Source organism: Diabrotica undecimpunctata, chromosome 7 (assembly GCF_040954645.1).
Source record: "Diabrotica undecimpunctata isolate CICGRU chromosome 7, icDiaUnde3, whole genome shotgun sequence".
Classification (NCBI taxonomy): Eukaryota; Metazoa; Arthropoda; class Insecta; order Coleoptera; family Chrysomelidae; genus Diabrotica; species Diabrotica undecimpunctata.
Window position 1 is genome coordinate 70810311 of NC_092809.1, and position 51188 is coordinate 70861498.

A 51188-nucleotide genomic window follows, 5' to 3' on the forward strand; every position below is an offset into this window, starting at 1 on the left:
ACTGAAAGCCGAGCTTCCTTTGAAGTCGTGAAATAAACCGCAACAATTTGGTTCGCGACGAGTCACGATGAAACAGTACGCAAGCGGTTTTTTCTGCCGTACACATTAACGAATATAGCGTTCACAAACGGTTCGCGAACAGTTCTGCTCGCAAATGTGTACCCGCCTTAACAAACCGTTATCATAGAGAACCATTTCTTTGAATTTGACGAACATGCGTGGCGTTCGACTGACTGTGAGTTAGTTATACGTCGCTCACTGTTCTAACAAACCATAGCTTTACGTAATTATAAAACTTTTTATTTACAAAAGCATTATCATTGAAATGTAAATTATAAATTTCTTTTTACCACTCTCTGCACCGATACATTTGTTCTTGAGGATTATAGCCGGTAAGCATCAAAAATCCCAGAAACTTTCTTAGGCAATCCACCGAGAACGTAAAGTCATGTCTGTTATTCTGACCAGCATATGTGACAGATTGTTGTACTATATCACATATAATGTCGTCATCAAATAGCATCTCCAACAACTCTACAGGAGTTTTTCCCTTTAGCGACTGCCTTATTTGTTCTTTCACTTGTACAATATCTGTATTATCCCCAAAGTTTTTTATATAGTCTGACCTACATTTTTGCCAATCTGAATTTAATTTTAGTTTCCGAGCTTCAGTTTTCTTTTGGCGCTTCTGTGAGATTTCGTTTTGAGTGTTATAAGGAGTCTCATCAGATGCCTCGTTTAGAGGTGATAATGATTCAGTATTTATAGCAGCTGAATGTATTTCGAATTTGCCGGGAACATCTTTAGGGCACGTGTCTCCTAGTACGTCGTCATATATTTCTTCAACATCAGACACATCATCGACGTTATCGGGTGGCAATTTAACAATATCAATTCCATCATCTTCATCGTCATCCAAGAAATGGGGGTCATTTATAATATCCTCTAATTCCGCCAATGTATAAAATCGCCTGGTACCCATTTCTGAAAACAATGAATAAACTTCTGCAAAAACCATTTATTGAAATATATTATTATATTATTACAGAATGTGCTACGATAAAAAAATACACAGCATTAGCCACAAGCCCCAAATGGGTATCGCGCTAAAAATCCTAGTACAGTCCTGTGTGCTAGTAATTAAAATTTGCAAATGTGATAATTGGCTAATATATCCTCCAACTGAATAATGCATGCCTAAAATTAATTTAAAGTTAAAAACAATACGAAATCAAATAATTACAAAATAAGCAATATTTCTCTAAACAACTTAACCAACAATTTCTACTTTGTGCTTTGTTTATTCGAAAAATTATGCACAGTAAGTAAAATACCGCCACTTACTATATAAATAGAAATATTGTAACTGCTGCCAACTGATACAAAAAACAACTTGATCCCCAAATGGGGATCGTGACAGGGAATGGGTTAAATAAAAAATATTTATTTAATAAATATTTGTTTATATATTTATAAACCTGTGACGTATGACGCATAATATATTATTATTTGTCATTAATCAAAATTGGATGACGGCTGATGAAAAGTCTTATTGACGAACAACCGGACGACGATGTGCAAAATAGTTTATGGAAAACAAATGGCAGTTGCATATCATCTGGAAGAATTGAAATCATTAGTTGGAGTAAAGCGGTGAGTGGTATTGTACTTGCAATACATTATTGTATGCATAATTGATACAGACAAACCTGCAAAATTAGGAAAACTTGATGATGTAATTGAGAAAGATGTGGAAAAAAGGTTGAATAGACTATAAAACCATGGTTGGCGGGTTTAAACCAAGTGGTTTTTAAAGAAAAAAAACTATTTTTTTCTCTCTATCTTGTTTATATTATTCTAATAATGAAAACTACAGCTCAATAAACTACAAATAAAAATTTGGTATTTAATTTTTTAAATTAATCTAATAATTAAAAAAAACTGTAAGTATACACTAGTAATGTTTAAATTTTCTTCATTTTGTTTTTTTTTTATTTACAAATTCGCATCAACCCGAAGGTTATTAGCGAGAATCAGATTTACAATATTAAATATATTATATATTAACAAAATTAATAGCTTTTAAGTAGTTTAACATATTTGTGAATGAACAATTTGCACCAAGTGCTTTCTCTAAGTTTATTGAGATACCATAATTGATTCTTGCTGTGGAGAAAACTGGACAGTCTACAACAACATGTTTCACCGAGAGTTTAACGTTACACTGCTCACATTTTGGTTCGGATTCTTTAGTAATTAAGAACTTGTGCATGGCACTGGTATGACCTAATCTAAGACGAGTTATTGTCACTTGATCCCTTCTTTTAGTGGGGAAACATCTCCATGGTTTAATGTCCGGTTTAATATTCCGAAGATTGGACACTGAAAATTCCCACCGGTTTTGCCACTCACTTAGGATCCGCGATTTGATAACATTTGAAACATCACTAGCTATCACGTATTTCACAATAATAGAGTCAGCTGAATTGACGGCTTCACGCGCACACTTATCTGCTTCTTCATTGCCTCTAATACCATTATGTGATGGGATCCAAATAAAGATTACTTCCTTATTACAATTTTCTATCTCTATCAGATTTTGTTTTATTTTTTCAAGAATATGATTCTTTGGGTATATTCTTCCTATAGATTGTAGTGAGTTTAGTGAATCAGTTAATTGATATATAAGATATAATATATGTGAGTGCCTCGTATATGGCATATAATTCTGCATTAAGAGTACTATAGTGTATTGGCAACTTATATTTTTGACACATATTAGAGGATATAACTGCTGCTCCCACGCCATCTGTTGATTTTGAAGCATCTGTATAAATTTGAGAGAAATTTGTATACTTTGATAATAAGTTTTGCAGATTTTGATGTATTATACTATGGTTAGTAGTGTGTTTGTCCAATGATGTTAGGGTAGTTATTATTTTAGTACTCCCAAAGTCCATGGTGCAGCAGGTTCAAAACTAACGGGAAAGCAAGGAGGTAAGGTGGTGTTCAAAGATGAGAGATCCCTTTTGATTCGGTGGTAGAAAGGTTTATGTAGAAGTGGTTTATTGGAGAAACATGTTGATAATCGGTTAAGGTGATCATATTTGAAGGTGTGGTTGTTAGGATTTGCATTTGATTTAATTGCATAGGTTAACTTTAAGTACATTCTTCTGTGATATAGTGATGGTTCAGCTGCTTCACAATACAGGCTTTCTATTGGTGTGGTTCTGTAAGCTCCCAAGACAATGCGTAGTGCAGTATTGTGTATTGAATCTAAAATTTTAAGGGAAGACTCAGTAGCCGATGAATATGCTATCGCGCCATAGTCTAATTTAGATCTGATTAAAGTTCTGTAGAGAAAGAGCATAGTTTGTCTGTCTGCCCCCCAGTCTTTTTTAGATAGTGATTTAAGGATATTAAGTCTTGCTTGGCATTCGATTGCCAATTTTTTAATATGTTCTTTCCAGTTTAGATGTTGGTCGAATGTCATTCCTAGAAATTTTACATTATTTTTTCGAACTAGAGGCTTGTTAAATAGTGAGAGTGGAGAGTGATTAGGGTAGCTTTTCTTTGTGAATAATATAAATTGTGTTTTTTCTGTAGAAAATTGAAATCCACAATTTTGCGACCATTCCTCTAGTTGATGTAAAAACGTTTGTAGCATACTCGTGATGTTTTCCATATTTTGGCTTCTCGCATAGATAACAAGGTCGTCTGCGTATAAGAGACCTTTCAGTGGTGAGTTCATATTGGCTAGGACATCATTTATTGCTACTAAAAAAAGTGTAGGGCTTAAAACTGATCCTTGAGGAATACCATTCTCTAGTTTTGTTTTTGGTGATAGCATACCATTAGTTTTAAGGTGGATTGATCGATTGGTTAAGAAATTATTAATGAAAGCTAGGCAGTGTCCTTTGATATTTAAATTATGTAGTTTTTTAACTACTAGGTGTTTCCAAGTGGTATCATATGCTCCCTTGATGTCAAAAAATATTGCGAGGCATTTTTGATTGGCAGCAAAAGCTTCAAGTACGTCATTTTCTAATGCTAAAATATTGTCCATTGTTGACCGATTTCTACGAAAACCACTTTGATTTGGAATTATTAGGTTTCGATTCTCAAGAGTCCATAAAAGCCTTTTATTTACAATTTTTCCATTAATTTACTTATAGCACATGTCAAAGATATTGGTCTATATGAATTTGGATTACTTTTTGGATTGTTTGGTTTTAAAATTGGTATAATAATAGATTCTGACCATTTTGATGGAAATTTATGTTGCATCCATATTAAATTAAATAACTTTAGTAAGTACTGATGAGCCTTTGAAGGTAAATTTCTTATAAATTTTACCGGAATATCATCAGGTCCCGCCGCCGTATCTTTAAACGAGGTAAGGGCTTCATTGTACTCTTGGTGCTCGGTGAGTTTATAGGACTTTTATCTATTTCGTCGAAATCAATAATTAGTTTATGTTCTTTATGTTGCTTAAGTGTGATAAAACTCTGGTTATACTGGGTATTACTAGACCTATGTTTATAAGTGTTAGGCATTTCTTCTGCGATTTTGTTGTCGTTGGTAATAACCTTATCTTGAATATTAAGTAAGTTGATTTTTAAATTCAAATTTTTTCCCGATATTCGTTTTATCTTCTTCCATATGTCACTCATAGGAGTAGAGCTGTTTATTTTAGAAACATAATCAATCCAGGACTGACGTTTAGCTGTCTTTATTGTAAGTCTAGTTATGGCTCGAGTTCTCTTATATTCTAGTTGGTTTTCAAGTGATTTAGTTCTTTTGTATTTATTAAAGGCAGTTTTACTTTCTCTAATGACCTTTTTACAAGATTCGTTCCACCTTGGAACTGTTGTGGAGCGTTTCGTTGGAGCTGTTTTACCGATTGAGTTTTCAGCTGCCTTAATAATTATTTTGGTCAAGTTGTCTAGAGATTCTTCGCCATTAATTATTGTTGTCGAGTACTTGTTTATATCCGACTCTATTCGTTCGGCAAAAAGCTTCCAATCTGCTTTATCCATTTTCCATTTCGGAGAAAAATGGGTTGTGCGGTTATGTTGGTTGTTTTCTATAATTAATGGATACAATGGATAAGATTCAATTTTCATATGTAAGGTAGTTGTTTCGTTCGCAGTTTGTTTTATATTTAGTTGATTTTCTGTAGTTGGGGTGTCTGTTTGACTTGAAGTAGATGTCGGTGTAATGGTTGATATTTCTGGAGGGCTACATATTGAGATTACTTCTGCTGTGGTTGGAGAAGTAGGATTTGGGTTTGGATTGATAGGGTTTTTGCAGTTAGTTGCCGTATGCCCATTTTATTTACAGTTGTAACACGTTAGGTTGCCGCTTGATAAAAAGATTCTATATGAAGTATTATCGTAATTAATTAAAAACGATTCTGGAATTGTGAGATCTGTTGGGCTGATAAAGACTTGTCTCCTAAAGCTCATTATATGATTAAATTCGGGTTAAATTTTTAAAAAGGACATTGTAGATAGAATAACAAGCCCCATGGATTCAAGTTCTTTAATTAATAAATCATGAGGAATGGATGGGCAAACATTAGAGAGAATTATTCTTTCGGAGGGAGTTATATACCGTCTAGCTTGTATAATCTGGTTATTAACTTTAATGTTGCCGTTATTTTCATTCATGAATTTTTCTACGATATTTTCAGATGTTAAATATAAACATATTCTACTGTTTGATAATCTAGAGCAGAATAGTATATTTTTTGGATGGATGATTTCTCCCAGGGGGAGGAGGTAACCTTGTATTTTCGCATCTTCAATGGAATTAAAAATGATAGTTTGCCGGTTTGACGGAAATTTTTGTTGTGTTAGTGCGGTACAGTAACTTCTTTGTGTAGAATTATCCATTTGAGAATTGCCTGGTAAATTTATTTCATTGATTTGCGACATATTCGTTGATGTTTAAACATTCCTAAAGACGGACCTGCCCGCCGCCAGAAAAAAACCGGCCGGAGATACCGGTCAATGGTACTTAAATGTTTTTGTTTATCGTCAAGCAAATATGGATATGAAAATTTTCAATGATGTTAAATACGTACTAATTATATATTTTTGATGAAATTTACAGTAAAACTGTACTTACAGACTAGCAAAAGTGAGTTCAGTTGATCACTAATAACTTCACAAAGTTAAAAGTGAAACTGGAACAAACCATGAAGTGGAGATATCCAGGAGTGGCTAGTATACCTGTTGAATACAAAGCACGTGGTGTTCGTGTGTATTAAGGTATAAAAAAATTGCTTATTACAAGCTTAAATTTTTATTTTAAGAAGATCTTTTCGGAATTAAATCATTCCATCATCAGTTAACTAAAAGAGAGAGTAAAAATACCAATATTAAAAAACACAAGTTAAAATTTAAATATGTAGAAATAACACGTTGGTTTTTTACTACTTACATAAAAAGTTGTTAAAAAACATTGTATGGCCACTTAAAAAAACTTTCGAAGGACATCCGTATTAAAATATAATCCTCATGGTTTTATCAAGGTAAATGCAATAGACTTAACTTGATATGATTATTAATTGATTATTAAAAACTGAAGATGGGGGCATCTTACATGACCCCCTGTAGCTGGTGAAGTTTTTTCAACTTCACTTTAAGTAGTAAAAAACCAACGTGTTATTTCTATATATTTAAATTTTAACTTGTGTTTTTTAATATTGGTATTTTTACTCTCTCTTTTAGTTAACTGATGATGGAATGATTTAATTCCGAAAAGATCTTCTTAAAATAAAAATTTAAGCTTGTAATAAGCAATTTTTTTATACCTTAATACACACGAACACCACGTGCTTTGTATTCAACAGGAATACTAGCCACTCCTGGATATCTCCACTTCATGGTTTGTTCCAGTTTCACTTTTAATTTTAAATTGACGATATGGTCATTTGGGCTAACCAATACATTCGTCTGGCTACAAGGAGGAAACAATTAGAGTTGGACATATGGTTTATTCACCAATGTATTAATAATAATGTAGTTCCTGTATTCGCTAGAGTTAAAACATCAAAAAATGTACCCAGTACATATGTTAATCAACTACAAACCAAACTCCTCAGGAAAGAAATAGGCAAACATTATTCCAAGTTAGATAACATCAATTGTAATATGAAGGTAATGTACAATAGACTTTTACAACATTTTGATAATCTAGACTTAACCTCTTTTTTGCATGATGTACAGGACAAAGTTAACCATTGTGCTTCAGTAAAATTTTTCAAACTTAATAATAAACTTCACAATCTCATTCAACAGAAGTCACATTTAGTGTCCACCAATTCTTCTAATAATAGATCCAAATTTTCTAACTTCAAATTTCACCCTAGAATCAAAAATTTATTCAATATAAATTTCTCACAAGATGAATTAGAACTCTTGAATCATGGCCTCCAATTTTCTATTCCCACAGACATCTCTGAAATAGACCTACAAGAACTTTCCATAGAAATAGACATAATCATAGAAAAACTTTCAATTTCTTTACAACAAAAAAATGTCATTAGAAATAATTGTTTCAAAAAACTTCATGCTGCATACAAAAACTTAACTTCCAATTCACATTTTCATCATCCACATCATAATAGTTTAAAAACTTTAAATTCAATAAAAAAGAAAATAAAAAACCATAATCTAATAATATCCAAATCAGATAAAGGAAATTGCTTAGTAATTCTAGACCACACTGAATACATCAACAAAGTTTCCACCTTTTTGAATAATAATGGCTTCATAGTACTTCCACATGACCCACTTAACAGATTCATTAATAAACAAAAAGCATTTTTAAAGAAATATTCTACTTTTTTCACTGATTTTCATGCACCATATTACAAAATCCCTAGTAACCCATTAATTCCTAGACTGTATGGTCTTCCAAAAATCCACAAAGAGGGCATTCCAATCCGTCCAGTAGTCAGTTTCATCAACACCCCGGTCTCCATAATTTCTAAATTCATACTCAGGGTAATCAAGGACATAACAGGTTTTTCTCCCACTTTTTCCATCAAAAACTCATCCCAACTAATATCCAAACTCAATCACATAAATCTCCTACCAGATATGACTATGCTTTCATTTGACGTTAGCAATCTCTTTACTTCTGTACCTAAACTTGAAACTATTCAGTTAGTCCATGACCTTCTCACATCTAAATCAACTAATCCATCAGTCATCACACCAATAATAGAAATACTTTCCTTTTGTTTATCACAAGATTATTTTTCTTTCAATAATATTTTTTATAAACAACCTGATGGCTTGGCCATGGGAAGTTGTCTTTCCCCCTTTTTAGCTGACCTCTTCATGAATCATCTAGAATCCACTCAAATCATGACTAACAATACAATTCTACACTGGTTCCGTTACGTTGATGATTGCTTAGTGTTCATTAGAGGTAACTCAAATACAGCTTTTTCCTTATTAAACACTATCAATAATATTCACCCCAATATCAAATTCACTATGGAATTAGAATCTAACTTCTCCATCAATTTTTTAGACCTTTCCATCAATAGAATTAATAATGTCTTTGATTATAGCATCTACAGAAAACCCACACAAACAGATCATGTCATACATTTCAATTCTAACCATCCCATTTCACACAAATTATCTGCATTCAACAGTTTCATTCATCGTTTAGAAACCATTCCATTATCCAACACTAACTACATCCAAGAACTAAACATAATCAAACAGATTACTTTCAATAATGGCTACAACCCAGATATCATCCATAAACTCATTTATAAAAAGAAACGTAAATTGCTTCAACAATCAGCTTACCATAACATTACTTCAGATTCCCCATCTTACTTCTCATTACCATTTCACTGTCCAACACTTTCCGAATCAATCAAAAACACTATCCTGAATTCTGTTGAAAATATTAAGATTTCCTTTAAAGTTAACAATAAATTGAGTAGATCATTTTGCAATAGTAAGGACTTTATTGACTTCAGCAAACGCAGTGGGGTTTATAAACTTCAATGTTCTGACTGTGATGCCACTTATATTGGTAGAACTTGTAGATCTCTAGTAACCAGGGCCATATAACATTCTAAGTTAGATAACACTTCTTCTTTCTCCCATCATCTCAAATATCACAATCACACAATCAAGGTACCAGATGATATTTCTCTTCTTCATAACATCCCAGGTAGAGATTATCTCAAACTTGACCTTTTTGAGGATTTGGAAATAGTCAAGGAAAAGAAAAACAGTCCCAATTGTGTTAATCGTCACACCAGCATCAATAGAGACTTTGTTCCACTTCACCGACAATTATTTTCCTGATCTAACTTTCTTTCTGTTAACTACACATCCAGTTTTACTTACTTCTACATTTCTTTCTATTTTCCCACAGCTTATGATCTCCTTATATAATCCGCCATACTTAACTCTATTCTTGTCACCATTAATACACTAACATCCCTTTTCCAATATCCCATTTCCCATCCTCTCCAATAACTACCATCTGACTAATCACACAGGTTTTCTTATAAATACTCACACTACATCTATCAATCTCTTATCACAATCAGTTTCAGTATCCCCAGCTTACATCTTTACATTCATCTCCTACTTCCTTTTCTTTCTCTTTCTTTTATTTCTTTTTCCTCGATTCATCTTCCACAAATTTCAAACCAACTTTTATCTATATCTACTTCATACAAGGAAACAATTAGGTAATAACATTCTCTTTACCGCTTTCAAATGATTTATTAATTTCAACTACCTAACTTAAATTTTGCCTTACCCTGGTATACCAAATTTATTTTACATCACAGTCACTCATTGTTTTACATTCTACCACCTCTTTAAAATACCAAAAATTGCTATTGATTTTACTACACACAAAACACAATTCTTCACTAAAAACTGCCTATTCACAAACTTAAACACAATGACTTTTGCTCCTACTACATCATTCCACTTGACATTGATGGGTACTAACCATGGTACAATGAATACACAAGGTATGATATTGCGCATGACATTTGACAGCTGGCCCAGGAGTGTGATGTAGTTAAGATCGCCTGAACCACCTCGAACCCATTATTACAGCTTAACGTACACATCAATTTTGAAATTATAGTTAAAAAGTGATCTAATTTTTTTTTAAATCTTTTGTTTTGGTTATAATTGAATAAAAAATATATTTTCAGTAGCGTAAAACCTTTACTTCTCCTAGAGATTTAGGCAAAATATTTATTTTTGTTTTCATACATATACTAATAATATAAGTACTCTTTTTGTATGCAAATCCCTTGAAATTTAAAAATTTTCTGCAGAGGAAATACTGTGAATAGGTAAATAGTAGATTTGCTTATTCTGATTCACTGTCACTCACTTCCAAGCAGTTTTACTGAAATAAAAACAAAATAGAGTACAATAGAGAAAAATCTGTTTTACAATTCAATATGGTATTTTAGATGAGTTATAATGAAATTTAGTAAAATAAAAAATATACACATTACTATAACCTACCGATTATTATATGCAAAATTTACTTATCACACAATATAATAATATGAAAATAAGACACAAATTAGATCAAACGCAAAACACAATAAATATTGACTTCAGACGACTTTACACCGGCAAGACAGAAAGCTTGTATAAAAACAAAAGTTTAACAATAATATCGGTTATCAATGGTGACTATTGCAAATTGCAAGTTATGAGATAATAAATATATTTTAAAGTATCTCAATACTGACTGAGTCATCTATTTTATAATAGAAAAATAATTTAGATATATGCTTATATATGTGTCTTTATACAAATGGTGTTTAGTTACTATTTATTTATACTGTATAGTATTTTTTTGTAAAACTGAAAGATTTTATTTGCCATTGTATATCTGGTTTTGTACCTTTTTCAAAGTACGCTGTGCAATTGCTTGTTGCAATAGTGACAATGAAGATAAAATCTTTAGGTTTCATACATTTCCTAAAGATAGCGTGACCAGAAAACTGTGGATTATATCTGGTTGTAGATAGGATAATTTTAATTGTAATACTGCAAGAATTTGTTATACACATTTTAAAACTGAAGATTACCAAAGAAATCTACAACAGGAACTTTTAAATTACGTTTCTAAAAAGGGTCTAAAACTCAAACCTGAGGCAGTACCTAGTCTTTATTTGCCTAAATCAACATCGGCTACCCTTTTAACCAACCAAAAGAAACGCGTACAAGGAGGCGAACACAGAGAGTCCAAAAAGTATGTTGAGCAGCTTCTTACTACTTCTAGGTCAACGACGTAAGTCTAAATCTTTATTTTTATTAATTATTAGTCATGAAACCTTAATGGTTTTTTCATATCGATTTGTTAAGTAAGAAATTAGCCTCAGCCTGCTATGCAATTTGCAATAAGAACTGTTTCGGAGGAAATCAATTTAGCATCTTCCAAAATAACATATTTTTCTTTATTAAATCATGTTATCATTATTAAAATATACAATGTTATCATTATTATAAACAATACCAAGATAATTTGATGTGTGAATATTACAAAAATGTCATTTTAAATGTTGTGCAATATTGTGTGCCCTCACTACACTCATATTCGATGGCCAGCTAGCACATTCGATATAAATAAAGTTGACTTTGTCATTATTTATTTTGATTTTGTGTTTAGTTCAGTAGGTATATATACGTACAAATTTTGTATACCTCCATTACCACTTTTCTGTATCTTTTTAAACATCTGAAATATCGAACTTTGGAGTATAAGTTAATTAACCTGTACCTACGTGTAATAAAAGATAATTAAAACTTGTCTTATAAAGGATATCTATGTTTTATAAAGGATAAATATTATAATAACATAATTTTATCATCTCTTTATAATTACTATAATTAAATTAGCCAAATTATATAAAAAAACTTAAAATTAAAAGTCTTTCCTATACAACTACATTCAAATGTTGCGGGAATAAGCGATCTTGACTACGTCATGCTTGAAAGCGAACCGATTTTGGAACATTATGTATCATACCTTGTGTATTCATTGTACCATGGGTACTAACTGATTTTTCATACCATCTTTATATCAGTTAGGCCAAGACTCCAGAACAGATCAGAGGTAATGTAAGTCGAAAAAACTTCACCAGCTACAGGGGGTCATGTAAGATGCCCCCATCTTCAGTTTTTAATAATCAATAAGTTAAGTCTATTGCATTTACCTTGATAAAACCATGAGGATTATATTTTAATACGGATGTCCTTCGAAAGTTTTTTTAAGTGGCCATACAATGTTTTTTAACAACTTTTTATGTAAGTAGTAAAAAACCAACGTGTTATTTCTATATATTTAAATTTAAACTTGTGTTTTTTAATATTGGTATTTTTACTCTCTCTTTTAGTTAACTGATGATGGAATGATTTAATTCCGAAAAGATCTTCTTAAAATAAAAATTTAAGCTTGTAATAAGCAATTTTTTTATACCTTAATACACACGAACACCACGTGCTTTAACTTCACAAAGCGTAGTTAAATTTTGAAAACTTGTTCTCACTTAATTTAAACTATTTTGGAGATCCAAAAATAAACACACCGTTCTGATATACTATCAGCAGTATCTCGCTTCATTTTGTTATCTTAACAAAAATAAAATAATCCAAGACCGGTCCTGATGGAGATCCTTTTGGGCTTCTCTATTTTATTTTATTATTCAACAAGGTGGTTCCCCCGTGGCATCGTTCGCTGTGAGCGACGGCGAGGCGATCAGATGGTTCAGGGGATTCCCAAGGTGATCTTCTATGATTCCAGTATAATAGTTTTGGTACTTGGTACTTATTTTATAAATTAAATGCTTGTATAGTTATTATTAAATTAGAAAAGAAGAAGATGTCAGGTTTAAGTGGACGAAAGCGTGATTTAGTATGGAATTCCTTTGAAAGTATTAAAATTAGCGACAAAATAGGTGAAAGGGCAAAGTGTAAAAAATGTAGCATAACTTTAGAAGATCAGGTATCAAGAATGAAGAATCACTTAACTACAAGAGAAAATTAGTTAGGTAAAATTGTTTATTAAACGCATATATTTTAGAACAAGATTTAATACAAATTAAAAGAACGAAATTCTTGTATATTGAACGTTGTAAAACAATTACATACTTAACAAATATATAGTTCTTGGAAGTATTTTGCTAAGGTTTCCAAATTACTTGTTTTGAACGCTTCCTTCTTTACTAACTTCACTCTCTTCGTCGTCCAGGGCTTCTAGTCGAATTTTAACAGAACTTAAATCAGGTATCTGAAAATATCATATTGTTGAGTTAGATTTTCTAAAATTGTCTTTACATTATATATGGTAACTAAAAGTTAACATGACATGGTAAGATAAGATATTTCACCCTCTTTTGTTTAAGATTATTGAATCTTAAATACAAGATGTTTAACTCTGCATCAATTAATTTACAACCATACAATATTACTCTTAAAAGTAGACACAACGTGTCTGTACCGTATTTCAGGCATACAATGCAGTGTAGTGTACGAAGGATAGGTCCATGCAAACTAAATGAGAATTTTCTTGACAACGTTGCCGCTCTTCACGGCAGCAACGGTACGAACAACATACAATCAGAGATATAGAATATATCAATTATAGAAATAATAGTTCATATTTCTCCATTATATTATAAAACAAATGCAACAAACAGCTTCCGTACAAATTATATTAGCTACGTATAAATAAAAAACATTTATAGTGTTGACGTTTTGGGCTATCTTATTATTAGTCAATTTTCAAACCAATTCAACCTCACAGGGCGTTTAATAAAAATGCTTTTGTATAGTTAAGATTTTTACATCTTAAATTATTGTTTTCAAAATGGCCCAACATAAAATAGTCTGAAACTTCAACACTATAAATGTTTTTTATTAACATATTTTTTTGGCCGTTCACGAGTGAATTGAAAGAAAAAGTTATTCAGTATTGTCAGAAAATTATTAATTGTTTGATGAGCGCTGAGAAAAAGAAGCAAATGAAAGTATTAGGCAGGTACATGTAGAGGATTAAAGCTGTTAACTGCTGTAGGACAGGGATACAAAAGGAGGATTTATTTATGATTATTCACAGAATGGGCGAAATATGGCAAACCCGCTTGCAATACATAACCTCACTAATTTTAACGTTTGAAACGCAGTATATGGGTTTCCCGTACAAAACCTCTTTTATTTAAGTTAGTTCAGGTCGACTGTTTTAATTAGACCACTCTGTATAATCGTAACCACGTTCAATTCTAATAAGCATACTTAGATTATCCAATTATATGGTAGCGTCAAATACTTTGGTCAGCGTCGGATCCAACTGCGAGCGATGGCCCGCCTCTCAAACCAAGTGATTAATTTTTTTTTAATTATACATATAAGAAGATTATAAAAACATTCAGTAGTTTTTTAAGTGAATAATTATACATTTTTTTGAAATTACACTATATGAATTATATAAATATATTTTATTACGATGGGACCTGTCCCGGTGAGCCGGTAGGCTAAAACGGGCTGGTATAGTAGATAATCGATATAGATAGGTCCGATCAGCCCTCTTTCTTAACAATGCTGGATCCGCCGCTGACTTTGGTACACTCTTCTTTTTCTTCTTCTTTTTATGTAGACATGACTCTGTCAGTTTTTCAATGTGCCCCCAGTAAGTTGTCGTTCCATTGTTTTCATGGTCTTCCTACTGATGAAACCGTCTCTTACCGTCTTTACTACTCTATTTGTTGTCATTCGGTGTATATGATTGTTCCATTCTACTATTTCTTACCCAGTTCTTGATGTTCTCCACCTTGCATCCACGTCGTATATCTGTACTTCTATCTGTATCCCATAGTGTCTTACCATCAATTTTTCTAAGTGTTTTTATCTCTGCTGTTTCTAACATCCTTTTTGTCCTCTCTGTGTCAGGTCGTGTTTCTGCCGCGTATGTCATTATTGGTCTGATGACTGTTTAGTAAATTCTGCCTTTCATTTCGTTCCCGATATTTTTATTTCTCCATACTGTTTCATTCAGGCAGCCTGCGGCTCTGTTTGCTCTATTCACTTGATCTTCCACTTCAGTGTTGAGCTTTCCGTAGCTAGATAATGTGATGCCTAGATATTTTATCTCCATCACTTGTTCTATTATCTGACCTTCCAGCCCCAATTTACATCTTACTAAATTTGTTGTTGTAACCATGCAACTTTGGTACAGTCCAAAAATAATATTAGATGGAAACGGCTATCTTTCTGGCTGTCATAAGGTCTTTAATTTATTTATTTATTTTCAACGGGCTGCTGCCCAATAAGATTAACAATGTTTACAATGTATACAATAACACAAAATAAAGTATAAATATCACAAACTTCACCCCGTAATTTAGTTTCACACATCAAAATGATGATTACCTATTCCACGGCCACTCAAATAAACACATGCCTGAGACCAGAAATGAACTCGGCTTTCGATGCAAAAAAATCTAGATCTGGGTGATTATTTGCCCTTCTTAGTGCTCGAGATAAAAAATTATTATATCCATAGTTCGTTCTGTGAAGAGGAACATAAAATTATGCCATAAATCATCTTTGCATCTTTAATTAATCGTCGGTCATACAATGAGAGAATACCAAGTTGGGTTTCAATTTGATCATTTACTTGATTTAATTCAAAAGGCATACCCTGTTTATATGCTACATATTTCAACAACTTATGTTGAACTGTCTCAATTTTTGATATGTAAATATTATAAGATGAAGACCATACACAAGAACAATAGGTACTCTAGATGAGGTCTGACTAAAGAACAATATAGTAATTTAATCGCTTCTGTAATTTGTATAGTAATTTAATATTCTGAAAGTCTTTAGTAAATCTTTTTATAAAGCCAAGCATTTGTAAAGACTTGGGAATTATTGGGATATAATGAGATTCAAATAAAAGTTTAGAGTCGAAATTAATTCCCAGATCACGAATTTTCGGTAACCCAGTCAACAAGAATGTTCTGTATATTACAATTATATTCCATTGGGTCTCTCGACCGTCCAAAACAAACAGCATGACACTTGAATGCGTTCAGGGTCATGGCATTTAACACACACCACTCACTCAACCGATCTAGATCGTGTTGAAGATTAACACAATCTTCCATATTATTGATAATTGTGTAGAACTTAAGATCATCCGCAAAAAGAAGAGGTGAACTGTGATGGAAGCAGTGGTGTATATCATTGATGAATATGTTAAATAACAGGGGTCTCAAATGAGAACCCTGGGGTACTCCTGAATGAACCTTAATCTCACTGGAAACAAAATTCCTGATACGCACCATCTGAACTCGGTCAATTAAGTAAGTTCTCAGCCATCTAAGAAGTGACCCGATCAAAAGCCTTGAAGAAATCAGTGTATAGTGCATGTACCCTATAGCCCCTCTCCATGGCCTTGCTCAGGAAGTCCACAAATACTAGTATATTACATTCAGTTGATCTGCTATTCCGAAATCGAAATTGTTGGTGTACTAGCTGTTTTTCAAGTGAAGCTTTAAGATAGTCACATACAAAACATTCAAATATCTTTGGTATTACACTAATTATACTAATGGGCCTGTAATTATTCACCAATGGATTATCTCCCGCTTTAAAAATAGGTGTTAAAACATTATTTTTCTAGCATTCTGGAAATTCACCCTTATATTTAAGGATAGATTAAAAATGTGAAAAAGAAGTCTGGATAATATAAAACAATAATTCTGAGAAAGCTGGGAGGCAATCCATCAGGAATAGGAACCTTATTTACATCCAGTTCTGATAATTGTAAGTAAATATGAGATATAGTTATGTTGAAACCAGTCAAGTTAGTAAGACCAAGTGAAGGTGAATCACTGGGATGTCACATATTTAAATGGAATACACTGTAGAAAAATATTCTGCAAAAAGATTTACAAAATCTGGACTGGATTTAACACCACCGTAACTCAACACAGCGGGCAAGGAAGGCTTTCCCCTCTGTGAATTCATAAACGACCAAAATCCATTCAAATTATTTCCTAGTGATAATTGTGTTAAAGAAATACGATTTCTATAGCTAGGCCACCCAAATAAATTAACCCCATTTTCAAGCTTGGCATTTTTCAATAAAACCTTAGCCTTAACATACCTTAACATTTTCGATAGAATTTATTCCCGGATTTTTGCCAAAAGATGTTTCTTCACCAGTACTACATAAGACACAGTCTTTAGAAGCTTTTAGAGACGTGTACAACGCCAACCTTTCCCTGGACAACAAAATTTTCTCTTCCGCCAATTTCTTTTCTCTGTTACAAAGTAAAGCCCATTGTGTTTGTAACTCCTTCAATTTCTCTTTATATGTAGTTTCCATTCGTTTAGCTTCTACGAGAACCTGTTTGTCCTCTTTCAGTTTTTTGTGAGAGTCTTGCATTAGAAATTCCAATTCAGCCTCTTTATCCTCGAGTTCCCTTTCTCTCTCGGTTAGATTTTGTTTTAGTGCTGTCATCTCGAATTTTTGACGCTGTAATAGATTTCTTTCTTGATTCAGTCTGTCAGTTAAATTTTTGGCTTCCGAAATTGCTGTTTCGGCTTCTGCTTTGGCACGTTCTACCTCATATGAATTAACTAGTTTAGTGGAAGTTTCAAATTTGGCTTTTTCGGAAGCTAATTGGAGTTTTTCTTCAGTTACTTGCATTAACAGTCTTTCTTGTTCAGTCAACAAAGATTCTTTTAACGTCTGAAACAAATAAGATACTGATAAATTGATTTTTGATAAAACTTACATATTTTTGTTAAAGCTTTATTATTTAACCCAAATTATTTAATTGTCAGTGTCTTCAAATGTGTCATAGAGAATAACATAAGAGTGTGGAGTGTGGGTCATATAACAGGAAACCAAGCTTAGAGAAGACAGAACTTTGCTATAATGATCGCCAAACTCAATCGAGAAGTCACTTAAAGGAGGAGAAACTCGAAAGAGACATCGCTAGTTATAGCTATGTAGAGAAAGAGAGAGCAGGTAGCTAAGGAAACCGAAATAGCAAACTATCAAGCATAGGTATATATAAAATATGTCTGACCAATCAAAAACAAAACTACTTTTAATGTAGCATTCCTCAACAAGCGTCCGAGACAGGCGAGACCGATTGTGGTCTTCCCATGTCTGCTCTTAAAGCAATTATATCAAGGTCTTTCTTCAGCTCGAGACAGAGACAAGCGACAAATGACTGTAGCCTATCTACATATGTCTCATCAGTCACCTTCGAGTGCAGTATTAAATTGGGTCGTTGCGCGACATTTCTGTTTTAGCACTGCGTTAGCTTTTTCTACATCTTACTGATATACTTAAGTATAGACGCACGTTTCGCGTATGTCTCTTGTCTCGGTCGCGTACTCATTTTAAGGAACGATAGATCACTTGGTCTTTCGTTGTCGGTTTTTCAGTCAGTCGGTTGTCAGTCTTTTCGTGTGGAACGCTACCTTAAGCAACGACAAAAATCTTAAGAAAACATTAAAAGGAATACACTTCAGTAAAATACCTGCATTCTGATACAAGAATCAGAAAAAATATCAGCATATTACAGAAGATAGAAGCAAAAAAAGTTATACCATTTACCTTAAGTTGTTCCCTTTCTCTTTCTATAAGATTCCTGCTATACTCAGCTTCTCTTTCAAGAGCTTTACTTCGAGCCATTAAAGTAGCGGATGCCTGCTGTAAAGCCCATCGATCCTCTTGAGCGTTAGTACTTTGCTCTGCTAATTTCAACTCTAAGTTTCTGACCAAAGAGAGAAGGTGAGCTCGTTCGTTTTCCGCAGATTCTCGACACTTTTCTAGAGTCTTCTTCATTACTAGAACATTAAGTATATTATAACAAAAAACTTATAAACTGCCTATTGTAGATAAGTAAATGCGAATAAATATAAAGTATGTGAAAGGTGCCTATAATCCACGTCTATTTTCATGGTTCTAGAGGACAGGGAGTTGAAGAAATGACACAATAAAGCTTCGAAAATTGGCACAGTAAGACGGATTGATATGCAGTTCGATTCGTTAGAGCGTCAGGAAATTTTGTGAAATATTGCGATTATGAAGAAATGAAAAATTGCATTTGTGCATAAAAAAATGCATTTTCCAGAGTTGCAAATTAAAAAAAAAATGTAACTCTGCAAATATTGAATAAAATGTCACTGAACACGAATATCATGTTAAGTCACCGGACAATGGTTACCAAAAATCCTGGTAAAAAACTTTGTTTAATGGAATTTAAATTTTTTTAAATTGACCTTCTTTTTATAGTAAATTTGGTAGCACTGATGCTATTTCAGGTAACGAGTTCTTTACCTACTTTCACCTATTTACTGTATACAGCGATAGTATCAAAGAATGCGCATATACAAGGATCTAACACTCATTTTTTAGCGTCGGCAAAGGTTATACACATGTTATAGAAAAGAATCAAAGGTTGATCAAGATTTTAGTAGTTCCATATTTGTACTACTCGGGAGCGGTCATGTCTGTGCTATTACTGGTTCTAAATTATGAAAGAGTGGGGCAACAAATGCAACTTTAGATATTGTTATATGTAGATGCAGCGTGGTCAAAGAATAGCATTAAAGTTTTGCGTTTTATAAAATTTTTTGAAGAAAATAAAATATTATTTTAACTTTTAATAAATGATTCTTTGTTGAAAAAAATATTATGATTAAAATTTTTAATTTAAATATATACAAATCTGCAAGTAATACAATAATTAAAACTCTCTTCTTATTAGAGAGTCAATCACCGGGAGAGAAAGCTCAAAAAATTGTAAGGTGTTTCAATCAAAAAACAATTCCTGATCTTGTTAGTACGCTAGAATTGCTTTTTAGCACGTACACCAAAGAATTAATTTTTAACATTTGAATATTCGAAATTTTGTGAAGTATAATTTCGGATTTTTAAATTAAAAAAAATCAATTAGTAAGTCTCAAATAACCCTTTTTTAGAGCTCAACAAAGGAAGATGAGAAAAATGGCAAAAAGGCTGCTGGGACTTGGACCCTAGCAAATCCCAAGAAAACCAAATCAGCAACACCCGAGGATAAAAAGAGACTTCGGGATAATACCATCACCCCCCTCGTAACAGAGTTGCTAAGAAACGAAGGGGCTCTAACGAGCAGACTAGGTCATAAAGCACCGTGACTAAAGTATTCAGTATGGTGGTAGCACACAGACACCATCCTGATACTAAACTAGACCGGGCTCAAGCAAATTTAATCATTAACAAACTGGAGCAAGCACTTAATAAGGTTCCTGTCGGAGGTCAAAATGAACTTCTGCAGTTCCATAAAACATCGTTTAGCGAAGGGACCCTGTGGGTGAACTGTGTTGACGAGTATACAAAAAAATGGACCAATAAAGTCGTGAAGACTACTGAGGGCCTGTGGGTGAACATTTCACTATGATTCGATAAATAATTAATGATTGTTTGGTTTTTTTATACTTTTTTTACATACATTTATCAAATTTCTATTGTCTTCCTCACCTTCGCTGAAATGATATTCGTGTTCAGCAACCTCGGAAACCCTAGTCTATCCATTGAATAATTTTAAAACTTGTGACATTGCCTCTTGAGCTCAAAAGCTGATTTTTATTTGTAAAATAACAGTAGAAAATCTTCTAATTTTAATAAGTTTTGCAAATGTATCTTTAAATTTGTTATTATGTATTGAAAAACTATTTAGTCTAATTTAAATTAAAATAAGCTTAAAGTCTTCATGGTATGTCGTTATGTCAGATTTTTCTTTATAATTGTATTCTATTAGATAAATTTTGTCATATAATACTTCGCACGCTACGATTGACCCGATAGTATCAAAGGTACATGCCTTAAACTTCTTTGTCATGCCACCTATTCTCAAGTTGAACGACGTCAGAGTGGAAGTGAAGGTTGTAGCCCAACTACCGCAGCCTCTACTATAATTTAACAATATTAGCTAACTCCACCTCCCTTGGTCGTAGAAAACTTTTTTTTTAATATTTGTCTTGACTTCAGTTACAAGAATTAATAAGTTAAAATGTGTGTAATTTATAGGAAGCGCTGTAGCTAGTAAATATTTTTATTTCTACTAAAAAATATACCTAATCGATAAAATCGATAAAAAATATAATAAACGTATTTCGAAAACGAATTGACCGATCGGGTCTTGGGAAGTCTCATTTGATTTTTAATGAAAAAAAAAACTAGAATATAATGCCGTTTTGATAAAAAAAGGATTTTTACAAATGTTGGGTCAAACATAAAAAATGTCGAAAAATTTACATTTTTGAACCTTTAATCGATAATTTTACATAAACTATTGGGTCAAATTTAATGCAGCGTAGCTCAAATTCAACTTTTTTAAGTTCTTTATTACTATTATACCCGTTTTACTCTAAAATATTGATTTGATACAATAAACATAAAAATAATCAAAAAACACCGTTTTTGCACCTTTAAAATGCCATAAAAAAATTATAATCAACATTTTTAGTTGCACTCACTTGGAGATTACTCCAAGCATTGCCCTTCGTAAAGCTGTTCTGGTATCAAAAATTCACTAATTAATGCACGTTTTTTTCTCTACAGCTTGGGCTAAACTGGACAGATAACTTTCATGGCCATAAATACCTTGTGTCTTCAAGTTACAATTAACAGTCAACCTGTCCCATTGAAGAATGAAGTCAAATATTTGGGCCTTCATCTTGATCAAAAATTAAAGTGGAAGACACATACCCGAGCAAAAAAGCAGCAACTAAATATCAAAACCCAGCAAATGAACTGACTTTACTGGCAAAAATAAAAATTCATACTAGATAAAAAGCTAATAATATATAAAACTATACTGAAACCCATCAAATCTACGGTGTAGAATTTTGGGTATGTGCAAAACCTTCAAATATAGAAATCTTACAAACATATTAGTCCAAAACGCTGAAGATGATGGCAGATGCTTCTTGGTATGTATGAAGACCTTAAAATACCGTTCATAAAAGACAATATACACAAACATGCAGCTAAACACAGGAATGTAATTTAATACTGAGAATGTAACGAGTAGATTGTAAATAAACAGTTTAATAAAAAATAGCATAAGTAATAGAAATAATACAACTATTTTACTTACGTAAGATTTCCTTTTCTTTAGTTTGAATACTTTGTTCTCGCGCTAAAGCCAATACGTCGTAATTTTGAATAACTTTTTCTTCAATACCTTGTAGAAGCCTAACATTATGACCCAACAGTTCAATTCCTGCATCAACTTTTTGCGTTAGTACAGGACCTTCACCTAAAAGGGAGGTTTCCCTTTGTTTCATCTCCTTAATATAATCTATTTGCATGACATGTTCTGCCTTAATGTCTTCCAATTTTTGAGTGTACACGTCTTTCAAGAGTTTCATTTCATTTCTATGCTGTTCTTCCATCGTTTCCATTTTTTCTTTGTAATACGTAATCTGTTCTTCGTTGTTGACTTTGAAAGTACTGAATTTTTCTTCGAAAAAGCTAGTTATGTTTTTTAATTCATTCCGTAAATTTTCCTCTACACTAACTGAACCTCTTTCAATTAGATCCATTTGTTTTCTAAAAAATTTAAAAAAATATTGCTTTTTAAAAAAGAAGTTATTTTAAATGAAATACCAACAAAACGAAAATAAAAACTAAAAATAAAGAAAAGACAGTTAAGATTTGATTTCACGTATAGTGCCTCTGTATATTCATCATCATCATCATAAGTGGCTCGACAATCCGTTGTGGATCTTGGCCTGCTCACAAAGAAATCGCCACTCCTGTCGATTCCTGGCAACTTCCCTCCATCTTCTAACCCCTAGAATCTGTAGGTCTTCTTCCACATCATCAATCCATCTCATTCGTGGTCGTCATCTGCTTCTTGTGCCCTCTGGTTTTGAAAATGTTAATCTCTTCGTGTATTCGTGATCTGACATCCTAGCAATGTGTCCAGCCCATCTAAGTCTCTGCACTTTAACGAATTTCACAATATCTGGATCGGTGTATAACTGATACAGTTCAAAGTTGTATCTTCGACACCATAGCCCATTTTCATTTACGGCCCCAAAAATCTTTCTAAGAATTTTTCTCTCAAAAATACCAAGAAGTCTTTTATCATTTTGAGATAAGATCCACGTTTCAGCCCCATATATCAAAACTGGTCTTATTAAGGTCCTGTATATATTAAGCTTTAGTGCACGTTTTATATTTTTATTTTTTAAATGTCTCTGGAGGCCGTGAACAGTTCTGTTTGCTATTGCTATGCGTCTTTTTATTTCGTCGCTTGTCGTGTTTGTTGCGTTTACTAGCGATCCAAGATATTTAAATTCTTTGACTTGCTCAAAGGTATGGTTGTTAATTTGAATTCTTTGTTGGATATTTCGAGGGTTTTTAGAAACCAACATATATTTGGTTTTTTCCTCGTTTACCACAAGTCCTAATTCACTTGCCGCGTCCGCAAGCCTTGTAAAACACTGCACCATGTATCTCATACTTCTGCCCACTATAACTATATCGTCAGCGAATGCGAGAATTTGCGTCGATCTATTAAAAATAGTTCCATTCATTCTAATATTTAATTGTCTGATTGCCTTTTCCAAGGCAATATTAAAGAGCAGACACGCCAACGCGTCCCCCTGTCTTAGACCATTATTAATGTCAAAGAACGTAGAGTTTTCTCCTTCAATTCTAACGCATGAGCTTACGTTTTGCATTGTTAGGTGGATCAACTTAACTAACTTAGGTGGGATCCCAAAGTCTATTATTGCATTATATAATGCAGTTCTTTTCACACTGTCATAGGCTGCTTTGAAGTCAATGAAGAGATGATGTGTTTCTATGTTATATTCTAGTGACTTTTCTAGAATCTGCCTATGTGCTTGAATTTGATGTGTAGTTGACTTTCCAGCAGTAAATCCGCATTGATATTGACCAACAATATCCTTTGTAAAATGTTTAAGTCTTTCAGATAATACATTGCCGAAGATCTTATACGCAGATGCTAACAGAGTAATGCCTCTATAGTTCTTACACTCCAGTTGATCCCCCTTTTTATGCAATGGACATATTATTCCCTTCAGCCACTCTTCTGGTACCCATTCATTCTACCATATAAGTACTATTAGTTTATGGATTGCTGCAAAAAGTTGATCACCACCTTTTTTATACATTTCCGAACAGATGTCATCGATTCCTGGGGCTTTATTGTCTTTGAGTTTTAGGATCGCATTTGACACTTCTCTTCTTGTTGGGTCTTCACTGTGTAGTTGACGTTGTATATTTTGTTCATTTTCTATATTGTACTCTCCTTCAATATCGTTTATATTTAGATGTTCGCTGAAATGTTGTGCCCATCTGTTAAGAACTGAGTTTTGATCATGTAGAATTTCACCGTTAGTGTCTTTACAAATTTTTAATCGTGGTTTAAATTCTCGACGGCTAATATTTAAGGATTTGTAGTATTTCCTCGTTTCATTTGTATCGAATAAACTTTGTATCTCACTGAGAGTGTTCTGTTCGTATTCCCTCTTCTTACGTCGATGGATACGTTTTTCCTCTCTTCTAAGACGTCTATACTCTTCTTTTTTTCTCCGTGTACAACCTGCGTCAATGGTTTTTTGATATGCTGCGTTCTTTCTATTTGTGGCCATTTCGCACTCATGATCAAACCAATGATTTCTTTTTTCTGACTTGGTTTTGCCCAATATTTCAACGGATTTCTGTAACACAATATCTCGTATATTTGCCCATAGTTGGTTAATATCTTCTTCTTCTTCTAAGTTTTTTGTCCTTATTTGGTCTTCTATTTGCTGTCTGTATACATTTGCAATGTCGGGATCTTTTTCTCCTCTGTATATTCGCTTACACGTTTTCATCCTACCAGGATTCATCAGAGCAACTGATGTCCGGAACTGTCCGTTCCGAACGTTGGCGATCATTCTGGCTATGATGACTTTGTTGGTTGCTATACGGAATAGCTGTGTTGAGGTCTTTCTATACAATGCTCCCAGGTTAGCAAGCCATGATATTCTTCTTCGTCCTGGGGTCCTTTTTCCTTCAATTTTACTTACAAAATGCATTGGTGTAGCTTATATTTGCCTTTATTTCTCATTATATGTCCCAAGTACTGCAGCTTACGGCCCTTCACAATGTTGACCAAATCCGCAGTTGTGTTCATCATCCGCAGTACTTCTTTATTGGTGACTTTGTCTGTCCATGGTACCTTTAGGATCCTTCTGTATAACCATAGCTCAAAAGCCTTGATTGATTGAAAAAGTTTTGATAGAGTTTCCGCCTTCAATGTCCACGCTTTTACTTCGTACAGAACAGTACAGAAGCACTGAGTACACGTAACATTTAAGAGCCATATTTTGGTTTATAGAGTGAGGTCATCGCTGTTGAACACAGAACTCCTAGTCAAGAATGCACTTTTTGCCTTTCCGATGGGATATATAATCTCTTGGGTATTGTCCCACGACTCATTGAATATAGTTTCCAAGTAGTTGTACTGTGAGATACGTTCAATTCTCATTTGGTTCACATACAGATTTGGTACAATTATGTTTTCCTTGCTGATGATCATTAGCTTGGATTTGCTGGTGTTATATTCAGTCTATATGTTCCACTTGTTTCCGTTATATTTTTTATAAGTTTTGCAGCCCTTCTATGGTATTGGAAAACACTATTGTATGATCTGCATACCGCAGGTTATTGAGCTTGACTCCATTTATTGAGATGCCCTCATCAATATCTTTTAGAGCCTCTTCAAAAATGAGCTCCGAGTACAGATTGAATATCAGTGGTGAAATTATACACCCCTGTCTCACACCACTTAAGATTTTGACCTGATGTGTATATTCTCCATCTATTCGGAGCACCGCTGATTGATTCATATACAGCTTATCTATTATTTTTACGTCTCTCCCGCAATCCCTGTCCTATTCAGCAGTCCCATTATTTTTTAATGTCTGATTCTATTGAAAGCCTTCTTGTAGTCAATCGGGCATGCAAAAATATCACAGCTGATATCTCTACATTTTTGAAACAATACCTGCACGCTAAATAAAGCTTCTCGTACTAACGGCGTTCACAAATCCAAACTGATTGGGCGCAATTTGTTCCTCGCATCTCCGGTAAATTCTTTTGTGGATAACTTTTAAAAACAGCTTCAGCAGATGGCTCATTAGGCTTAGGGTCCTATAGTCATTAGGCAATGGTATGAAGTCCAATTTGAGCCACTCTACTGGTATTTTTCCTGCCTTGTATATTTCATTAAATATATCAGTTATTATTTTTATTTGTTCTGCATCTAATAGCTTTAGCAGTTTTGTAGGAGTTTCAATCAAGTCCCGGTGCCTTTCTATCCTTCATTTGTCTGACGGCTGCCGTTATTTCTTCTGGTAGGATTTCGGGACCTGAATTTTCTTCAATGGTGGGTTCTTATATTGTTCTAAGGTCGTGGAAAAAATTCTCCAAGTATTCTTCCCATACTTTCTTTTTATCTTCTTTGGTTATGGCAAGATTGCCTTCATCATCTGTTATTTTCCGCTGTTGCGTTTTCGGAACTTTCTAGCTATTTCCTTCACCTTTCGATCGACATTGAACTTATCATATGAACTTTGAAACTCCTTTATTTCTTGAAATTGTTCTGTTTTTTGTTTCTCTTTGGCTTTTCTTATCGTATTCTCTTATATTCTTGGAGATTTTCTTTGTTTTTTTTTCTCTGATTCATAAGATCAAGTATTTCATCGGTCATCCACGATTTTCGTTTCTCTATATCTTTCTTCAGGTGTTGTTCTTTTATTTCTCTCACTGTTTATTGTATGATGGTCAAACTTTCCTTTATGGTTCCTGAATCTATGCCTTCTATAAATGGCAAGTCAAAAAAGACGATGAAAATACATAACGACATAGGAAATCTAAAAATTGCATTCTACAACATATCTATTCATCTAAGCAAGAAGCTTTGGTTCTTGTTTTTAAAGATATGCTGTGCAATGCAATTTTTAGGTGTTTTATTTTTAGCCAAGTTCATTCACCTGGTACTGGCTCACCTTTTCAAGTAGTCAATCGTTCCCCTGCTTCTTTTTTATTCATGTGGCCACTGGTTTCTCGAAAATTTCGAGCCTGTTACCAGAAGTGATGAGAAACAAATTAAAAAATCAGACCTTAATGCTAATAAGAAAACATATAAGAATAAGATGCCATCAAACACAACATCAAAATGTAACGTTAAGCTTTAAGCTATGGAAAGAAAGTGAAAGAAAAGTTAAAAAATATGACAACAAAAAAGAGACATTACATCTCGATATTAAGATATGGACACCTTTTTTTAATAAAAGAAAGCTTTATAAATATTCTTACTTGTACGATTCTTCCATAAGAAACAATTCCTCATCATGTCGTTGTTTTATTTTACGAATCAGCACTTCCTGGAAACTGTCTTCTTTTTCGGCCGTTTCATCATTGGTAGATTTAATGTCTGTAGATTTTCCTACATGATCGGAAACCAACATTTGTATTTGATTGTTGATTCGTTCTTGTTGTAATCTTATATTGTTCTCCACCATTTGTTGTTTCAAAATATACTCGTCTACGAAATTTTTAAATTGCTTTTCCTGTTGGCCTATAATAGTAAATAGGTTAAATAAGGATGTACTTACGGTTGTAAAAATAATATTAAAATGGTGCTAACTAGTAATTATTAAAGTAATTATTAATGATATCAAAAATTTTTATACAATATGTAGTATCTTAGGAAATACTTCGTGTAAACTTAGCTTTAAGAAATATGACAGAAGTAGAAGGAATGGTTCCCGCCAAGTGATAGAATTAGAGGTTAGCTTGGCCCCTTGGGTAGAAGCTTAGATCGAAGTCAGTTTTGTATTTTACAATTTAATAATAAAGTGCCAAACGCTAATTTAGAGCCTATTTGTTTTCTGCTCCTCGGTCACAACACAATATGAACCTAAACTTTGATATAAGAATATGAATCTTGACTTAAAACGACTGCTTTCGAAATGCGAGATATTTAGTTTGATTTATCGTATGGCTTCCACATAGTTTGAATATACATAATACACACATATACACTACGGGGGTTCTGCAGCCACTGCCGCATCCCACATTCCTGTCTCCACCTTTTTCGGTCGTTCCATTCCTTCTCAATTATAGCTCTATCTCTAGTTGTTCCTCTGATTCCTCCTCTCCATCCTAATGCTAATATTCCTCTCCTTCTTATATTCCATGAAACATAATTTATGGCCTGTTTTGGCCATTGTTCATCTTCTATTCACATTAAATGCCCGTACGATAAAAGTTGTTTGGATTCTATTATATCTATGGTATTGTATATCCTTCCTGTTCTTCTTATTTTCTTCGTTTGGTATGTAATCAAGTCTGGATATCCGACACGCTCTTCTTAGATAGTCCATATCTACCACTTCTAGTTTTTTCTTCTCTTTCATCGTCATTTGCCAACATTCAGATTCGTACGACAAAAGTGATTCTACAACCGACCTGTATATTCTCATTTTTGTTCATAAACTAATTTTAGGAGACTAAAGTAATGAGTTTAATGTTTGTACCACATTTCTACCCTACTGTATTTTCTGCTGAATGTCCCATTTCGATGTTCTCTGGTATTTAAATTCTTCGCATTTTTTTATATCTCTAATCGAGAGTTGTGTGTCTCTTTCTTCGTTCTTTATTTTAAAATATTCCGTTTTGTTAATGTTGATGGTGAGTTCCCAATTTTCGTATTCTTCGGTTCATTTTCGAATCATGTAATGTCTTCCCCATTGTTTGTCGTAATCGTCTGCGAAAAAAAGATTTGTTATGTACTTATTCCCATAAGTTCTTTTCCCATAAAATAGATATTAAATAGATTTTAAATAGAGTTGGAGGTAAAACACATCATTGTCTCCAACCTTCTGATAGAAAATGCGTCTGAAATTTTATTCTCCATTTTAAAAGCACTTTTTTATTTATGTACATGTTCGCTAAAGCGGTGATGTTTACATTACTTAGACCTGCCTTCGTCAATATTTCAAATAATCTTTTTGCAATCTCTACTGTAGTACAGACCTAAGTCAACGAATACTAAATGCCTCGGTAAATTGCTTACTGTTCTTTTCTCTATAATTTGCAAGTACAAATATATTATCAACACAAAATCTGCCAGCATGAAATCGACTACCTATGATCTTCTATTTCCTCATATTTTCGGTTCGTTCTTTTACCAATCGACCTTAGATCCTTTCCAATGAGCTAATAACGCTTATACCTTTGTAATCTTTATATTTCTTTTTGTGGATAGAGCGTATACATGCCAAGCTCCAATCTTCTGGAATATTTTTTTGTTTAATTAGACATTTACATTGTTTCTTTGAGTATTAGTTTTGACAATTGGTAGGTTACTAACCTTGCCAATCACCCTCCACATTTTATCCGTGCTTGGGATCGGCTGCGGTAACCGCAGAGCTACTCAATGCACCCCTCAATTACGCCATGCAGTGTTCATGCATGGTTTTAACAGCAAATTTACTAAGATGTAAATTGTAGCTGGAACGTCAGATAATAGAATAAGTGATGGAGTTTAAATATCTAGGCATCACATTATCTAGCTACGGAAAACTCGAAACCGTAGTGGAAGATCAAGTGAATAGAGCAAATAGAGCCGCAGGCTGCCTAAATGAAATAATATGGAGAAATAAAAATATCGGGAAAGAAACAAAAGAAGGAATTTACAAAACAGTTATCAGACTGACATACGCAGCAGAAACAAGACCTGACACAGAGAGGATAAAAAGGATGTTAGAAACAGCAGAGATGTAAACACTCAGAAAAATTGATAGTAAAACACTATGGGACAGAACTAGAAGTACAGATATACGACGTAGATGCAACGTGGAGAACATCAAGGACTTGGTAAAAAATAGAAGAGTAGAATAGAACGATCATATAAGCCGAATGACATCAAATAGAGTAGTAAAGATGGCAAGAGACGGTTCTCCAACAGGAAGACGATCAGTAGAAAGACCACGTAAACGATGGAACGATAACTTACTGAAGGTACATTGAAAAACAGACAGAGTGATGTCTACGTAAAAAGAAGAAGAATTAGACATTTATTATAGATCTCCGCCAGCAATTCTATTAGTATTAACGGTCCGAGTTTTAGTAATACATTGATTAGTTGTACTTCGTCTTTGTCTATTGGATCTGTTCCGAAGTCTCTGTAATTTATTTTGCAATTTGGCCTTGCTTCAGATAATAGGGATTTGTAATATTCTTTCCACTCTAACAGAATTATGAAGTTTAATCTCCTTATTTCATTATAATCGTTTCTGAAGTTTCCTATAAACTTCCATTCTTCAGATACTCGAGCTACACCCATGTATCTGTGGATGCCTAACCATCGCAATTGATTTGGTGAAACCATTCCCAAGATCTTCTTGACAGTCATCCAAGACCAGATTACGAAGTCAGACCTTTTAGTAATGCCCGTACCTTTATGCTGGAGTGTCTGAGGTCTAAACATTTAAAAAAATTTGTTAGTTTTATGCGTCAGGCAGCGTCAATACTATGGAATAGTTTATCGCCTATTTCAGAATCTTTACTCGTCAAGTAGCACTGATATAGAAATTTTCTTTCGTTGCATCAGCCAGAAATATATTTTTTTCGAAATCTTTGAGGAATGTGATTTTTTGCTGCTATTATCACTAAATCTACGAATAGCTTGTAACTTCACCGATTAGTAGAGACTTTTTTTGAATCTGTTATCAGGTTCAGCTGTATAAAACTCTGAAACTCTACTGAAACTATCTACTACAAAAACTGAATAAGTAATCTTACCTAAAATCTCTGTTTGTTTATCTTGAATTTCTTTCAATACTTCTTCATACTTCTTAAATTGAAGAGAAACTAACAAAAGTGACTCCTGTTGATGTAAGGCCGAATACGTATTCTGTATTCCAGCATTAATATCTTGTGGTACTAATGTAGAGGAAGCTGGAACAGCAACTGGCTTACTTTCAGTAACATAAGAAGGAGGAGGTTGTTCTTTCTGAAGCGCTATAGGTTCTTTGGAAAATACCGGTGGGTCTTCTTTTGGAATCACGATTGATGCTTTTTCAATCTTCCTAGAAATCGGAGATTCTGACCGTTTGGTACCTGATGATCCTATCCCCAACCAATCGGGAACTCCTAAAATTTATTGATTACTTATTTATATACTTCGAATGAAAGGGCAATAAACCTAGACATATTGCCAAATGTTTTACATATATGAGGTGTGCTAAACCATAACGTTGTAAGTGCCACTCGAGCTGAAAGGCGTTCTATATGATTAAACCGTTGTATGTGCCGACCTTCACTTACACTCTTGAAGCCAAAGCTCTGAGATCCCCTACCTTTAACACTGAGAAAGAGAAAGTCATAACGTTGTAAGTGCCTTATCAGTTGCAACCACAGTTGCTACAATCAGTCTACGCAAAATAGCAGACGAAGTACTTGAGTGTGTTACTGTAGAGTCAAAAAACGTGTTTTAAATACATTGAAATGGGAAAAAACTATTAGAAAAAGCAGTAAAACAGAGGACTTAAATATATAAATACCAAAAAGAAAGAATTAGGTGAAAAAAGCGAGCCAAAGGAGGAAAGTTCTGATAAAACATATTTTTGTTGTGATATTAAAGTTCCATTTAAAAAACACTAATAAACGCTATATCTTTGGTTTCTGCTATATGTTTTGCTTAAAGTGTTTATTTATTAATACTCTAAGCAAATACAATTTATTTGATCATTGGGTTTAACATTTTTGACGTGACAACGTCTTAAATTAGGTTGTGGCTCGGAGTCACTCATGAAAAAGTGTAACGCCCGCTCACGTTTGTTACGATGAGTCACCGAACGAGAGAGAGGCCCGCCGGACCGGCGAATACCTTGCGTCTCTCTCCCACTCAAACATGATCGGTCCGCTGGTGCGATGCTATTTCTCCTATCATCGTCCTATCCTCAACAAAATCACTCAAATAGAAATTAGTTAAGTTTAAGTTTACATGTACAATGTTTCAGTAAACAAAATATATTTCTATAGTTAAAATTTATGCAATTCTTATTTTCATTCAATTCCTTGTTCCTATTGTGCAATTTAATAATATTCATATCAATAAATATTCTACCGAGAAAAAGACGTTGTCACGTAAAATCTTCGCCCGTAAAACCGACTTTACAGGCAACCGATTTTTTTAGTCAGTATTTTCGTTTAAGGTGTCCTGCAAGTTCCAGTTCTCGTATGTGTATAACATTAGATTGGCGTAAAAAGCTTTACCGTGACTTTTGGGATATGGGGAATTATAAGGAACAACAAATATATCTAAAAAACTTCATTCGAGTCTGTTTAGTAAAAAGAAGGAGACATGGTAGTTACGATGATGCAATCCAAAGCCGGCGACATACAAATATATGCTAATAATTCGGAGCATGTCTGAAGTTTAGGTATGTAAAATTCAGCATCTTTCATTTGAAGCTTTAGTTAATAAACTGTGTCCTGTAAGCAGAGGTAAATTCACATTTTTTCAGGTTTGAAAAAAGACGTTGTGTGAGACTTTTGCTGTCAGTGGACAACGTGTGCAGATTCTCTCCGAGAAAATTAGTTGTGATGACGAAAGTATGAAAGATAAACGGGGCTGTAAAAGACATAGACGAGAGCCTAAATGGAAAGAAAAGATCATTGATTATATATCGTCAATTCCAGCACAAGAAAGTCACTACGGTAGAAGTGACGCACAAATCGAAAATATCTCCCGACAGAGCTTAATGTAGCTAAGTTGTACAAAGGATTTTTGGAAAAGTACTTTGCTGATTCTACCGAGCCACCAGTATTTAGACAGTAGTTTAATGATATATTTTTGACAGAGTTTAATCTTTCATTTAAGCCCCAACAAGTTGACACATGCCCAACATGTGACTCGCTTAAAGTCAAAATAGACGCAGCTCTACTCTAAGAGAAGAAATAAAAACTTATATTAAGCAAAAACTAGAAGTTCACCACAGGCAAGCTGACGTGGCAAGACAACAAATGAGTAAATGTTGCATAGAACCCAGAGGAAACAACTCAGATATTCGAATGGTTCAATTTGATCTCCAGCAACAGATGTATCTTCCAAAATTAATTCATACCCAAATGTACTACAGCCGTCAGCTTGCTTGTATTAATATGGGTATTCATTTAGAAGACGAAGGAATGGGCATCATGTTCCTCTGCAATGATGAATTTGTCGGGCAAAGGGGGTCTAACGAGATAGCTTCTTGTCTGTAAAGGTTTTTTACCAGTAGCGAAATAGGATTCACTACAGATAAGCAAAAGCTAATTCTTTTATCAGATAATTGTGGTGGCCAGATTAAGAACCAGGCTTTACTTGTTATGTATCTCGTTTTAATTGCAAAAGGTTTCTTTTCAGAAATTACTCATAAATTTCCTGTGAAAAGACATAACTTTCTCTCGTGTGATCGTGATTTTGCCATTATAGAGAAAGCAAAGAAGCATGCCAAGCCGCTTATACCAAAAGGCCTCATTGAAATTATTGCTAATGCTTGAAAGAAAAATCTGTTCTTCGTAGTGAATACTACAACATTTTTTGACTGAATGAATCAAGCTTAATTCATGATAAACACTAAAACTTGCAGATATCTTCGGCTACTTTGATTCGAGTAACATTTGAAAACTTTGGTGAAGTTTATATAAAGAAAAGTTATGGGGATTTTGCTCCATGGCTTAAAACTTCAGTGACCAAATCTGAAATCACTAAGGCGAGTTTTGAGGAGTTGGAAATCGAGATGAAAGAAACCCGTGCCATTGTATACCGAAAAAAATAAAGATATCCAAACCATGCTACCATATTTAGCAGGAGAAGCAAAAACATTTTACGAAAACCTTACAAAATGCTGATCAACTTTTTAAAGTTATTCCCAAAGTTAATTAAAGTTTGTTGTGTTAGTATTTTTAAATTAATTAAAGCATAAACTAGTTATTTCTCTAGACTGTAAATTTGTATGTCAATAGTGTTAATTGAACCAAAGTTTAATAATAAAAATATTAAGAATTATTTCGTTCATTATTGTTCAACTAACAGTTTTTTGTCTCTACTGAAACTTTTATTTTGGGCATTTACAACGTTTGGCGCCCCTCATATAATAACATTTTTTTTATGAAATTAGTCCATATGCTATATGATATGATATAATATTAAATATGCTTTAATACTAAATGAGGGCAAGATTGTTAATGTTATACCAATTTCATCATTTTGTTATTGTTGATATAAATAATAATCCACTTTACATCGATTTACAAAGAATAATAAACTGAACCTTTGTTGCGTAAAAATAGTCTTAACTATTTAACATTGAAATGAACCTGTCCCCAAATAATGCCTGCTTCAGCTAAGGTATACAAACCATAAAATTTTTTTTATTACATACCTGACGTACTAGTTTTCTGAAAAGTTTCCACTGGCTTGGCCGGCTCTTTTTTATCCTTATTTAAAAAATCCCCATGATAGTCGCCGCTGAACAACCCCAAACCCAAACTATCCTCAACTCCTGATCCCCGTCGTCCTCCTCGTCTTCTTTCAGCTGGAATAGCTGACTTTCCCACATCCGTAGAAAAAAGAGATGCATCTGGATTTAATGAGCTTACGTCCTTTAACGAAGTGGTCGTTTTAGGGACTGCAGCGGCTGCCTTGCTTTCTTTTAGAATATCTTCAAGAGATGTTCCTCTTTTATCTGGTTTAGGCTTAGGTTTAATAGGTAAAATGTCATCCAGGAAATCGGTACTCTTAGATTTATCTTGTCGAGATGCATCTAAACAAAAAAATATTTTAAAATGTTTACAATAATATTAATTTAATATTATTAAAACAATTTACGGAAAAAGAAAATAGTAAAAGCATTACACAAGGGGGTGGATAGACCTCGGGGAAAAAAGGGCCACATAGTTATTGATAGTATATAAAGAAACTATTTTATGTATTATTTATAACGCGTTTACAACGTATTGAAAATGGAAAAACTATATGTGGATGATACCATTTACATCCGTATAGTATAGGTATACTGTGTAATGCGTTTTGAAAAATTTAATAATAAACAAATATAAATAAAAAATTCCTGAAATTTCAAATTATATGGATGAATATGACAATGTGTGGAATCGTGAATTATGTCAGGGAAATATTATATGTTAGTTTAATGGAATATTGAAACTCTGGCAATACTGCAACGAAAAATTGTAAGAATGAAACACTGAAAACTTTTGTTTTCCCAATTTCCATAAAATTTATTATAATTTGAATCACTTATTTGAGAAACTCCATAAGTCACAAAACGAAAACTTTCGGAAAACAAGAAAAAACTGTGTGAGGAAAACACGGAGATTTCTATATGTTAAAAACTGATCCAATTCCATTTATACACTGTTTCTTGACTTTTTCACTCCAATATTTTTTTAAAAAAAGATTGAGAAGAAGCTCTATATAAGCTCAAACTTGCTGACTTATGGGATTTCCCAAATAAATTGTTCAGCGTCACCTGAAACTAAACTTTATAAAGAGTTAAAATGAAACAAAATACACATAGTACCTACTGTGTTATCATAACAAAAACGAAAACGAAACAAAACGAAAAGTGTTATCATTCATCTTCTGCAGGTATATTATTCGTCGTTGTGGGCCAGTTGAACAATTCATTAGAATAATCCTGGATATTTTCTACATCTGGTATATAACTTTGTAGTTTTTGTATATCAGCAATCTTCTTATAATTAATCGGAACCTTTCCACTGGGATATGCCAATGGTTCAGGCAATATTAGTGTATTTTTTTATTATTGTTAAGCCTGTGATTGGCTAATCTGTTAATAAAAGGGTGTGCTACAACCAAGTTGGAGTTCTCGTAGAAGTGGTGAAAATGCATAAATTGGCTTATTTTTAGTTGAACCTTCTGATTTCTTGGAATATTTTTGCCACTGGATTCCGCGGATAATATGGTTTTTTGTAGTACTTTAGCCACCAACTTTTGTAATCAATTACGTCTTCAGCATTGACCAATACCACATTAAAGCGGTTATATTTACATGAAGTTTTTATCAGCTGTCAATATTCTTCCATGGTGTATATAGGGTCTACTTTTCTAATTTTCTTTTACTCACCGCAAAATCTATCACATGGTAGGAAGGAATGGCCCCTAATAGAAAAATAATGGTCAATAGTCTTAAATTTTTTGCTCGAAATCAAAGCGGAAAAAAACCTTAACACAGTGTGGTTTTTATTTTGTGCTCCACAACCGTCAGAGAAAACATGTCATTCGGCCCCTTCGTAGCGTTAGGCTCATGATACAGGAGAAACGTTGCTTTTCCTATTTTACTATTGTTAATACAAAAAACGTTCACTGTTAAATGGCGAAGATAGAGAACCTCTTGGACCGGAATTTATGGCAGATAAAGGTTCTGCATAAAATCTATAGAAATGACATCAATTTTCTCGTTGGACTCGGCCATTTCTTTAACAAATTTTATTTGAGTTAAAAATTTCTTAGCTCGACGTAAATGAATCATTTTCTCGGCGGCTGCAACTCTCTTTGCATTATCGGTCAAATATGCGTACTATTTATTTTCATTGCAAGCTCCTCACACACAGAACATGTATCTACCTGAGGTCTTTCAAATGATAATTCAAAATCTTCGTTAAAAACTTTTCTGTATTACGAATACTTACCAGTGGCATATTCCGGAAATTTTTCTGTAAAGATTTTGTATATAAGAGTGATATCTAGTTTCTCATTTAAATATGTAATAGTTTTTCTTGACGGTATAGTAGGGTATGATTTAATATGTCCACGAATAGCATCTGTAAAAATACCAGAAATTGCATTGCCTTTTTCGCCGTTTGTCGAATGGTGATTTTTTTGCACTTAGAAGAAGATTCACCAAGTTCTTTTCGTGTACGTCGTTGCTTAACTTCAGTTGCGGAAATTAGGCTTTGTAAGTAACAATTTTTCTCATTTTTTAGGTCCCTAAATCGTTGGAAAATCTGCATATTTTCGTCGCTACTCATCAATGAAAACCACTTTTCCTGCACCTAAAAATTAAGTACATATTAACAAATTTAGATTGATCAGTCAACAAAAAATTGTTTTTAATGAAAACTTTTTATTAGAAAAGATAAAATTATCAACTTACTTGCAATCTTTGGAGGATGAAGAAGGAACGACAGGAACATGCTTCCCCTTCCAATTAATGTATTCGTTTCCTTTTACTCTAGCTCGTTTTATTATTTCATTTATATATTCGTAGGTTTTTTTTATATTTCTTTCTTTTTCTGATTAGGTAAATTAATATCGTTATGATCACTGTCGCTTTCACTAATTTTAAAATAGTTTTGTCAAGATATAATACAAGTAAGTAATCCACAATATTATTACTACTGTATTCGTGTTCACTACACATTTATTTTTATCTACGTGCATTCACAACAAGAGATTGAACTTGACTGAAAATTATTGGCATTATTGCGCCAAATTATAACGACATTCGCGCTAATTATAACTTTGTGTTTAAAAAATGAGTTTTTAAAAATTATTTTATTTAATATAAATTTACAAAAGTTATGTAGCAAAAGTTATCTAACAAAAAGTTAACAAGCAAAAGTTATCTTAATTGAAATGTCCCTCTATTTATAATATAGTATTGCGTAGTTTCTATTGTCCTACAATGTGCAGATTCTGTAGAATCCAGTAGCGTAACTCGCTGCATAGGAGAATCACCTTTAGTCATGGACTTCTCAAGTGATGGATTTTTAATATGAGTCTATACTGTATATTTCTTAACTGAATAAGTTGAGGAGGAGAGAGCTGTTTGTCTCAAGTTAGCCATACAGAAATAGATCTGTATTTTTTATTTTTTTAAAGTTTGGTTTTTTAGATGCGTAATTACAAGAAAAAAGGCTTTGCCCAGACGAAACAAAGCTACAACAAATGAGGCTACCATCACTGTTCAGAATGGAATAGGTTTGAGAACCGCAGCTGAAAAATTTAAGATTCCAAAAACTTGCTTGATACGACATTTAAAATTAGTAAGGGTTCCATTGAGGGGCCCTCCCGGGGCAGTTTTAAGCCTTTTTTAGTGAAGAAGATGAGAAAATTTTAGTAAAATATCTTTTCAATATGCAAACCAGAATTTACGGACTTTCATCATTTGATGTCTGTAGAATTGCTTTTGACTTAGCCGAAAGCCTTAAAATACCACATTCCTTCAATAAAGTGTTGAAGAGTGCAGATACTGACTTTCCGCTTTAAACAATATTTGATACTTCTTCCCAAACTTTCATCATTGCTGACTTGGAAGATTTTTCCAAGTCAGCAATGCATCAATCTGAAATAATTCGCCCTCATAGACCTGCCACTCCAAATCAGCAATTGTCAATCAGCAATCAAACAGCAGAGCTGATAATTATTCTCTTTAACTTGGTACCAGTAAGCAGGCTGATACAGGTATCAATGCTAGTTCTTTCACAGACATACTTCAGCTGCTGTCACCAAAACCCAGCCAACATTATAAAAAGCACAAAACCAATACTAAAAAGGAAATATCGAAAATTTTGACAAGCATACCAAATAAAGTTGATCTTGAGAAACAAAAGGAAATTAGGAAAATTAGAGGCAGATAGAAAATAGATAACGAAACCAAAACTACGCAAAGAATTGCAGAAGCAGGTACAAATTTTGAAGCTTGTGCCAAAGAGAAAGCAGCTAGTGTAGGATAGCAGTGACAGTAGTGAAAATTCAGATTTGGATATATTTATTGTAATTAAGCTTATAGTCGGAGCAAGAAGGAAGAGGGCTGGATAAAGTGTCAGCAGTGCAATAAATGAGTACCTACATGATGCATGTGCTGGTGTGGAAGAAGACGAAGATATGTTTCTATTCTATTTTCACTTAAACTTATTATGATCTAGTGTTACTTTTATGTAACGCTTACAGAGGTACTTAGTCGGCGTTACATGAGGTTTCAGTTTCGCTACAATCACGTAGATGGCGATGTAAGGCATTCAAAACAAACATAAGGAAGCCTTCCGTGCAAAGCCAGACTGATATTTATTTTAGTTAGTGAGTAACTGCAGTCTGAACTAAATATTATTTAGCAAGTATCATGGAGCATAACATTCGTTTTGAGTAAGTACTGCAAAAACGTTATTTTTAGAGTAAAACGCATGATATTTTTAGAAGAATAGTGTTAAATACTGCTTTTGTGTTGTTGTCTGTGAAAATAGGTAGTTTCTTTGTTTATGTTTGATAAAAACAGCATTGAATTATAGATTTATATATATATATATATATATATATATATATATATATATATATATATATATATATATATATATATATATATATATATATATATATATATATATATATATATATATACATATATAACGCTCTCTGAAGTACGTGTCGTTTTCGACCTTAAAAAAAGTATTAATACTCTTTATTTCTTTCTATACAAGCCTTAACTCTAAAAAAGCATTAAAATTGGCATTATATAGATGATGCGGATGAAATCTTCATTGAGCCTTGGGATGCCAGTGAATTAACGGATGAGGATTCTGAAATGATGATGACGAAGGCACTTTAGATAATCTAACCGGCCGTCAACTTCTGTCTAAAGTATAAATTGAGGTTAAAAAATATACAGAAGGTTATGATGATGAAGCTCCTTCAGATGATGCATCCGAACAAAACACAGAGGGAGAAACTATAGAAAATGAGAATCTCGAAAAGCATTAAGAGAGGGTCGATTTCTTAAAAAAATTAAGTTTAACAGTAAAATCAACTGAAATGAGAGTTGTAACTTAGTTCCATCACATGCACAACCTTTTCTTGTGTAAAGTTATAAGAAAGATATCGAAGATCCTGTTGCTCTGTTCCGAAAAATGTTAAGATGATAATATTATCCAGAAGCAGAAACAAGAAGGTATGCCATTTTTAAAAACTGTCCAGATCTTCAAATTACCGCGGAAGAAATTCGATGTTTCATTTGCATTCTCATCGTGACTGGATACGACTGCAAACCTAGCATTTTTCGCTTCATGTATCGAGAGCGATCATGGTATTTTTTTCATAAAGTGGGTAGAAAATAACGTTGTGGCTGCTGCACCTACAGCTTATGGTACTACACCTGTAGGAACTGTGCATAGATATAGTAAAAAAGAAAAAAATATATGTTCAAATTCCAAGACCGCAAATCATTGTCAAATATAAGAATAATATGGGAGCAACCGATTTGATGCACCAAAACATATAGAATTGGAATCCGTTCAAAGAAGTAGTGATGATGTATCTTCACATGGATTATTGATACAAGTATTAGTAACAGCTAGATATTCTACAAGCACTACTACCCCAAAATTTCCCAATTAGATATCAGAAGGTGTATTGCTCAGTCATATATTAAAAAATAGACAAATGCTCCAAAGTATGGTGGAAGGCCCAGTTCTTCGAAATTTGGTATCTCGCTTAATAGAATATCAGACAATCTAAGGTACGATGGAAACAATCACCTTTTAATAACTATACCTAACAACAAAAGACGTCGCTGTGCGGGAGAGGGGTGTAGCAGTAGTAGTCAAACAATTTGTAGCAAATGTGATGTCGGCATATGTATTGAATGCAATTATACTTTTCATATGAAGACATTCTAATTTTTATATAAATTTCCTTGTGTTTCTTAAGAATTTATTTTATTTTAGTTACGGCACTGTAATAACCTAGCGTGAGATTTATGTAACACATGTTTTTTTGTTAGTTAATAGAGCTTTGGATTAAAAAATTGTTAATTTGACTATTATTGTACATTTTTAATAAAACTATATTAGTTTGATTAAAAAAATTACAAAAAAAAAACGGGTGTGGCAGTCCAGTGGGACTGCCGGTAGAAGTTATACTTCTATACACGCGTTCGCCGTTACAAATTTATATGGGAGTCAATCTGCGCAATCATTACATATTTAATGCTATAGGTAAGAGAGAGCAGAAAGAGAAAAAGAATTAGGTATATAGGTATATGGTGCATCGTTTGCTGTATATAAACATTTGACCTGTAATAGGAGTATAGTAAATGAAGGATTGTATCAATATTTTAATGAAAATATATATTTTTATTTTCATATATGTATAAAAGGAGTTGAATGCAAAAAAATTTTTTTACACATACTTTGCAGTAAAATTCATTGTTTATTTTGTTATTAATATAAAAATTACAATACAATACACTGCATCATAATTCAATATAATAATACAATACAAATTAAAATGCAATATTCATAAGTATTTAAAACTGCCAATATACATAACTTACTTTACGAAGATAAAAATAAAAAACCAACAACTCGGATTATGTTGTAAATTTTCATTTTATTTTAAAATTTAGCATTTTTACGTATATTACATATATTTAATAACATTAACGTGAGGTTTTTAAATATTTTAAAAATAAAAAAGGAAATTCATATTGGGATTCGAACTCACGTACACCAGCGTATGAACCAAACAAGTAAAAGATTTGCCAATTAGACATGATACTAGACCTACTTTCATTAAGCGATGCAGGGCGTATAAACAAAGATAAATTTAACAGGATGATTGTTAAAGATGTTCCAAATGAGTCTACTCGTTCCGATAAGTAACAGTATAATTATGACACTTTATTAATTTTTTTATTTTCTCAACTATTAGTGTTTATTGCATAGTATATAAATTATTTTTATCACTGATACTGAATACATAGTAAGTAAAAAAATAATCCGATTCATAAAATTAATGAATATTTTATGCATACATGCAGTAACAGTTCTTCAAGAATATTTAAAAACTAACCGAAATGTCCATCTTTATTTCGTTACTGCCGACGTCGTCGGAACTCATACAGGTTCGGACACGATTTAAGTAGGTATTATATTTCGGTATTAAAATTTTGTAATTTGAATCGATTTGTGAGTATATTTTTAGTCATCTTGATGGTTAAAGGACAATAAATTATATTTATGCTGTTAATGTTGAATTAGCAATTATTTATTGTGCGATTTAAAACTATTTAAGTATATATTTTTATTTGTATAACGACCCTATCTATACGTGATTGTGATTACTATAACTGTTCAATAACTGATATTGAAACCAAAAATGATTCTGCTGATGAATTGGTTGAAAATACATGGAGTCCTCCTCGAAAACGAAGTAAAAGAAGCCCTCTGAGCGTTGAAGTTAAAGAAATCATTTTAAATGTTTTTAAATGTGAAAGACAAGAAAATCCCGGGTTGGTGGTTGAAGATATTGTGAAAAAAGTGGCTAATATAGTTGGAGTTTGTGATAGAAGTGTGTTTACGGTGATAAAGGAATACAAAACGAATCATCAATTCGCTGGACCAAAAGTATGTCTGACCCGGAAAAAGAAGTTTGACAAAATTGATGATTTTGACAAAAATGCCATTAGAAGACTGGTTTATAATTTTTTTATGAGCAACGAAATACCCACCGTTGATAAGGTTTTAAAGAAGGTGAACTATGACCCTGATTTGATAAATTTTTCGAAAACCACATTTTACCGAATATTGAAAAACTTAATTTTCAATACAAAAGTAGGGAAAGAAACGCTCTTTTACTAGATAGAGACGACATTGTGATGTGGCGAAGAGAATATCTTCAAAAGATAAGAGCTTATAGACTTTACGTTTTGTTCTGATGACATATTTATAGTACCTACATATGCATTCCCCAAAATTTTCAGATTTAGTTAATTTAACAGTGACGAGTCACGACATATTAATAGTTATATATATATATATATATATATATATATATATATATATATATATTATTTCAACATAATTGAGTAATGAGTATTTTTTTGTTATTATTATTATGAAACTTTGAATAGACTAGAATTGTACAAACAACTAAGTATAGTAAAAATTAAAAATAAAACTTATATTTTTGCAGGCACTCTGTACATAAAATTGTTGGCAAAAAAATAAATTCTTGGGTTTTTCGCCCTGAATAAATGGTTCCTATTATCGGATATCAACTAAAGCAATCAGGTTCTTTGTCGAGCACTTTTGCAAAATTAAAATATAAATTTCGTATTTTATAAGATAATATATATTCTGACTAAACAAAAAGATAATCCCAAATGCGGCCCTGTTGCAGGCCTACACGTGGTAATGTTTACATCTTCCTGCATCGGTTAATGAATTTTACTATTGACAGTTGTCTGTCATACAGTGATTATTTTGAAATACAAAAGCCTAAAATAATTATGAACATTTAATAAATAATACAAAACATATCACATAAATAATAATATTAATATATATTATATTATATATTTATATAATATTATATATAATATAATATATTTATAATATTAAATATATATACAAAAGGAACATTTTTATTCTCGAGAGAGGAAGAGAGAGAAAATATATCTTATGTCTCTCTCTTACTCATTATCTTACATCTGTAATGGTTTCACAGATTCACTCCCGTGCAAATTTCCAACGCCGACCGTGCGTATAGAAGTATAACTTCAAAAATAACTCGGGTTACAAAAAAAATAACATAATTAAAAATTTTATTCAAAACTATGGTTAGGGTGGTGTTTTCATTACTTATTAAGTTTGTAACATGCAAGTAAAAAGTGTTAGGTTGTCCTTTTTGACTCGGTCTCCCCCTACTTTGTAAATAAATTAAAAATCTACAACCTTAAATTAAAGATCTGTTGTTCTTGCCTAAATTACAAGATTTTTAAGACACGACTTATAACTATTAACTTAAGTTTAGTTTATAGTTTAAAAATCATCACTAAACGTACCTTTAGTTGTATCAAGAAGCCAATCATCCATCGGTTTTTTAGCAACACTTTCAGCCTTTTTCGTTTCTTCTGTTGTACCTACAGATGACTTTGGTTGCGTATCAAATGCTAATAAATGATCCAAGGTTTTCTTTTCCGGTGTCTTAGTTAAACTAGGACGTTTCGTTTTATGGTCGTCGAAAAAGCTGTCGTCATTTTCCAAAGGGTCGTCTAAATCGAAATCCATATCTCTTTCTAATTAATGATTAATTCAAGCTAATAATAGTGGTATTTTATTCACAATGCAGTATTGTGATGGTGAACAAATAGGGGAAGCTTTGTTTGTATTTATGTAATGTTGACGTTTAAGTTGCTAGGCTACAGATTTAAATTATATTATTGGCCGAAACAAAGGCTTTTTTAGAGTTTTGAATTTATAGATATTCATACGAGCCTAGTTGGTTAGGAAACTAAGATTCTTCTTCCTTGGACGAAAGAAATCGGATTCATCATAGGATCGGAGAAGATCACATACCTACGGTAGTTTTCACAGGTACAGTATAAACAGTATAATTATTTACGGATGGGAGGTGAATGATTTAGAACGAGGGAAAAGGAAAACAGTATTTGCAATTTTATTTATAAATTTGGAAACATATTGATATGGATCACATATTAATCCTTTTTTATTCTTATATCCGAAAACTTATTTCTTGCTTTAATCTACGAGATGCAATAATACGTAATGGATTTTAAGCTTTCAGTTATTTGCTTTCATGTAAAGTCGCACGACGCACAATTCGGGCTGTTGCCTGATCTCAAACGGTAATACCGTTAACAACATTAATTGGTTTTTATGGTACGTAGAACTATCAGGTACTCACAGCATGAATTCCACCTAAATCATACAATAACAACTACTGTCACTTAAAAAAAAATAAAAAAAAGTCAACTTTTGCGACAGGGATATCCCCTACAGGGGGTAATATGACGCACTAGGTGTTGGGGATATGGCTTATGGGAAATTACATGTAACCAAAAATAAAAACTTAGAGTAATTAACTTTGCAACTTTTAATGAGATTGGGTGAAATAAAACGGTCTACACAACTGACATAGTGTTTAAACGGTAGGGAATTTAACAAAAAAATTGAAGTGTCCACGACGAATATTAGTTTTGGCATGATTTTCTTAATTTGTTCCATTTTGACAATGTCGATGTCTTCGGCTAATGTAAAGATTAACTGAACCTTTCTTTATTTATAAAGTAAATTTTCACGCCATCATTTTTGATGTTAATGACTACGTCCACATAATATAATCGTTTATTCTTTCCTGGATACTCAACTAATACGTAGTCGTTGAAGTTAACACTTTCTAATTGACAATGGCCATTCTTCTTCTAGTAAGATCTTCTTTTTCGCTGGCTTTCGAAGCTTGAATATTTTTTCCTGCTTTGGAATTTTGATTGCTCGTTTGGCCTTCTTAGCTTCTATATTTTAAGGCGTCAAAAGTTGAGCATGCTGTTTCTTTTTCGCTACGGCAGAAGCATCACATTTTGGCACTGGTGACACAATTTGTAGAAGTTTCGTAGGAGTTACTTCTTTTATAAGAAGTAGGCTTCTTCTTTGGAGTATGAAGTGAAAGTGAACCAGATGCGCTAGGTTGAGTGTCCAAGGCTGAGCTATTACTTGCGTCGTCGTCCTTGTCCATAGAGTTGGACTCCAAGTCACCTTTTACGTAAGCATAATCAGGAATAGAGTAGGACACGAATAGGAACACTCCGCAGGCCCGGAAGCCTGCCGAACCAGTAGACATTGTTGCAGTTTGAGACCAGGCTTCCTCTGTAGAAGTTAGCCAAAGTGCCTGTGTTCTATCTGCTTTCCAGGACTAGCATTTCCCCATTCGATAGCTGCACTTCGGTAATAGGCCTTCAATTGTTTGAAAAAGAATCGGTCTAGAGGCTGTAAGTAATGAGTTGTGCGGCTGGAAAGGCACAGAAAGTGGACATCATTTTCCAGCGCTATCTCTAACATGTCTGGCGAGGTAGGGTGTGATCCATGTACTTCGAGCAGTAATAGGCTTGGGCCAGCTTTTTGGGATTTTCCAAACAATTTTTGAAGAGGTCTTCATTTATGTAGGCTGATTTTCCACCCATCGTCACTTCAGATCCTTTAGGCATATTATCGAATAACACTTGTCGGTTCGATGTACGCTTGAGGTAAGTCTCTTTATGACTATATTATTAAAAAAGATTTGTATATTTAAAATAGGGGTACCGAACCTACCTTTATTAATGTTCGTAGCCAAACAGTCATAGATATCACGCTGGCAACATCTGAAATATCGAATAAAATTCAGAACTGGCAGGTATCGGAGGATACCTCTATGTCTGACCACCGCTGGCTAAACTATAATATTAGTCTGGAAAAAAGCCCTATCAAATCGCGCGACCCTAGGAGGATAAATGTAGAACTCTACAAACGACTCTTAGAAGATGCTCTGCGGAATGAAAAGGCTTCAACTCCAGGAACTAATACAGAATTGGAAAGGTATATGGTATCTATCCAAAATAAAATAAGCTATGTTTATAAAAAATCCTGTCCAATAAGGATGGTCCAGGAAAGTCGCAAAACCAACTCTTTGTAGTGCACTGAATTGGAACACCTTAGGAAGATAGCAAGAACAGCTTTTAATAGAGCGAAACGCACCAAACTCAAAGAGGATTGGGATTCTTATCAATCAAATTTCAGAGAGTTTAAAAAAGTCTGCAGACAAAGACAAAGAGCTGCTTGCAGAACCTTCTGTGAGGAAACCGAAGATTTCCCGCAGACTTCCAGGCTACAAAAAGCGCTCTCAAAGGACCCACATCGGCATGTCGGCATACTAACGAAGGAAGATGGGAACAAAACTTCCAACCTTCGCGAAAGTGCTGAGGTCCTGATGAAAACACACTTTTCCGGTTCTAGTGTCTCAATAGCACCAAACTGGATGGAAGAAGCAAGCATACCCTCAATAAACGACTGGCATCTCGCCAGAACAATGATTAATGAGGAAAAGGTAAGATTGGCCATATTGTGCTTCACCCCTTTCAAATCACCAGGGCCTGACAGATATATCCAGCCCTACCACGGTGGGGACTGGATATCCTTCTGCCGCACCTCGTGGAAATATTCAGAGCCTCTTTGGTTCTGAGATATATTCCTAGGAAGTGGAGAGAGGTACGTGTGGTCTTCATACCAAAACCAAGTAGGATGGACTACACCCTACCAAAGGCTTTCCGACCAATTAGCCTAACATCCTTTCTGTTGAAAACGATGGAAAGGCTATGCGAGAGGTACATAAGGGATGAAGTTCTGGTTCATAACCCACTTCGCCCAAATCAGCATGCATACACTTCGGGAAGATCTACCGATTCTGCACTGCATCATGTAGTGGGAAGAATTGAAAGATCGCTGGATAATAAAGAATCCACCCTAGGTATATTCATAGACATTGAGGGAGCGTTTGATAAAACCACATTCCCAACCATCACCCAACAGCTTAACGTCAGGAATGTTCCCCTGGCCGTAAGCGAATGGATATCCAGTATGCTCTCTAATAGAGCAATAAGCATAAATGTAGAAGACGTTTATGTTAGAGGCATGGTTACGAGGGGGTGTCCACAGGGAGGGGTGCTATCACCACTACTCTGAAACATAGTTCTAGATACCCTGGTTTACCAACTCAGCAGCAACGGTTTCTACACAATAGCCTATGCGGACGATATTGCTGTCCTGCAAAGAGGTAAATTTGAGAACACACTATGTGAGAGATCACAAGTTGCTCTCCGACTAATAGAAACATGGTGCAAGGAACACTCACTATCTATAAATCCTAAGAAAACAGAGATGGTCCTCTTTACCAGGAAAAGAAGAATCACGGGCTTAATACCCCCAAGGATTCTAAACTACAGTCTAAATTTTTCTGACGAGGTGAAGTACCTTGGTATTACCCTTGACAGGAAGTTAACATGGAACTCACACTTAGATGGTAGAGCTAAAAGAGCATATATTGCCTATAAGCAGTGTCGACGAACGGCCTTACTCCCAGGGTGATTGCCTGGGTCTACACCGCTGTCATTAGGCCATTGCTAACTTACGGAGCTATTGCTTGGGTACCAAAAGTGCTACAGGCAACAGCGCTGTTTAACAAACTAAACCATATTCAGCGGATGGCTTGCATAAATATAACAGGTGCCATGAAAACAACACCAACTGCTGCAATGGAGTTGATCATTGGCATCACGCCTCTAGATATATATGTTAAAGAGGTGGCGCTAGTGACAATGATGCGACTGCGCTCAGCTGGTGCAAACCTTTATGTAGGAATGGGACAATTGAGAACTCGTTTCTGACGGGGAGAGCTGGATGCGCTACCACTGCTACAGGCAGGCTGCGACTCAATTGAACCAAAGTTTGTCTTTAACAAACCCTACAAAATTGAAACAAGACAGTATATGGAGACAAACGTGGCAAATGCCTATTGCATATACACCGATGGCTCCAAAATGAAAGAAGGCTCAGGATGCGGGATATACAGATCACTGAACCTAAGAATAAAGTGGGGTATGGGCAAAAATGCCAGCGTAGTTCAGACAGAACTAACTGGTATCTCCATAGCCGCAAAAGGCATAACCCAAAAATGTATAACAGGGAAAACTATAATGATCTGCACAGATAGCAGACAAGCGCTACTAACCTTGAATAGACCACGTGTCACATCAGGTTTAGTAATGGAGTGTCACGAGTCACTAACTCAAGCTTCGGATGGTAATACCATCATCCTGAGGTGGGTTAAAGAACACAATACGAATAAAGGCAACCGAATTGCTGACTTTGCTGGTTGGTCAACTACAACAATCGCGGAAATTGTCAAATGTCACTCCCATACGCAAACCGTAAAAAGATGGGAAGAAGGGCAAGGATGTAAACTTGCCAGGGTAACACTAAGTAACCTTGAAGAGTCAACATCAAAGAAGTACTTGGGAATGACAAGGAAAAACCTACGTTTGGCAGTTGTTTTTTTTTAACTGGTCATTGTCAACTAAGCAAACACCTCCACACACTGGGGCTAGCAGACACACCTCTATGTAGGAAGTGTGAACGAGAAGACGAAACTGTAGAGCATGTCCTAGTGAATGCCCGGAGTTATCGTTAATACGACAGTACGCGTTCGGTGAGTCCTGGCCCACACCTGCCCACATAAGAGAGATGTCTCCTGGTGACTTGTCCACCTTCCTAGAAATGGTAGGATGGACAATGAGCTAAGGGTGACAGCTCCCTGGGAGGATGCACAATGGGTCAATTTTGGCCTAAGTGCTGTGAAACTTAACTCGCCCTCCCTACTTTACAGATACAGAACACTTGTCGGTTGTATACACCTTTGAACACTACGTAGAGAGGTAAAACTTCCCTCTGCATTGCAACAGTCAACAACTGTCACTGTCTCTCCTTGTTCTTTAGATTGTCGCACTTGAACTGACTTGTTGCTACAACTTCTTGCGGAGGGTTGTTCATTTGCAAACCTGACTCATCTACATTGTACATATTTTCGAGTTTGCTGAAGAGGTTTAACAAGTCTAACGTCTTTTTTAACAAATTGAAATAATCATTCACTTTTTTCTTTACCATGCCGTCCGCGCGGGCCCTAGACACTCCTTGGGCTTTTCGAATTGCCAATGATGGTTTTCGTTTCATAAATGGGTTAAGCCATCCCCTTCCTGCTTTGTGTTTCACTACATAGAAGTACCGGCCCATTTGTTTAGCCAGGTTGAAAGCCATTTGGCAAAGTGAATCACTAATTTTTCTTCTGCGTCCAAGGCAGGAGGTTGTCCTAGCTTGCTAATGCTGTTCTTTGTTTTGAGTCGGAATCGTAGGATTTTTTCCGATATCCCATATTTTTTAGCTTCACCCCTAACTGAAGAGTCGTCTGCAACATACTTGAAAGCGGGATGAAGGTTATCTTCAGTCCAGCAGTCCTACATGTTCTTACACTTGTAGCTAGGCATATCTTCAAAGGGAAAATAAGTTCTACATTAAAAATTAGAAATAATGTTTTATTTATGTGGGGAATATGACGCGCGTCATACCCCCGCAACGACAACGCGTCATATCCTCGACTCGATGCCATTTTAAGTAAAAAATGCAAATACTAAAAAATAAGGGCTATGTGTCTACATAAGTAATGTTATTATTAATTTTAAATAATGAGCAATAACGTAGAATACACTAAGCCAACAAAAAATTTTAACAGAAAACAAATTACAAAACTTTGAAATTAGTAAGATGAAATTTTTATAGTGTTTACCTGCAAAAGTGTAGGTACACAAGACCAAAGCTCCCTCCACGACGGATACCACAGTATATCGCTATAAATAATTCTTTAGCATTAAACTTTGAATATACACTAACTTGGACATGCTTTACCTGATGGTAATGGTGGGTCGTACCGCTCCCCAAGATCTTTCCCGCGCGAGCATGAAGAATTTTAAAGATTTTGAAAACGCGTCATATCCACCAAGTTTACTTTATATCATAGACAAAAAAAATTATTATAATATTATAGCCTTCAAAACCATTTCATTATCTCAACAGTAACTTCATCTTCTAATTAATATCAGAAACATTCTGTTTTTGGCCTACTAACTTTTAAAAGGAGCATATCTGTACTATTCCGGTATATCCAATATTCCTAATAAAGAATATTCCTACTACCAAGACCACATCATTAGCATATAATATACACATCGATATCACAGCTAAAAATCATTTAGTTATTATTTCATCAAACATAGTTTCTATAAATATCACATGCTTATTAGGAAATCTTTTTTTATTCAATGCGTACCACAAAGCTTCTACTTTATCAGATACTTTCCTAAAGACAGTTTTACATTATGCTATTTTCATGCTAGGCAAGAGCCATGCAAGACAGATCATGGAACTGCGCATGCCCACGGGCTATTTTCATGCAATTCCTGTGCTAGACGAAAAATTAGAACATGTTCTATTTTTCATGCTATTTTCTTGCAATTTATCGTTAAAATTCATGTTGCCAACATAAAAATTTATAATAGATTACAGAATAAAATATAACCTTATCTCTATCTTTAGCGTATATCATAAGTTACCCTACACACAATGGGAATAAATTGAGATATATCTGATTCTGA

The 51188-nt window shown here is 33.8% G+C and overlaps 1 protein-coding gene across 2 annotated transcripts; it reads right to left on the reverse strand.

The window, feature by feature from the left end:
* Positions 1 to 383: 383 nt before the first annotated feature.
* Positions 384 to 44329, reverse strand: twy (fas-binding factor 1 twitchy). Of its 2 annotated transcripts, none has more exons than XM_072537506.1 (9): positions 43998 to 44329; positions 34560 to 34940; positions 30931 to 31281; positions 27439 to 27700; positions 22196 to 22650; positions 18667 to 18899; positions 17200 to 17787; positions 13229 to 13317; positions 384 to 984 (listed from the first exon to the last, which is right to left on the reverse strand). In XM_072537506.1, the coding sequence occupies exons 1-9, from the start codon at positions 44221 to 44223 to the stop codon at positions 930 to 932; spliced, it is 2640 nt and encodes an 879-aa protein (XP_072393607.1). In that variant the 5' UTR covers positions 44224 to 44329; the 3' UTR covers positions 384 to 929. The 2 variants fall into 2 exon arrangements, with proteins under 2 accessions (XP_072393607.1, XP_072393608.1); XM_072537507.1 differs by lacking the exon at positions 384 to 984 and adding an exon at positions 1147 to 1197 and having other exon boundaries at positions 13179 to 13317.
* Between the last annotated feature and the right edge of the window lie 6859 nt (positions 44330 to 51188).

Bases quoted from the DNA above. Each gene is read 5' to 3' on its own strand.
- twy (XM_072537506.1), bottom strand. From the start codon at position 44,223: ATGGATTTCGATTTAGACGACCCTTTGGAAAATGACGACAGCTTTTTC. The intron at 34,941-43,997 runs GTACGTTTAGTG...TTTTTTGTTTAG, and splicing joins GCTTCTTGATACAACTAAAG to ATGCATCTCGACAAGATAAA. The intron at 18,900-22,195 runs GTAAGTAAAATA...TTAATGTTCTAG, and splicing joins TAAAGAAAAGGAAATCTTAC to TAATGAAGAAGACTCTAGAA.